The sequence below is a fragment of the Echeneis naucrates genome, chromosome 5 (assembly GCF_900963305.1).
Source record: "Echeneis naucrates chromosome 5, fEcheNa1.1, whole genome shotgun sequence".
Classification (NCBI taxonomy): domain Eukaryota; kingdom Metazoa; phylum Chordata; class Actinopteri; order Carangiformes; family Echeneidae; genus Echeneis; species Echeneis naucrates.
In genome coordinates this window covers 9,341,841-9,402,788 of record NC_042515.1, presented here as the reverse complement: position 1 = coordinate 9,402,788, position 60,948 = coordinate 9,341,841, and the positions used below count along the sequence as shown (strand labels likewise).

General features: G+C 38.8%; 3 protein-coding genes across 3 annotated transcripts; all 3 read right to left on the bottom strand.

Annotated features, from left to right (window-relative positions):
* Positions 1-3,172: 3,172 nt before the first annotated feature.
* Positions 3,173-50,077, bottom strand: iars1 (isoleucyl-tRNA synthetase 1). Its single transcript, XM_029502935.1, has 34 exons — positions 50,032-50,077; positions 49,007-49,130; positions 48,087-48,243; positions 47,878-47,997; positions 47,570-47,652; positions 47,198-47,315; positions 46,951-47,098; positions 43,293-43,380; positions 41,933-41,993; positions 41,635-41,730; positions 40,069-40,191; positions 36,074-36,165; positions 33,331-33,429; positions 29,426-29,552; positions 27,327-27,400; positions 25,578-25,772; positions 25,175-25,261; positions 23,241-23,324; positions 21,611-21,755; positions 20,944-21,064; positions 20,679-20,770; positions 20,193-20,270; positions 19,511-19,632; positions 17,359-17,461; positions 17,025-17,108; positions 14,012-14,186; positions 12,016-12,128; positions 10,371-10,466; positions 7,974-8,150; positions 7,556-7,676; positions 7,269-7,394; positions 6,717-6,863; positions 5,538-5,690; positions 3,173-4,234 (listed from the first exon to the last, which is right to left on the bottom strand). Exons 2-34 carry the CDS (start codon positions 49,123-49,125, stop codon positions 4,152-4,154), a joined length of 3,807 nt encoding a protein of 1,268 aa, XP_029358795.1. The 5' UTR covers positions 49,126-49,130; positions 50,032-50,077; the 3' UTR covers positions 3,173-4,151.
* On the bottom strand, positions 38,002-39,138 carry LOC115044094 (desmin). The gene has a single exon (XM_029502936.1). The coding sequence runs from the start codon at positions 39,136-39,138 to the stop codon at positions 38,002-38,004; it is 1,137 nt and encodes a 378-aa protein (XP_029358796.1).
* Positions 50,078-51,079: 1,002 nt separating the features above from the next.
* rpl29 (ribosomal protein L29) lies at positions 51,080-53,377 on the bottom strand. Its single transcript, XM_029502674.1, has 4 exons — positions 53,337-53,377; positions 52,860-52,912; positions 52,356-52,420; positions 51,080-51,262 (listed from the first exon to the last, which is right to left on the bottom strand). The coding sequence occupies exons 2-4, from the start codon at positions 52,894-52,896 to the stop codon at positions 51,170-51,172; spliced, it is 195 nt and encodes a 64-aa protein (XP_029358534.1). The 5' UTR covers positions 52,897-52,912; positions 53,337-53,377; the 3' UTR covers positions 51,080-51,169.
* Between the last annotated feature and the right edge of the window lie 7,571 nt (positions 53,378-60,948).

Here is a 60,948-nt window from a genome sequence, read left to right as displayed (position 1 = left end):
CCTCACACACCAGGCCCAGGGAGTCACGTTTTCCCCTCCGGATCGGGTCGGATGTGTGTCCTACCTGTGTGTGCTGGTCCAGCAGAGCCGAGAGGAGGAGGAGGAGGAGGAGCAGGTGCATTAGGAGGAAGGTCGGTGCTGCGTCTGATGGAGGATAGCAGCCGGCTGGTTGGCTCAGGACTCCCGGAGGAGTTGATCAGCTCTGAGAGGCACGGCTTGTGTGCACAGATTCTCGGCTGTGTGCGGATGAATCAGGGACTCAAATTGCTGTGCAACATTTTCTGATGGCTCTTGTTGCTGTTACTGTTTTAATGTGTTCCTTTTTCATTAAAAATGAATCAAAGTAAGAAATGGAGGTTATTATGAAAGAAATATCCTGCATCCTTATATCATCAGTTTCCTTGCTGACTCTGTAGGTTTCCCAATCTGCCTTTTAACAATAAAAGGTAACCGAAACTCAGAGCGAGTATTTCAAATGATGAAATGAAAAATTTATAACAATAACCTGTTTCTGTCAATAAATCATTTGTAGCTTTTAGACTCTGATTGTCCTCGGCCTAAGGAGGCGTTTGTACCTGCTCTTCCTCGACCATCAACATGGAACCCAGAGAAGATGCTCACTTTGTTTCTGTCTCCACCTTTTCTAACTTTCCTCAGGCTGGCTGCTCAATGTCAGGCCTCTCCACAATTCACCTCCCGGCAACTGTAACCTTCATTAAAGAGCAAGAACAACAGCAAAATGAACACGTCACATTTAGAAGGAGAGTAATGACAGAAATGAACCTTAAGATTGAGTAAGAAAAAAAAAATAATCCAAATACATTAACGAACAATGAACTGAACATATATGCCATAAAATAGAAACGATAACGGCTGACCTCTCAGACTGGATAGAGTTAATTCAACACAGTTTTGTAATGTGAAGTGCTGATCACTGGCTAAAAGCTGGATAAAATTATGAATTTGTTTTCCTCATATCATCTTTACTTTGAATTACAGATTGTTTTTGCACATTTACCAGATTTCCATTTGCAAAACACTGAGTCACACACCCTCTACTGCCAAAATAACAAACGCGCCTGCTTTTCACCCTCTTACCTATTGTGCTTAGTTGTTTGAGTTTGTATTTGCTGCTGTCATTCTACAGCAGGCAACACGCAGGGCGCTGAAAATTGATTTACTGGCAGAGATTTAGATTTTTCCATTACGCAGCACATGTACCACCAGGCTAGGCTGCTGGGAAACAGTTCTCATTGGTCTATATGTTCTTTGAAAACACACCTGTTTGTATGGCGGTTATCACAGTGGCACACTGTAATGAGTTTGGTTGGCGGATGACAGGGGGGGCATGTCGACTTCATCCGAGCTGCACACTGTATGTCTGCATTGTCGATCAGCAGATGGGCGGCTGACCTGCTCTCTTACCAGGGCCAGGGTGTGCAGCAGCACAAATGGAGCAGCGGGAGCAGATGGAAGCGAGACGGATGAAAGGAGGATGAAACGGAGCAGCGTGCTTAATATTTAACCAGTGAAGCTGCATGCAGCTCCACCCAGGAGGGCGGACGATCAAATCATCACACTGAAGTGACGCTGATTACAGAGATGCTGAAATTGTCTGATGGAAACTAACCAAGTATCATGTACTTGGTTAGGTGTATTTTTAGGGGGTCCCTCTTTTACTCAACATTGTTTAAGAGAAGACATTTCAAACTTTTTTCCATAGTGTTTTAGATTGTTTACGTAAAAATACACCCTATTGCCAATTTGCAATAGGGTGCTCTAAAGATCATAAGGAAAAGACGGGCTCTACAGCAGCATGTCCCACCAAAGGTTATCCATTAGCCACCACATCACTACATCGGATCCAGGCCAGTGGGAGCCATGTTTCCCAGACAGCCCGTGGTTGTCCGTTTTTAGGGTAGTTCACCATCTACACTTTACAGTCTTGATTCTCATTTAAAATCATGACAACAGTGCCTTCTCCTCCAAAACAAAAAGTGGAAATAAAACAGAATCGTGTGAGTCCAAGCGAATATTTGTACCAAATTCTGTGACATTACAAACATATATCGTTCACAAGGACAGAAAAGCTGCCGCCAGCACAGACGCCTTGGATCCAGAACTGAGGCATTTTTACAAGTAATGCAGCTCACAGAATGACCCGGTCCACAGTGGACAGCTGTTTACTGAGCCGCTGTCATCAGCGTAATGAGATACCATCTTCTCTGGGCCAGTTTAGGAATCCTGAAGTCGCCATCTTGTTGTATTTCCCAGCAGCTTCAGCTTTTGTCAGGTTGCAACAGCGATGGACTAGTTAACTGAAGATAATTCTAAGTTTTAAATGACTTTCCATGGGGTTAGTGTTAGTTTTGGACAAAGGCTTCAGTTTTTGCATAAATTACAGAACTGAGACGTAATAACTTGATTTAAAATGCTTTGGAGGTAAGAGCCAGGCGAGCCTCAGTCCTGTAAAACAAATTCCGATAAACCAACCAGTTGCTGGCTGCAGAACCATCTGATTTCTCTCATTTCCAGATGCTACTTTTTTTAATCAGCATATCAAATGCATAAGGGGCTTCTTGGGACAGGGGAGTGTGATTTACATTGGCTATCATCTTCACCGATGAGGGATAAAAAGGATAGGACAGGCTCCTTCTGTATAAGATTGGACTGAATGAATCCAACGGCACATAGCTCAATTTTCTAAAGCTCATCTGTTTGACTTATATCTAAAAGGGAGATACCTTTCCATGTGATTGATGCTTCTTCATACCGCTGCAGCCCTATTTTAATCATCAGTACTGCCACTTTATTATAGTCTTTTGTGTCCTTGAAGACCAGAACCCGTTAAATTCCAAACAGGTAGACAGTTTTGTGTCCATCACCAAAAGATTGTCCTTTTCAGTGAAGAGGTGATTGGAGCTCTGAAAATGCCTGAAAAATGGAATGAACTTATTACACTCACTGGAAGTATCATCATTCCTATTGCACAACAGTCTATTCCCTCTGCTCTCGCTTTCTCTCCTGGACAAGGGAGATGATCACCCACATTAAGTCCTTATGGAAACGCCATTTAATTGTCCTGATCTGTCTTGCCATGTCACATAATGAGGTTTTTGTGATCACAAGAAAAAAAAAAGAAAAAAGAAAAAAAGAATGCATGTTTGTTCTCGTCACCTTTGATTTATTCCATTTGCCGCTTAATATAGAACATTATCCATTTTTGCTCTTTTTATGACAGAATCCTTTTGTCCCTACAGTACAGCAGCCCAAAAACCCATTTCACCTTTTAAATGCCTTTTCAATTGTCAAAAGGATTTCCAATGCAATGAACAGAGTAGGTTTATCTGTTAAATTCAAATGGTGTAGAAGCACAACAGGCCAAATTGATCTCCCAATCACGAGCCGCAGTTATAATTACTCTGGCCTAAACTCACATCAAATCTGCCTTAAAGGGAATTAGCTTGCATAATTTCTATAATTAGCATGACAAAAAAAACATCCATTTGTAATCTTGACAGGGAGACAATTCGCAGAAGTCTTCATTTTAAAGTTAGTGGAAAAAATGTGTTTAAATTTGAGCTAGAAGAACCTTTGGCTCATCTCTTAAGGAGATTTAATGTTAGGGTTTCCTCTCAGCAATCTCCCTGACGAACAACTTCTCACTTCCAAATGTCCTCAATTGTCAGTCTGGTCTGTCCAGTTGCTGTATATGAAAGATCTTTCGGTCCGTGAAGTGCATCCACTTTCAGTAGAGAATGTATACCCATTTTCTGCCCAGAAAAAAATGTAGCCCAACAAAACATTGTGCGTTCTTAGAAAACTGTCACTTAGCGTGGAGAAATTAAAAGCATTATAAAAGCAGAAACTGTTTCAGGAAGGAGCAGAGTAATATCCAGCCATCTTCAGCCATGATGACCTTGTGCCTGAAGTCATCTAAAGAAATTTCAAGACATCTTTGACCGTGACTCTATAGATTGAACTTGACAGATAGCCTGCTATGCATTAGGATTTCCAAAAAGCCTTCTAAACATGTGACACACATTGCTGTCCCAAATTCACTGTACATGGGATTATGGAAGAAGTAAAAAAAAAACTGTGATAGATTGAGAGACAAATGTTGATAGTAAGATCCTAGATGAGATGAGGATTTATACTTGAGCTGTTGTAGGAAGAACTCTGACAAACAGAGTTTTGGTGTCTAGAGATTTTACTGATGCATCTGCTGGCAGCTCTGAAAAACACAGAGAAACAGTTACATAAAGATTACAGCTGACAAAAGAGAGAAAAATTACACCACAACTGGAAGTAGGAATTCAGTAAACTACATAACATCAATGAGGCAAATGCTGTGAAATATTCAGCAAGGACAACTCTTGCAATTTTTTTTACATTATTTTTGGGGCTTTTTTTTTCCACTTTAGTTTGACCTCCTACAGTCAGGGACTGAGGAGCAATGGTTTCTAAGAATTATTATTTTTGGACAGCATAAGAGATAAAATCTCACTGCCTGCTTTTTTTTTGTTGTGAAGTGCATCCTGGAGTTTTCTTCATAAAATGAGCATTGGGGGCAAAACAGCAAAGCTGCATAAGCACCCACTGTGTTTCTATGTTTTCCTGTTTTCCTTTCTGCTGCAGTAGAAGTCTATGGCAGCTCATAGAACTGCTTGGAAAGAAGTTAGGAAAATTGGTACACACATTAGAGCTATATTTTTATGAACTTTTACTTTTGTTGATCATCTGTAAGTGAATAAAAATTTGATTTATAAAAAAAAAATAATAATCTTGAGAATCAGAATCGGAATCATCTTTAACTGTCAAGTTTGTCCACACAAACAAGGAATTCTACTCTGGTTCACTAAGAGGGTAAAACAGAGAGAGAGAGAGACAAGAATGACATATAAAATACAAAAAATATAACCTTAAATATGAATTCACAACACAGATTGAAATTAGTGACATGTTTGATGATACAGGTACAAATTAGCCATCTATATCAGACCAGGATGACTGGGTTTAAATCATTTTATGGGCATGATTTCTTTCGGGGAGGTGGGCTGATTTTTCATATAACCTACTCAGGTAGCTTCAGTGATTTTGATCCGGACCAGCCAATGGCTGTCTACAGCACCAACTCCCCACTGATTACCGTGAGAATCAGGTCCTATCACTTCCTGTGCCTAGGTTGTCCATAAATGTAAAGACAAATTGATTATACAGATGACGTTAATTTTAATTTGTTTATTTCAATCCAAACGTCAAGGTGGAGCAGGTGCAGACGACCTTTTTATAAAATGAAAGTGAAGAAAACAAAAACATGCGATAATCCTCCTTTTATGATTTCTGAAAACATTACTATTTATTTTATTGGCTTTCATGTCTATTTGAAACTATTCTGTGTTGTCCTCTAGAACAATTCACCAAATGATGAGCAACAAAAGGGAATATCAAATGAATAATTCCATTTGAAAAGGACTTTAAAGGATTTCGTGTTGATATTAAAGTTAGTATAATGTACACCAACCCCTTAACCTTACCTTGGGTTAGGTCTTGGTCCAGGTAAAGTTTAAGCCATCTGCTGCGAAGGCCAAAAACCTTGGCAGTCTCAGACAAAAGGCCTGGGTAGTCAAGCGCATTCTGGCCCACTGGGTTCACCAGCAGGAGGGTGCCAACCTCTCCTGTCTGGCATTCTAGAGGAGAGAGGACGAGTGTTGAAGAGAAGTGAGCCAGACCGACTGTACTCACTCTTAAAGTGAAAAAATTATTGGCTCGTTTGGTTTGTTCATAAGTCCTGGGAAATTATACGAGCAAGCCGAAGACCAGTTATGGGAAAAGGGAGGAAACACAGAAGAAGAAGACGGATCAAAAAGAGAGGAGAAGAGGGAGAAAGCCTGGCTGATCAATTGCTGAGTCGGGGGGTTTGCAGACGATGAATAGGGTTAGGTATGAATGAATGATGGAGTGGAAGAACCGGAGGTGGAAGGAGGAACAGTTCAAAGGCATGAAGACAGTTGCTGAGTGCTTCTCTTCTCCATGACAGGTGGGTAACATTAGTTTTGTCAATAGGTCAATCGATGCCCACAGACATGCAGTGTTAGCTATGATAGCAGAAGAGTTGTCAGTGCATGCCAGCTTTGTAGCAGCAGCTGTAGTTGTTTTTAGAAAGTTTAATAGCACCGTGGAATTATTTTGTTGGATGTGTAACACCAAAAGGCATTCCAGGTAAAACTGGCCTACCTAAAAACATATCAGCTTCTCTATTGTGTGCATATCATTTGTTTGATGATGTTTCACATGATTGCTTTGTTTTGCTTTAGTTTGGAGGAAGAGTATTCACTTTAGAGGTGTATAAGATCTCACCACAGAGAGTAGGGGTGCATTTGTTTCATTGCTGTGTTCCAATGTAACAATGTCAGTGTGTTATCAGTCTCTGGAAGAACAGTTGGTCTGTGAAGAGCAGATATTACTGCAAAGGCACAGAGATGCTATTCCATGTATACTCAGCCTCAGTTGTTACGTGTGGTAACTAAATGTACTGTGTCACTGTGATAAATGTATAAAAAGTAAAGGGTCGGATCTCTGCTATTCAGACAAAGGCACCTAGTAGGAAACTGTTGATTTGGTTGCTTTCAGGGGGATTTGTTGGATCATAAGAGATAAATGATGTCTGAGTAGGACTGGCTTTTCAGTGGTGTGTGAGTATATGTGATTCTTACCAGCTGGCTGTGCATTGCAGAGCAGCAGGTTAACATAAGGACACAGGATGGCATCAGAAGTGGGGATGGGGCCGGGGGAGGAAGAGTCTGAAATCACTGATAAAGTTTTGCCACTCAAAGTCTGGAGGTCCGTTTTGCTGTTCAACTCTGTAAACAATATTTAGAGACAAAGAAGGTTTTGTCATCCAACAAGTAGTGTTATCTTGCCAGCGTTAACTCATCGTTAAGATTTTATAGCAATGGTACACCTGTATAGAGCACAGTAAATGGAGGATTAAAATTATCTGCACATCTAGTCTTATGATAAAAGTCAGGCAAAGAGGTCGGACCAATTACACACAAAACAGGAGATGACTAAAAATGATTCAATGTGTCTGACAAGAATAAATAATTCCCCACTGTGGGACTAATAAGGATTATCGTATCTTAAAAACAAGCAAACCACAAACATGGGAAATACAGATGAAGCATAAATTAAATAAACTCTTTCTTTTTTTAATTGTGTGTTAATTACAGTGTTAATTATCTACTTAAAGAAAGACCAGTACTTACGATCCCCGTCACTGAAGATTTTGAGTTGGCTGTTATTTGTTCCAAAGATGCTGGTACATACTCTCTTCAGCATGTCCACATCTAGTCTGTTGTCTCCTTTAGGGTTTTCCAACAGGGCCACCCCCTCTGAAGAACAAAGCATTTCAATGAAAGAAAGGAGTTTTACATATCGCATTAGTTCAACAATGAGCAGATGTTTGGTATAGTCAAAAATGCTAAATAATCTTGTGTTAACAGTTGTGAATATTTTGGACTTTTTCTTGGCCTATCATCTTGCCAGGTGTTACCTTGTTCTTTGTTGTTCACCTTAACTCTAAGGTTTACATAAGCGCAAGCTGGTCCTTTCAGAGGGGCCTGAGAGGCTGAGGATCCCTTCACAATGGTTAAGGCCAGGTCTGAACCCTTCAGCTGCAGAAAAGAAAGAAAAAAACAAAAACTATCAAAAATAAGGCGAGAGAGAGGGAGACCTTCTCACTTAGAGGAAAAAATATTTAATCATTCAGCACGTCCGAAGAACACACTTGTTTTAGTCTTGGCACTTTTTGTAAAATTTGATGACTCTTAAGTGAGTGCCACTGCCCTTGTCTTAACATTTCTTATTGTTGTTGGCACCAAACGATTGTTTGCACTTGATGAGATAATTAACTTAAACTGAATTTGTATGGCAGCAGGGGAAATATTAATCCTGCTCTTCTCCAGGTATACCTGAGTCTTTTCCTGTATGATGACACTGGCTGTGCCAGGGACAGGGAAGGGCAGAAGAGGAGCCTTGGTGGTGGCCAGGATGAAGTCAGTGTGAGCCCGGATCACAGAGTCCAAGTACTCCCCCTCTGGCTGGCAGTGGTAGTACACAGATATCTCATCTGATGGTACCAAATGGCCCTGAAGCAAGAGATTGAGGGTGGATTGACTGTTCTATCTCGGCAAATATCAAGCAATACGTTTTTCAGGAACAAAATGAAGAGGCAATAAAATCATGTTTTTATGGCATCAAATGGGTTGCCAAATTTAATATGCTAAAAACACTCCTTAAATAACTTTTCAAGAAATAACATACAATAATATGTATTTGATTTTTAAAGCCTATTATCTGATGAAAAATAATGATTGCCAAGGAGACAAGTTACTCCTCAAATTGTTCTTCTCTTTCATAAGAAAATGTAATCTGAGAGAAGCAATTACTAGGAAGATGGAAGAAAGGAAGTACACAATAAACACAATGGAGAGGCAAATAAAAGAAGAGAAGGGTAGGGATTAAAAAGCAAAAAAGAGTACAAGAACAAATGAAGGGAGAAGGGAACAAGGGGCGATTTCTTTATTGGATAAAAGCCCACCTATTTCGGCGCTGCATACTGCCAGCTTCCTCTAACCTTGACACATTCAAACACATTGATCTCATCCTAATCTGCAGTGTGGAGGCGTGCACACATGTGCACAGCCACACAAACATTTTCACTGTGTATTATACACACACGCACACACACACACACACTCAAACACACAATTCTACTATGTGGCTCAAGGGCAGAAGAATAACGCTAACTAGATACAGAGGAGGAGTCAATCAATGGAGGAAAGTTTATAGGCTTTTCTTGCCAAGTCAAGGTACTGACCCTACCCCGAAGGGACCAGAGCAGTGCATGTATGTGGTGTGTGTGTGTACGTGTTTATACAGCTTAGTGAGAACTACAGAGAACTTCCAGTGAAATAGACCAATAAAAAAAGGAAATGCTGACCCCTGTTTCCCAGCTGAGCTTTTGCTCAAAAACAGAACACTAACACCCACATAAATGCTGATAAAGACACATGCACACCCACAAATTACTACCAAACCAAAGAATTGTTAAAAATTAATTCCCATCCCTGGGTTGGAAAATTCCTAACAGATCTCAGTTTGAAATAACTGCAGGAATTTAGCTTGGCTGGGAGCCAGTGCACACCACTGCTATAGGGGCACGGAAAAACTGTTTGTAGCTTGTGAAAACAAGGGGCTGTTGGTTAATCCGTCTTTACTCCCCTGACCACTTCAAAGCTCCAACATTAGAATCTGAAAGGGGCCAGACTGTAATTAAGCTTCCATTAAGCCTTCCTTATGATGGAGAAACTTCTAACTGTGACGCTGCAGTGGAAAGATTTCAAAACTGGCCTCACAAAATTAGCATGGGACATAAAGAGAAAAGTGGTGAGAGGCTGGGGGGGGGGGGGGCGGGGGCACAAAGGCAGAAAACGTCAGATATTGAAAAACTTCATTATTTTTCTTGTTACAATACTGATAAGATTTTGTTTTTCTATTAAACAATTATTAACAGTAAATTGTCAAAAAAAGAATAAAAAAGGCCTTTTGGTTTCCATTTCACATGAAGATGTCTTTTTTTTTTTTTTTTTTTCACAGCAGTGATGCAATACAATTGTCTAAAAGATTAAAAGTCAAGTCGAAAATATAAATAAATGAGTATAATGAGAATATAAATGAGTTGTAATGAAATTATTTTAAGTGGACTGTAAAAATGAAGATTTATACCTTTTCTTTAACATTACTCAGTTTTTAAATTCAACTAACCCTAACCCTTCTCTTTTTAAGTCATTTATTTCCCAGTATTTTTACTTACTTTTTTTTACTTACTTACTTTACTTTCAGCTCTACTATGTTAAAACCATCGTGAGTGCGGCGAACTCAAAACTTTTAGTATTTTCTGTTGGAGAGACGATATTTTGTTGTGTACTTTCTACTCTAGATGTACAGTGTCACAAACATCTATGAGGTGGGGAGCGCAGACTGCCATCAACCCCTGAAAATACCACACAGAGAACAGCTAACGTTGGTTTCTTTTTTTGTCGTTGCATTGTGCCATGGTGTTTCTTTTGCAGTCAATTTCCATCATTGCCTTGTTTTACTGTTACACATTGCTCAATATGCAAGCAACAGCCTTTGAAAATATTTTACCTTCAAGAATACCTCAAGCAACAACCCTGATTACATATATTGGCAAGCTGTTTCACTGATGTCAGATTCTATTCATTACACACTGGATTGTAACATTCAGAAGCAGTGTGTCACTCCTGTTTCCAGAGCTTGTACAGCTCATGAAATCATTGCCTCACCTTCTTGCGTAGTTTCTGAATGCGGTTGATGACCTCTCGGGCAACACCTTCATCCACCATGGACTGGTCTGGGGTGACATCCAACAGCACCAGGACCTAAAAGGCAAAATAGGAAAATAGAAGTGTGGAAGTTTAAAAGTATCTGATAAATCATATGAGTAATTCATATGTAACCCACAGTTTCTTTACATGTTAGTCTTATAACAATTGAATTTCAAAATATCTCCTTCAATCTATTCACAAGTGGGTTTCAAAAATCTACAAAGGACTTTACGTTTTAATATATGGAAAAAGAGAAATAAGCAATATCATGGCGCATTGCTGAAAAAAAATCTTGTTTTTCGAATTTGATTTTACAGGATATTAGTCAATCCAGAGTGAGAAAGCAAAAGAGAGAAGACTGAGGAGAAAAATACAGGTTCCTCAGCTGGGAATTTAATCGAGGATATTCTTGTTGTGACCATTAAACTACTAAATGCCCTGAGGCTTTTACTCTCCAATAGTTTCAGTCCTCTTTCTTTAAAATATTTTCCTGTTAGTGAGGCAAACACAATGTTGAAATATTAATTTACTCGAATGATACCCTACCACCACTCCCCATGCAACTGACAGCTTAGTATCAAGACTAAGACAGATAGCATTTCACATGACATGAGATCATGGTTATATTGTCTCCTCTATGATGAGCAAATTCACAGCCAAAGATGCCAAGAGCAACTTTACAGAAACATTTCCTGTACCTGATACTGTTCTTCAAAAATTTATAATGTGGAAACTGAAAAAATACATCAACCAACCAACACCACTGTCATCTGTGTGAGTCATTAAGGTAAAATGAGTGGCATATTGTGCAGGACTGAGCTGCTGCCAGCCCTACCAGAGGAAAGAGATGACAGGGTGACAAAGAAACAGGAGGTGGAGGGGTGGGTAGGGTGGGGGGGATGTGAGGTTGGTGTGAGAGAGAGAGAGAGAGAGAGATGGGAATGGATCGTTGGTATGAGTGAGCTAAAGTAACACAGAATTAAACAGCCAGCTCAGTAAACTGGTATTAAGGTAAGTTGCAGCCATGCGGTGTGTATACGACTGCAGAAGCGCTGATTAGCGAAGCCCTGTAGGAAATGCATGGATGCTGGATTCCACTTAGCCATGAATTGATGTCATAAATCACTGAAACAGTCAAGACACATAAATACGTTTCCAGCACATGGCAGCTTGGTGCTGGAGCAGGAGCAGCATTTATTTATTTTTAAAAAAATCCAATGACATTATAATTTGTTACTCAAACGGCGCAACGGTAACTAATATACTTAAGAGAGAGATAGAGGAATCGGGAAGCGAGAGTTTTTGTTTTTTTACTTGGATTCTTTTTTTTAAAAAGTGAATATTTTTTAAAACGTATGTGTTGAAAAGATATTATAATTATATTATTATATAATTATATGAATGACTGCTCCCAAGTAATAATAATCAAAAAACAAACAAACAAACAAAAAAATTTATCTTTAGCCTCACTTACATAAAATATGTATTAATAAATGTATTGAACTTTGTTTGCTGAAGGAGACATTTTTGTTGTCTGAATTTGCACTGAGTTTATGTTTTCAATCCAATATATAATTGTGCTTTCATTTTGTGTGGTGTGTACCTGTGCATCAGAGTGTGCTTCATACTGCGCAGCTGAGTCTGAGTTCTGGTTGAAGGTGTACATCAGCCTCAGGTCCTCCTCATGAAGCTCATGGCCATCCACTATGATGGATCCTTAAAATAAGCATTAAGATAACACTAATAAATACAAATACAGCCATGAATATTACAATAAAAATCATTTAATCAATGAAGCAGTATCAAATTAAGAAATGTATCAATATATTTACACACACACCTACCCAAACAAATATTTGTGTGTGTGTGTGTATGGATGTAGATATAGAAAATGTTTGAACTTGGCAGAAGAAATACTATTTTCTTGTTTCTAATTACTATTTCCAAAGCCTGAGAAAAAAATAAAATAAAATAAAACAATGCAGTCCTGTGTAACGTGAAATTTGTGAATTTGCGATTCAGTCTAAGGGACCAGAGGTTTATACACAGGGACAGCAAACAAAGTGACAACTTTGTGCAGCAAGCATTTTCATTTAATTACTGAGTATCTCCTGCAGATGGAGATATCTATGATTGCATAAAAATTTCAGATCACAAATTTAATAACAGATGGATGATTTAAGGGAAAATTAAAATGGCATCATGCGCACTGATGCTCATTATGATTACATCGATGATGATAAAATTATTTAGCTCCCCATTATCCTTCTAATTAAGTTTTAATAAACTGCTAACTGATTGTGTGAAATTGGTCTATATGGTAAAGTTTGTCCCCTGACAGGGATTTTAGAAAGGCTTCAATTACACTCTGTTGTATCAAATAAGGCGTTCTGACTTTCATGCTGACAGATGTTTTGTTGGGTACTCACAGTGCATTTACCAGCATTTTAAGATACCCTGCATTACAGTTTCCTGAACAACATCCACATGAGATCTGAGATATTGAACAATACAGCAGAGCCTATCTAGTCAGGTTTACAGCTCCATTTTGCCAGCGGCAGGAATTACCCACGTCTGTGTTCTGACTAAAAACCATGACCGTGCTCTGTTCTCCTCTTCCCTTCTACACACCCAGAGGCTGGGTGAACCAGTCACTCCAATCCTCTTTAATCTAGAGTTCCACACTTTGATTTCTTGTGTCCTTCTCTGTTTTGTTGCTCTTCTCCACCTTCTCTCTGAACCTGTTTTTCTTCTACCCTGTCGATATGGGATCAAAAGGTACCGGTAAAGAATAATGAATCAAATGGCCACCAACCAACAAATACTTTTTTGCCAGTTTACTACCCTCCTAATCTCAGCATGAAGTTGCTTAAAAGGTTAAAAGTAGGCTCTAAGCTGAACCCGAGCTGTTAACTCTTTCATGGAGAAACAATTACACTCAGTGACATGGTTTCACAGACAGGAGCATCCACTAACTCTGTACTGCTGTGGATATTTTCATTTAAGAGATTGCCTTCTCTATCATTTTTCCACTGTCCTCTATCACATGTACTGCTTCCCTTCCATCACTCATCCTTATTCTTCCCCTCCAATTGACAAGACTTCAAACAGCCACGTGATTGGAAATGTTATTCCCACAACCCAGCTGACCTCCACCGCTTCCCTCCCCAGAGACACGGGCAGCTCTACGCATCTCTCTATAATTGGAGAGAGAAGATACCTCGCTTTACTTTGATCCACACTGGAGCTCTGATTATAGTTTCAGGTTGAGGGTTGAATTGTTAAGGCAAACTGCTCATCTGCAAGTCGGTCATTATCAATATATATTGGGAATGTTAATAGTAATATTCATAGTTTAGATACTGTTCAAAAAATGTTATTTTGACACAATATGAAACAAAAGCCCCTCTGAAAAATCCTATTGTTAATTGTTAAATAACATGACTGCCTACTCATTAATTCTTTGGTAATTGTGGGTGAGAACAAAAATATGTGGTAACTAATCGATACAAAAATTGGTATATTGGACTCCAAATATACTTGATGATTTAAAGATCTAGCTTATACATTTTGTGTTTGTTTTGTACACAAAGCCGTACCTGTCTTCTGGAAGGTCTCGAGCTGTTCACTCTTGAGCTCCTTAATAGAAGTAGTGACTGCTTTGAAGGCCCCCTTTAGTCTCTTGCCCAGTACCATGTGGTCTGGCTCAGCTCGCAGACGAATGCCGTACTTGTCCTTGTCCGTTGACAGTGTCAACTGTCGAACGTTAAGCTCCTGGAGGATAAAAACCAGACACACCTTATCTTAAAAAGGGTAAAGTCAGTGTGCTGTTGTGTCCTGCTTTGAGTAAATATCTGAAAATGTCTGCAGTATGGACAAAAACTACAACTCATAAAAATAAAAGAAGACAAATGCCAATAAAATAATCAAAGCAAACTAAATTATAATGAGCCAATTCAACGTTTAACTGCTTTCAATTTAGAATTTATATTCAAGTTGACCTATTGTGGTCATGTATGACAGGAGGCACCAAGTCAAAGGACTGCTTTTCTTCCCTTTTCTTCCAATTATTCAAAATTTTTAAACATTATACAATTTCACATCAACTTTTACTGAAAATGGAATAAAAAGTTTTAATTGCCCTGGGTTTGTGCTGTAAAGGCCAATGAAAAGTTAATTCAGTCACACACCGAAAGAGTAACTCAGCCATAAAATCAACCAGTCAGTAAGTCAGTTGGTCTTTAAACCTCAGATAAGCCAATCCTTCTATTCAGTCCCTATAATTCTGCCTTTCAATCAAAATAGAGAGCAAAATATGTGATCTGGTCATATCTGATGAAGCACCAGAGATACTAAAATGATGTATACTGACACGCACCCTGACCTGCATGCATGGCTTCTTCCAGTCAATCACACTGAGAAGCTGAGGCTTGAGATTGAGACTGAGTAGGAGTTTTAAACTGAGCTGGGTTTCTTAAAACAGAAGTGAATCAATTCAAAAGTCTACAAAGAGAACCTTGTTTTATCGTGAGGGCATATCTGGCTTTGCAAGTATGTGTGATAACGTACATATATTACAATTAATCCAGGAGTCCATCATCTCATACAGCAACTCATTGGCCTTTCTACAGAGCGGCTTGGACTCAGCAGATAGTGTACACATTAACGGGCTCATTTGCCAAGCAAAGCTGACTAAAGATAAAATTTGCATGGCCATTGACCACCGACAGCCGGTCCCATTTAGTGCCTCACTTTTTTCCATACATTAATATTTACTCTCAAGAAAAGGTCAATAAGACTCTAACCATCACCATTCAGTATTTACATGCATTTCACATTAAATGCTAATATACAGCATCTCCATGTTTTTGCAAGATTTTGATGCTGCTCAGTGCAATGTCACAAACTTTATTAGTGGCTTCGAAATGCTGCCTTGAGATATACCAGTAACAGTATAAGAAAGTGAACGAACAAGCCAGAAAGGTCCGACACTGAGTTAAATAATTTGTAACATCGTGTAAGAGTCAAATTTGTAACTGTAATTACTTCAGATATATGGCTTACAAGCCTCATCAAAAATCCAATTCACTCAGAGAGCACATCAGCCATGAATCCACGATCCAGTAAGCCTGTGGTTGTTGACAATGAAGTGAAAATGAAAGGTTAATGTTGGACTGTAAAATTATTCTCATTGAAAGGTTTGATAAGGAAGCAGTTCTACGAAAACAGATTTGAATTGTTGCTTAGCTCAATCTGTTCTAAACTGGTGCATATTTATGTCGTAAATACATTTTGCTAAACAGTAATAATTATGCAACTACTATATAGGAATCAAAGTGAATGTGGCAATGAAAAGGCACATTCCTGCTGAATCAACTAAAACTGCATCACACACATTGTGAGAGAGATTGTAGCTCTATCTCTGAGTTTCAGGACCTTGACTGCTGTCACTTCTGATAAAATAAACCTTGTTTACTACAGAAAAGCAAGTTGCCATCAAGGTTCCTTGCAACAGAAATCTTTTTCCCAAGTGAATCTTGATCTGTAAAGGTTCTGTTGGTTTTACTGGTCAACACCAAAAAGAAAAAAAGAGAGAACTCATTCTCCATTTATAAACATAAATAATTTTCATTTTCACAATTGGCAAGAGTTCATGACACAGAAATAGATGCAGAACTCCTGGAAAGATTAAAATGTTCTTACTTCAGATGTTAGCGGGAATACTGGAGTCAGCCGTGAAACAGTATTGACATTTGGAACTTGGAACTTTGGAGCAAAGAGCTAATGTAAATTTGAAGGCTTCCTGCACTTAGAGGCATTAAAAATTGTTCCAACTAATGTCTGAAAAGTTACTTTTCCAAGTACCCTGAACAGCACCTGAATGAACCAACAGTTTTATAATCTATCTTCTGTTGCACAGGCAAATACTAAAAATGTCACATTTGGAAATTTTAATATATTCATTGTAAATAGACATTTCCATGGAAGGAATGCACTGGATATCTGAAGACCAACACGCTACTCCTCACTCTGAAAAGTGAACTCTGTAATTTTGTAACCTGTATGTGCAAATGGTGTGTGAAGATATTGATTGATGTATAATGATACATATTACTACTGTCATAGACTAAAACAATAAAATGTTTCCTGGAACAACAACAACAAAAAATGTGTCTGCGTTTTTACTCTTTGAATGTGTCTGTGCATTGTAACTGGAGTAGATCAAATATGGAATTATTTTCCTTGACTTCTGCTCCACCCCCTTTTTAAATGAACAAGGAACAGAAATCTCAACGGCAGTCTGGATACAAAGAGCAAGATGTACTCCTTCTGCTTATTTATCCAATCAACTTAAGTCAAGGTGCAATGGTGGCTTCAGAGTTTCTGTAAGGATCTACGCAATGGTCTTCATGGTTCGTATTGGTCAAAACGCAGAGGACAACAACACATATCAGGAAATCATGTCAAAGGAAAGATGAAAAACCAATGCACCTTCACAAGAGCAATAGTAAAATGACACTACAGCAAGATGATTTCAAGACTGAAGGAAATGTTTAATTATCACACAACATATTCTGGGTTTAAAAATAAATAAATAAGTAAATAACTTACTTCCAGGATGTATTTCTGGAGGGCCTGGATGTCCTTCAGAGACTCAGGATCTTGGTGAATTACTACCACCTCTTTCAATGGGTACTGAAATACACATCAGCAGCATAACAACTATGACTACATCATAGCTGTGCATATCACAAAATGAGACATGAAGGATGCAGACGAATCAGAATTTTCTGATTTTTATACCTCTAAACTTCAAAATCTTTAACACAGTCCACAAAACAAACAAACAAAAAAAACATGTTACTTTCGATCTTATTTCGTATAGTTTTAATTCACTGAAACCTAAACACTACAGTACATGAGTTAAGTAAAGTTGATGATTCACCTTGACAGGTAGGGTCTTCCTATCTCGGATCACTCTGCCCAGCTCAATCACAGACTGCATCTGAGAGACAGCACTCTCAATGCGCTTGTCAATCAAACTCTCCCTGAAAAACAAGACACAAAAAAAGAAAAGTCTGAGGATCGCTGTATTATGAGTTGTGTTACCATATCCACCACATCACAGCACTCACACTGAGCAAGTGAAAGAAAATGAATTGAAGGTCATGTGTGTCAAGCAGAACTATAATTAGTTGGGCTGGTAATTTTAAGATAATTGGAAGGGTGTTACACGACCTTGTCCCATTCTTATAATTAGATTATTCAAAACAAGTCATTGTTTCCAGATAATTATTGGATACCTCCTGAAATTCTGAACTTTTAGGCCATTGTTTGGGGGCACAGGTGCATTTTTTCAGTGACTCAGATGTCACCATCTTCAAGTTAATGGCGGTTTAGAAATTCAAATGGGTGCTCTATGACGAAAAATTATAATAGCATGCAACAAGGTTAGGCCTGCAAATCTCAACAAAGTGAGTTCAGATCCATCAGTGCCAACTCCGGAACATCCACTAATAAGGTAAACTGAGACTTCCACCTCCGAATCCAAAATAAAGCTACACAGTCACTGATAATCAGGCATAATGATGATATTAGCTCTGACTGTCTACGGGAACCTGAACTGTGCATGTAGTGTGTGTGTGTGCGTGTGTACTTTTATTTACTCCTGCAGTGTGCTTCCCCCTGTGTGCATAAAACATTGGAATAAAATGACAGTGGAGAGGATGCCAGGGACAGTCTTTTAATGAGCTGATTGAGAAGCAGCTGTTCCCACCACCTGATTGGTGGCTGACCTTTGGGAAGATGGTGGAGTAGTCCCATTCAATAAAAGGACAGACAAGTGGCTAATAAAGCAGCAGCAGCAGCAGCAGCAGCAGCGAGTGCTATCCAAGTGAAAGATGAGATTATATGAACCATTACACAAACTATTTTCCTTATGCTAAATCAAATGGATATTTAATCTTGTCAGAACTTTTTTGGAATTAAAGATGACGCAATTAAGTTTGGGCAATTAAAAATCCCTCCAAGGCATGAACAAAACCGATCAGCCACCAAAGCACACATTCTGCTGAAGTAATTGAAGTGAAGGGGACGAATTGATCGTATTTTAGGAGGAGCACTCATTTGCAGGCCTGACAATCAAGGCAAATCCTGTGAAATTCATTTCGGGATTTTCTAAGTCTCTAGAGACCGAAAAAGACATCAAAAGTTTCACTCTAATAACACTGGGTTTGCCCAATTCTTACAAGAGATTGTAATCACAGATGAAGATGAAGGTAATGAACAGCAGATATAAACAGAGAGCAGCTGCTTCTGAAGGATGACATAGATCTAGAAACTGCTGTGGACACTCAAATTTCAAAAGCTTCTATTCTGAGGTTCAGAGTGTGATACGATTGGGGTGACGTAAGGCCACACAGCCTGGAGGAACCCGAGTAGCCGCGAGTTAGCAGTGGTGAAAAAGGATCTAACACAAGGGGAGATTTATGGTGTGATGATACAAGCACAGCAGCTTTTAAACCAAATCACACTTAGTTTGTTCACTTTGTTAAGGCCCTGTTTCAGTTAGCATCTGCTCTGCTGATGCAAATTCAACAAGACAACAAGACTAAATTATTGTTATCTCAATTTGATATGCTGCTTTTATTATTTACAGCAAAGCAAACATCCAGAGGCGTTATTAGCCTATGCCACTTACTGAGTTAAATCAGACCAATTCTAATTAATTCTAATTTTTGTATGATGTTTTAAACTGTCAATAAAAAGTTGTCTTAAATGTGTCAGTAGCTGGCTCCTCCCAATCAGATTATTTAAAGAAATTAAGCAGCAAAGAGAATCACTTCAAAATCTTGTCATGTCACCTTTGAGCTAAAGACTGTGATAGGAATACAGACATAGGCTGATATATAGAACTCTTTGTATTGATTTGATTTGACTGATTATGAACTCAAACAATGACGGGCAATCATCACCATCATCAATCAACATAAACTGATTGGTCAGTGGAGTTGAGACAAGTCTCTGTGGTGTTTTATGTCAGCTGTAATTTTAGCACCATGAAAAAGTCCTTGTTTTATTGAAGAGATTTTTCCAACCTGACTTGCGGCAGCATGAGATAGTGGATGCTGCTGGTGTCCTTCTCGTCAACTGAGGCGGGGTCAATGAGGTGACGCAGATTTTGGTACATCATCTCTGTAATGAAAGGTGTGAAGGGAGCCTGGAGGGTGGTGAAAGAGGAAAAGAATGGAAGTAGGCATGAGAGAAAAGATAATTGAAAGCTGCGTACTGTAGTTAATTTGCATTTTCTGTCATAAAAGTCTCATAGTCAGAAGCACCATTAAAATCAACATACAAAACACATTTTCTAGTAGAGCTTTTTTTTTATATATATATATATATATATGAAACGGTGCAAAAGTTCAAACAGAATGATGTTACAGTGAGGTTACTTCTAATGTGATTCTCCTCCATCTCAACCATGCGTAATTAATTTGTATAGCTCACAGCTGATCTTTATTGATCTGGGTTAGGCTAACTGCCTAGTGTGCCTCTCATCTCACATGCAAACATCTTCTGTGTTATAAATAAAAACTCCTAATGCTCATGCATTATTCACTGCCCTGCCAGCACACACACTTCTTCAGCATTATTTCTTATGAGTGTCTTTTGTGCACACACAAACAAAATCACATCACAAGAAATTTCCCTACACGGTCTCCTCTGTCTCAGTCACTCTCACACAGGGAGGGTCCCACACACAGAAACAGTATGACTCACCATCAGCCTGCACATGGAGAACAGAACACTGAAGAGGGTTTCCAGTGCCCACAGGCAGTCCTCAGTGCCACTCTCTCCCTGAAAATTTCACACACACGTCAGCATATTCAGTCCTCTTGGAAGAGGGGAAAAGACAGAAGAGCCCTGGCAGACAGCTGCGCATATATCAGCCAAATATTTATTTGGAGGGCCACAATCTCACTGCTATGCAACTTCCACAGATGAAGACTATGATAGATATTCGCTGATAATACTGTTTCCACAGAAATAATTATTCATGAGCCAAACTAAACCTACAAATATACAAATCTCTAGTAACACTTTTGACTTATCACATATTATTTCTGGAGATAGTAGCTCATATTCAGTGACAGGTGTGTCTGTCTAGAAACTTGTTTGCGCTGTCAAAACAACGTTAGAGCAAAAAACAAAACAAAACAAACAAACAAACAAACAAAAAAAAAAAAGCACAATTTACTATCTCACCTTCAGCCGGCGCCTGTTGGTCCTGACGTACCAGTTTGTGAGCATGTCCACAAACTTGACTAGCCGAGGCACGACAGTGTAGAGGCGATAAGCTACAACAGGGAATTAGTCAGTGTATTCATATGACCTTTATTTATCATGTATTATCATTGACATCTTAATCTCAAGAGGAAATTAAATAGCTATCTTCTAGGCCACTGTGCATATCATGTGGTGTTCCTTAAAGAAAAGGTTTGGGGTGTGTGAGTGTGTGCATCTTCCTCACCATCCATTTCAGCCTTGAAGAACTGAATTAGAGACTGTGTGAAGGACTGAATCCATTTGTCCATGATGTTGTCACTCTGCTTTGTCGTGTTCTCGTTGTACAGAAACAGAATCTCTTCCTCCTGATGCAGAAAGCGCATTAAGGAACAGACAGCAAGTTGAATTATAAAATTGGAACTTACGTAGCCTGAAGGTGGTGTAAATAGTTCAAAACTAAGTTAGGGGTTAGTTATTTTCTCTGCCTGCAGGTGGCAGCGCTAACAGGTCAGCATTTCTAAGCTACTGCCATTTCGTGTCTGCAGGGTGGCATTTGAAAAGCTGAAGAACTCTCTTCACTGGAGAATAAACGGCTTTCTAAAAATGCTTTCACTGGATGGTTGTTCATATGCAGACAGAAAATAAGGGAAATGAAAATCCTTGTGCTAAGTTGCACCCAAACATTTGGCCATCAGTTAATGACAAAAGAGCCTTAGCAATATTTATTATTGTTGATACTGCTACAATAATTGGGACCAACATAGCATTTAATTTTTGTCTTGTTAGAATGATTACCTCATAATTATTTAATTGTAAAAAACTGCTTTTGTATTGCGTGATTCTGTGTAGACTAAGGATAGCAAATTGAAGATTGTTATACTGTTGTTTTCTTCTGTTCATTACAAACATACCTTCTTGAGCCTCTGCACGTTCTGCACCAGAAAGCGATAGGCATTGTACCAAGGCAAAAAAACATCTTTCAACACGTCACGAACACCCTCCTCTTTGAAACGCAGATTCTCTGCCCTCACTACAGGAGAGTTGATGAGGTAGAGTCTGCAGAGAGAGACAGTGAAGGGGTTTGTGTACCAGTGACAGTGCAGCAAGACTGATAATGAGTGAGAGTATATGATGTGTACACATTAAAGGTCTTGGAAGGACAAACGTTCAACTGGCATGTGAATGAGTTTGCTACCTGTATCTGTGAGTAAACTTTAATATTGAGATGATACAGAAGTAAAAAGGTTCTCCACCAAACTGAGCAATCACTGTCGCTGGTTGCTTAGCACCAGTGAACAAAGGGAGGATGACTACTTCAGTTTAAAGGAAAAAAAAAAAAAATCACTTTATGCTGATTTAACATTTTGCATATTTTCAAAATGTTTGCAGAACATTTGCAACACTCCCTGTAAGCGCTACAGTTGGCTGAATGCTGCATTTCAATTTCAGTAATTTGTTCATCCAGGGCACACAGAGAAATCTTGGGGCACTTCACAAAGGTAACCACTACTGGACACTTACAGGTAGATATAAAAATAGTGCTGGCAGTTTGAATTTTCTTAATGTAAAACTACAACATACATGAATTGGATTAGCTTTGTGTCCTAAAGTGTCCATTTTAAATATGTTGTGCAAACATTTTGGGCCAAAACCTAATTTTACCAACACAAGCACAATGGTGCAAAATAATCTCATCCTTCCATTACAGCCAAATAGAGACATTTCTGACTAATGAACAAAATAATCCAAATCATACAATAGTCACGGACAGGCATCAGCTCACTGGTCTGGGTAGGTTAAAAAGGTTTTACAGCCGTTATGATGCAACATCATGCAACACAAATGAATGATTTTGATAGCAGCAAGATGGATTTTCAATAAAATGTAGAATACAATGAAACATCCGTTGGTTTGAGCATCTTAAAATAAGCAAAGATGAAAACTTTGATTTCTTAACCAAGTTTGACTGAAAATGGGGAAAAAAATAGTAAAAACCTTTCATGTAGTTGACTCATTTGTTCACTTTCTATTTGAGAGTTTTTTCAATGACTTGTAGTATTAATGTTCCTGTAATGGATAGACTCTAGGCAAAGTCTAAAAGTAAAAAAGATAAAATTGGAGTAAAATTGGAGAAAAAATGACCACTGTCTTCCTCTTTTTAACCCTGCATTTCACTCTTCAGTGTATATGTGAGCATATGGTGTAACTGCAGTTTTTTTATTCATTAGGCCACATGGCTATGGAACCCTTACTGCTCAGGGCAAAGGAGAGAATGTATGAGGACAAACAATGTGTGCATTCATATGTATGTTGAGTATGCTTCAGTGTGTGATGACTGTATGCAGAACCGGGACAATTCCAAGTTCAGTGTAGATAGTGATTCAAACCCTTTAAAACGATGCCTGCTATAAACATAAGGTAAGTGAATACACAAAACCCTGCCACCGGCACATAGCTTCCAAAAAAAAAAAAAACAAAAAAAAAAAAAAAACCACACACACACACACACACACACAGCTCAAATTCAAGCACAGAACTGACCTGAGGGCATCAGCTCCATAGTTCTGTACTATCAGCCCCGGATCTGGGTAGTTCTTTTTGCGCTTGCTCATCTTCTGTCCATCGCTACAGGAATGAGACAAAGCAAAGGCATTAATGCACAGACGCACACACGCAGGCATGCATGCATGCACAAGAGAGCATGTTAGAAACCATGCACTTGGTATTCAAATTAGTCAAGTCCTTCCAGGTCAGCAAGCCTGTGAGCACGGTGCCATGTTTAGACCCTGGGGCTAAGGACAAGCAGACCTATTGTGGAACAGCTCTAAGAGCTAAATGTAACAGCACACATACCACGCTGATCATGAGGGGCAGTAGAAAAATTTACATGAATGAATGGGCAGGTGAATAAAGGAGGAGAAAAGGAGATGAAAATGTTAGTTAAAGACGGGCAAAACATGGATTAGGCAAAGAAATAGAATTGGGGAAAAGAGAAAAGACTAGATATTGTTGAAGTTTACTGTACAGATGAGGCTGGACATATTCTGTATGTTTGTAATTGTCCACAAATCCCTTTAAACACTAAGAACAAACTGATCCTATTTCTGTGGGCTCAGATCTCCATTCTTGGAAAAAGAGTGAATAACAAAGGGCCCACACTGCTGTACTATCTAGAATATTCCTTCATTGCCTAGACATTTGTCATTTAAAAATAGGGGAGATCATGGAGTGTTGTTCCACCTTGAAATTCTCCAATCACAAACAAGCGTGTAGTGATAACACCGACAGTGCACATGCTTGGTTAGACTGTCTTCTTGATAATTAAAGGGAACCGAATTTGAAACAACCAAAGAAATGTATAACCAAAAGTGTTTTTTGGGGTAAAACTTTTACTTTTCTCTAAGATGTATTTTTTGGATACTGCCCTGAGATCAAACGTTTAGGTATCCAAACAAGTATTATCAGAATCACTCCTTTTCAATCTAAAAATAGAAATGACTAAAATGTGTCAAGCTGTCAGTCAGGCTGAAGGTTAAAATATGACTGATCATACAGGGACAGTTACACCTTGTTACTACTCAGTGACTGTCATTGTAATTTTTCCCTCTCATTTTGAAAACAGATCATCAAAATCTACTTATTCCCCTGCCATTGCTTCATTACTAAATCACACCACAGCTTCAAGAGCTATTTGTTTACCATACCAACTGCTTGACAACATCTTCACAGGACTTTTCTTTGACTCTGCTGCACAAGAAGTCTCATATCAAACAAGAGAGGCAGTAACTGAGACAAATCTTCAGCACTGTTCTCTCTGTCAGTTCTCATTCAGAAATGTTTGAAAAATGAACCAATATATAATCTCTTATGTTTCATGCTTACATAAACTAGATTAGATGTTAACCTAATGATGATCTTTATATAATCTTTTTTATTTTGAGTATTTCATAGATTATATATATTCTAGCCAACCATCCTTTGCATGTGCTGCAACCCTCCCAGTGTATGGGGACAGTTGTAACAGTGAAGTGACTGCTTTCAAATGAAAATTTCAGCCAGTAGATACGTCATAAAACCACCTAAATAGATTTGCTGTTTATCTGTCTGTCTCTGTGTGTTGGCCCTGGGATGGACTGGCAACCTGACCTGTCCAGAGTGTACCCCGTCCTCGCCCAATGTAAGCGGTGATTGGTTAGAGCACCCCCACAACCCGAAAGCGGATAAGCGGTTGAAGGTTATGAAAATTGACTATTTCTGAGTCAAAGGTTTTTCATGAATTGGGGGGGGGGGGGGAATCTAAAAAAAACTAAATGTTTAAAAACCGTCCCTGTTCTAGCATATTTTTGTCACCCCCTTTTCCGGATGTCTGGTGGTGTAATAAGCTGTTAATCGTTTTTTTAAGGCCAAACAGAAAAATATGGAGAGATGTCACATTATGTTTTGGAATTGAAAAAAATTTAAGTCAATGGACTAACCTAGCAAGCACCAAACCATTGACGATGACATTCTTGAAGGGTGGTTTACCAAACAGAGCTGTGGAGAGCACCAACAGAGTGTAGAACCTGCAGGACAATACAAAAAAAGACTGTATCCGGTACATATGAACACAGAACTCCACTCCCTCCTCTGACATGGCACAACAAAACATTATGAAAGCTAAACTAGAGAAACAGACTTATGAGGGAAAGAGAAAACATATATAAAAGAACTTTAAAAGAACTCTTGTGAATTTGTTGTATGTCTAGAAACTTTAACTGTTTAATTTTTAAATTAAATAGTCTTCCTTGGGAGGACTGAGACAAACAAACAAATTTATCAATTTATAAATTTTTGGTTCAGCCATTTTCCATAACATATCTGCATGTATCTCCAACTTACCATCCCCTTGTCTGGTCAATGCCCTCGGCAATGAAGTCTGCAGGGAAAGTGTCCTCAAAATCCTTTCGGTTTTCAAAGGGGTAGTGGACCTGGGCATATGGCATGCTCCCACTCTCGAACCAGCAGTCAAACACCTCTGTGACCCTCCGCAGCACACCCTTACCACACCGTGACGGAATTGTCAAAATATCAATGCTGTGTAGAAAGAAGCAAGACACAAAAGAGAATGAAGTGCAATTGTTGAGACAGATGGACATCATAACTTGACCAGTTCTGTTTTATTTTAGCTTTTATTAGTACCCTAGGAAACTATTTACAGTTTGTATACTGTGTAGATCCATAGTTCTAACAAGCCTTCTGGCTGCAGTCCAGAGCATTTTGATTTTATAATCTTTCACCGCTGGGAACGAGGTTTAAGAAAAGAACAGTGGGGCTAATGTTGTCCTGACACGCAGCAGAATAATGTCAGTTATTGCTTTGGGTCATAAGTTTCAGACACAGGGATATGGATTAATTTAAACTCAATTCTGAGTCACTGAGATTCAGCTAATAAAAAAAGCTATAGTTCCTTCAGAAAAATTTCCTAAGATGGAGAAAACATATGAGCCGGATTTTTTGTGTAAGTAGCAAAATGTCAGCTTGTCTGAAATGCCCATTAAATATAGATCCTATGCCCATTTTTAGCCAACATAAAAGTCAATCACCAGAATAAGATGCATATAAAGATATATGTATCGCAAAGCAAATGAAGAGAATTTACTTTTCCTCTGCAGCAACAAACTGCTGCACATTACTATTAGAGTTATAGGCATTCAGAGCCCATAAAACACTGATGACACCTCTGGAAATCTACTATTAGCCATGAAAGCTTGTTGCAGTGCTTTGATTCTGTTAGGAGCTCTGGTCCTGGGCCTAAAGATTGAAGGGAGAAGGTTCAGCAGGAATTTTTAACAAAAGAAGTGCATGGCTGTGGATTTTATTTATTTATTTGTTTGGCTTTATTCAATAGGAGTGCTTGAAGAGTGAAAGGAAATTGGAGAGAGAGAATGACGTGGGAAAATGTCACCGGCTGGAACCATGCCAGCTTCCTGGCACGAGGACCTTCAGCCTCCTGTTTTGTTAAAATGTTCACGTTCCTGTAATGTGGGCAGACCTATCATCTCTACTAACTTAGAGCTAATTATCTTAGCCTAGCATAACAGCCTCTATAGCACACACACGATGATGATGATTTAGATTAATTAAAAAGATGATCTACAAACCCATAAAAGCCACAAGTTTAAAAATATAATTTCTTCATTTCAAAAGATAACACATTCGTAACTAATCTGGGTTGCTTCGTTTTGTTTTGCGTGGTTTTTTTTTTGGTTTGTTTTTTTGTTTTAACCGTGTAATTCCTGATTTTTCTTCTGGAATATTTTTCATTTCTTTTCAGGCCAACATCTTGTTAGGATCCAGCTTCAAACACAGGAGCAGGATGACTTAGACTTCTACCTCCTCCATCAATCAAAGATGTCCAGCCCCATGGAAATGATTAAAAATAATTAGCTGATGAGGAGCGGAAGAATGAAGTGATCTGTGCTCCATGACACGTGTCTGGTTCTGGCAGACAGGTCACAGGCGGATTTAAAATCATACAGACACTGTTATTCTTGTGCACATGCAGCATGTAAGTCTGGTGATGTTGCTCTGTGACAGCAGAAACAAAGACAACTGATTACATGTCCAGATGACCGAGCAGTGGCTCACCTCTCCCGATGCAGATCAGTTACTTTGACACCAGTCAGTTCCTCCAGCTCAGCTATAGACCCTACACATACCACCTGACAAAGAAGCACACACATGCAAAACAGTGTAAAAATTTGCCATTCACATTCACAACCTTAAACAATAAGTAGATTAATTTATACGCTCATTGACAGAAATGCAATGCATCAAATAAAAATTCATCGTTTCTAGCTACAGCTTCTATAAGAATTAGCTTCTTTTCTGTTTAAATTTTGATAAAGTGAGCAAACAATTCTTTAAATACAGTGTTAGCAGGTTTGAAATTTAACCGGGTCCATGCAGTTCTTTAGATCCGCTGTCAAAAGGGGACTCATTGTCCCATTTTCCCCTGTACCTTTTAGTAAAATAGAGTTCTTGGTAAAACGTGCTCTTTGCTTTATTGCCAAAAGCTAGATGTAAACTACACAACTCTATGTGGTACATGCACAGCTATGCCCAGCAATCTGTGAATTCATTTTAAACATATTAAACAAATTACATATTTTATATATATACATAAATAAATAACAAGCTTCAGAGGAGGAGACTTAACAGATATAACCTTTGTGCAAACTATCCAATTTCTTGCAGTAACCTAAATGTACTTCACAGTCATCAGATTAGTGTCAGCCTTTTCATTTATCTCTGCAAATTATATAAAGACAACGAACATCTTTTCAGGAACGTCAAAGTATCGATTCCATTAAACCCACAGGAACTGAAGCCAGTTATGTTTATCCTAATTTTGATGCATTTTAAGCCTACAGTGGACTACAGGTGCTAGATTTCAGCATCCTTAAAAACACAAGAGCAAACAAAAAAAAAAACAACAAAAAAAAAACTTTACCTCAGAAAGTATGGTAAAGTGTGTTATCTGGTCTCCTCAGAGATTTAACCTGTAGGCTCTGCTCTACTTTTACCACAGCATCAGGTAACATGGCCCAGATAGTCTGACACATCACAAAGTCTGACACAAAAGAAATAAGTGAAACATACCCAAAAAGACAGGGACAAGAAGAGAAAGCACACAAAGACGAGATACCCAGAGACAGATATCATACTGCCACGTGCGGGGAATCACAAACACATATTAATAACAATTAACAAACACAGAGCTTTGTTTTTTGGTGTATGATTTGCTGCTGCTGTAAGGGAGGAACCAGGGAGCACAAGTGTTCTGGAAACAGTCACAATGCTATTTCCAGCAAGCAGGTCATTGGCTGTCCCTCTTTCAGCCAGGGGACCAATGCTTAATTTTTCAAATGCTCAAACAACCCAATTCTGACACCTCTATTCAGTTCAGTCTGCTTCACACACACAGCTAGGTTTGGCAAAAAACATCCACAACAGGATCAACATTTACAGTTTAGATCAGTTCTACGCCACATCTTTTCTGTCCCTGACCAATTTTCCTCCTCTTGTGTTCATCCCTTATTTTGATTCGCCCCCTCTGTTTTTCCCCAGCTAATTTATTCGGACCCCTCCTCCCCCTCTCATTTTGTGCGTCTTCTTCCCCCCACCCGCTTGCCGTTTGTCTTCAGGACCTTTGAAGTTGCATTAACTGGCCCAAAGAGAAACCAAATACATTTTTGGTTTGTGTTTATTTTTTGTTTACATTGATGAATCATTCATGTGTTGAGTTTCAGGAGGCAATTGGTAATGGTGCTGGAGGGGAGCCGCCTCTGACTGCAGCATGGAGTCACGCTACGCTCTTCCGCACCTTCAACTATGCGGGCATCAAAAGGAGGTCAGTAAGAAATAATTTTCACCCTGCCAGTTTATAAGAAATGGATATGAAGACACTGGCCTGTGAGACACACAGACATTTTCTCATCAACTAATTTCTATAGTTTAAATAAAAAGTTACAGAGGGTTCTACTTTTCAGTTATACTCCGTCAAGCTTGGTCCACATTGATTTGTGAGAGCTGCCAAAGCTGCAATCAGCTTCCTTAAGTATTCTAACTAGTATTTGGTATTTGGCCATGACAAAGACAAATCATGTGATTTGGTGAAAACAGAGACACATTGGAAGCACTGAGCACTCTATTAAAGCATTGAAAAGCGCCCATGTTTTCCTGACCTCCTCCAAGTCGTCGCTGATCCAGAGGGGGATCGGTGTGCCCCAGTAACGGTTCCTTGAAATCGCCCAGTCACGTGCGTCTCTCAACCAGTTCCCAAAACGCTTCTCACGAACAAACTCTGGAACCCTGCAAAGACAGAAACATTACGACATAAAAAATTATACTTGTCCATTATGAGTCAATCAGCTTCCTAGCTACTCATAATGACAGTAGTAACAGTTTTTCCTATTAGGTCTGAAGTAAGACCATATCCACTATCGAAATGATCCCACTTCTAGTATGTGTATGAGTCACATCTCCCAGCAGCTTGCAATCTGTTTCAAAAACTAACAGTGGTCCCTACAGTGGGCAAGAGAAATGTATGTAACAAGCTAAATCTGATTGAAGACTATACACCCTTTCAGAGCCTTTATAATATTTCTTAAGACCTGAAGATATTGTGATAATGTGGAAAATATGTTGTCATAACAAGAGAAAGCATAATAATGCTATAATGTCCATGTTTATTCCCTTTTAGAACAGGCATCTTTTCCTCCTCTTCTTCTTCTTGCCCTAAAAATAAACTGCTTTATGAAGTAAAACTGAAAAGGTTAACATTCCCTTCAAGGCATCTTCCTCCTTTGTACCCCTTTCCTGTTTTCTCCCTCTCCCATTTAGCCTCAACCAATTTCTACCTTTAATCCACTATCTCAGAATCTCTTCCTCTTTCTCTCATTTTTTTCTCTCCACATCTCTTGCTGTGCCAGACTGTATTTCTTGGAAGAACAAATAAGATAAATTGACATCAGAATCCATGCGCTAAGCAACAAATTCATCAATTCCATTTTTTGTAGGAGGCATTTCTATTTAAGCCCATAATATATCAGTTTAATGATTTTTCTTTTTTTTTTTCTGCTGCTCTCTGTTACTCCCCACCCCCAATCACTCCCTTTGCTCATTCATGCTAAATGTGGAATTTAATGCGTGCTGCCTTGTGCACTTGCTGCACAGAAGAAATATTTAATGTGTACAGGCTTCTAGTATGTTGGATAAACTGGGGGCTGATACATAACAGTGGCAGAGAGGCGAAGGCTGTGGTTACCAAGAGGGAGGTGGACTGAAAGTTGGTAGGGAAAACAATGATAAGAAGGAAAGGGTCTAGTGTTCAAAGACAAAGTGCACCAAAAATGGGCAACTGACCATTCTCTAAAACCCACCACCTTTAAAGTGATTGTTCAATCATAGCTTGGCAAGTGTAAGTAGGTATGGCAGTGCTGTAAGGCTTTGATTTATCCATGTGTTGAAGTGGTGAGCCCTGAGCTTTAGGTTAGTGGAATCTTAGATCGCCCACTCCAAAGTCAAAAATACAAAAACAAATGGGCCAGAAGTCAACAGTGTCAGTGTGCATTAATAAAGGCTGCAAATATTAACACATCCAGCTAAATGTCTTACTACCTACATGAGAAAACTCAGGATTACACAAGGACAGAAGCATTTTATTCTCCACTGTTATGCATTAAAAGCTTGGTTAAAAAGAGCCTGATCTGTGGGTGAAGTGACATCCATGTGTAGGATAAGGTCAGTCTGTCCTGCCATGTTGGATTTAAAGTCATAGCTTGATGTTCAAAACACACTGGCCTAGACACGATCCCTGCCTGTTAGCTTTCTTGTCAGCTCCCTGTATGTAGTATATGTAACCATGAGGGATGAGCGAGTACACAACTATCTGTATGTGTATCCATATTCGTACTCGTAAGGGTCGGGACTTAAACCGGAAGTGGCCGTGGTTTATACGAAATTTGTATTTTTAAGCCTGAAATTGATATGCGTTGGTCAGAAGTTGCTATATTTATTGTAAGCCTCAATATATTTTTATTTACAGCTTAATTTGTATTACACCAAGGTAGGAAGAGTGAGCTACCATAACCCCATAACGTGGGGCCGATTTGAAATGCTTGGGTTATGAAAAGCTATTTTAGAATGATGATGTAGTAATGTGAATGTAGCCTAACTTTTTATCTCTATCAGATTAATTGATGATCTTACCAGGGGACTCCATCAAGTAGTTGTAAACATCGATGTACAGTTTGTCACCTCTGGCCGTACAGTTGGATCATTTCGCCATAAAAATGAAGGCAAACAGAAGGGACAATAAGAAAGACCCACGTATGTGAGTTTTTCATTGTACCATTTTTTCTCCATTACAGCTAGTGTGTTAAAATAATAATAATCTGACATGATGAAATAATGATTTAAGACTAAACACTGGACAGTGTTTTTAAATTGTGCCGCCCATTGTTTTCCCCTCCAGTGGGCATGGCTACTATATGCTCATATCATATAGTAGTCATATCACACGACTCCCTGGAAGGATTTTCCTTCAGCCCAGCACAGATATTGACTCATATTACTCGTATCCGGCTCAACCCTAATACTCATCCAGTTTATTTGAAAAGTCCTTTTACAAGATTCTTGATTCAAAATGCCTCAACCCGGATACATTGAAAAGCCAGTAAGAGATTGTATTTTCAACCAACTCATGGAACCAACATTCAGAAAAATAACTGAAGGCACACCTGGTAAAACCCCCTAGCAACCCCTAGAGTAACTAAGTGAAGGTGAATTGTCAGTTGGGTTTAAAAGAAAATTATCCAAGTAATTTTAGGACTAGTTAATCTATCTGCTCAAAGTACATGATTCATCTTGAACTTTTAATATTAAAAGAGGACAGCTCCCCTTCGTTAATTTAGTCATTAATTCATACAGACAGACAAAACATTGAGAGAAATCATGCTGAACTGTCTCAACAGACACTTTACGTCTACCTTCTGTACCATTTGAGGACAGAGAGATTAACAAACCACTTTCAGAGTATCTCTAGCACTTTCCTTCGCCGTACAGACGTACTGAACTCTCAGATGATTTTACTTTTATAAGGATGTTGATGAGCCGGTAACTCTCCAGCAATTTTCCCAGGACCAGAAATTTAGTATGAAAGTGTTGTCACGTCAAAAAGAAAAGTAACTTTAACAAATAATTAGGGTTAGCAAGTAGGTCTAAATAAAAAGTTACATCAGAGCATCATACCCAGTGTGAAGCCACACAGACACATGAAGGAAATATATGCATGTACGCTATATAATGATACCTCATGTATGACAGCAAATAATAACAAAACTTCTTAGATAGAATAGATTTACTGTGATTCTTTGTCTTTCATGACTTAAGTATAGTGAATATAGTGCAAAATTGTTGTACTGCACATTTAGTTTGAAGAAGCAACAAAACTGGCAATTGAGTATATATAACACTAGTGTTCCTTAGATAAGGAATTTGGCTTATACACTTGTGTGCATGTGTGTGTGCGTGTGTTTGTGTCATTCTCAATGTATATGTGTGCCTGCGCGTCTTCACCTTCCTAGCAGCTAGTCATTCATCTCAGTTTGACAGTCCCATTACCAGAGGCAGCTACTGTGGCTCAGAAAAGAGCAGTGGGAGCACTGAGGATAATACCACTTAGCAAAGCCATCATGCCGACACTTACTTTTGCTCCATGTTCTGCCATAACAATGAGCATCATGCTAGTGTTTTCTATAAAACACTAGTCTTGTGTCCATCTTAAAAATCCCAGCCTTAATGAAAAATGAGGAATAGTTGTAGACAGAACTGTTATTTTTAATCCAATATCTTCCTGTTTAAAAAGCCCATTCCCACTGCTAGCTGTCCTGCATGACTGACACAAACAACTTGATTTAGTAGCACAGAGTCAAAGCTATAATTGTTTTGGGACTGTTGCCTGTCCTCGCTTTGTATTTACCGTCTTCACAAGTATTTCACACCACTTGTTTAGCAAGAGGTTTATGGCTGCCACTTCACTATCACTTTGCACCAAGATAGTTACCCCTTGTTTCAGAAAACAGCTTACCAGTAACATTTTCCATTGTTCTCCAGTAATTTTCCCGCCATGTGCTCCACTCTGACAAACCAGCTGGGGACGGCTTTGTAGATCAGGGGAGTGTCAGATCTGTAAGTACATAAACACATAAATAATAATAAAAGGACAATACCATCTTCAAAAAAAAAAACCCCACACAAAAATGTTTTCTAACTGTTGAAAACTGTCGTTGTTACACAAATTGAATTAATATAGCTATTAATATTAAAGGATGAATGCACAGCAAGAGATAGGTTAATCCAAAATGTTGATCTACAGGCAACTGAATCGGACTGATAAACATACTAAGTGTCCTGAAACAGATACCTTAGTAAATGCATATTCTAATGCAGGTCTCTTAATTGACAGTTGCATTAATGTGCATGTTCTTTTTTGGGGTGGGAACCTTTTACTATCTCACAATTCAACTTGATTCTGTTTTTCGGGGCCACGATTCAATTCAAAATTGATATTCGTTTCAAAACGATTTGATTCATAATGATTTCTGCTTCAATCTACAGGTGTGCAAGGTGAGACATTAAAGTGTATTTTTCACATTTATTAAGTCTGAAAAATGTATCCATGTTTGAATGGAATTGTTGCATTAAAGCAATATCACATACTGCTTAACAAAAATAAAAGTATCTCATTATTAAAAAAAAAATATATATATATAGCGAAGGTAAACATGGGTTCCCTAAGTGCTTAATCCTTTTGCAAACCTTGCTCACACTGAAGCTCATGTCAACGCTGCCGCCCCGCAATAAGAAGGGCACGGTACGATTCCCAGTAGGGGCGCCTGAACCTGTCTAAGCTAATTGGTTAATTGGTGACGAGTAATGGACTGGGCTACAGCAAGGAACAGCGATTCCCCCAGCTCCTAGACCGGACCAGACCAGATTAGACGGGTGATGGCACCCCTCCAGAGACCAGACCAGACCAGACCAGACCAGAGACCGGACCCCTGCAAAGAGCAGAGACTAGACCAGACCAGAGACGGCAACCCTCCAGAGACTGGACCCTGGTCTTTTTTTTCCCCCCTGGAATAAAAAGGAATGTATCCGCCGGAAAAATTCTCAGATGTGGTCACTAATAATGCAATCCCACCACCAGTGAAGCGGCTGTCTGAGTACTAAGTGCTAAGTCACTCACTGAACTCAACACAAAGAGGTTGACTATCATATACTTCAGTGGAGATGTCAGTAATCGGTGGAGAACCGAATTGCATGGAGATAGAAGAAATTAAAAAGTTGACAGTGGATTTGATATTTCCACCAAAGTTGTGGAACTTATGTTTCATTGTTTTATTGTTATGTTTTTGATTAAATGTGTGGAAGCATTAACATTTTCAGTTATAACTGAAGAAAGTGTCTATATTTAATTACTTAAAACTGTCTCAGGGTTAAATGTGTGTAAAATGGTAAAAACGGAATTCTCAAAATAAAACCTGAGAAAAAAAAACTAATATGGGAAAAATTTTAATGGGATTTGGGAAAAAATAAAACAGATTTTACAGGTAAAAACCAAATCTTTGCATTCAACGAGGACGGGGCTGGTTGAATCTGTCTTTCCTCCATTATTGTAGTTTCCTCCTTGTTTTGGTGCCCACAGCACATGCGTATGATCCAGAACCGGCTCTGTGGCGACGTCAGGATGTCCCACATACAAATGTCCCAAAATCAAAATCCCAAAATGTCCCAAAACCAATTTTGGGACATTTTAAATAAATTCTGAATCTTAGTAAATGGCATTGCGATTCTTATATAAATTGATTTTTTTGGCACACCCCTAGTTCTTTTGGAATTATGTTCACTGGTTTATCAGCTACCAACAATGGTTTTTAAAGTCTCTGGAAACCAATTTTGTCAATTTGCTTTTACTATTAAGAAAAAGATCCTTTATGAGCACATGACAATCTGCCAAAGTCATAGCAGCATTTTTAGTTATTTCACGTGACAGACTGTATTTTTGTTTTTGCTTGTTCTCCTCTTACTGGTCTGGAGAGAGACGGATTTGTCTGGAAAAAGGCAATGTCACATATTTTGATGAACCAATCAGCACTTAACAAAAGCTGCCTCTACACATTATGGTAGCTGAAATATGGCTTCATTAAGACATATTGACAATCACATCAAACGACACCTGATCACGGACATATCACTGCATTTCCTAATGTGCACACTGATAATGCATTGGTGATAAAACCCAAGAGTGCTTCAAGAAATTAGCTGAGTTCTACCTTACAGGTGCTTAGTGGGTAATAAGAAAACAGTTTCATCTTTAGTCATCTCATTCTAGTGGCTTAGGGAGCATAACTCTGCATATTTACAGAGGTTAATTAATCCTCATTGGGTCAGACTGCAGCTGCTCCAAGGGAGACTAACTTTTGTCTAAGTTTGTGTGTGTGGGTCTGCATGTCCCTGGCAGAAATGGTAATGTGGGACCCTGAGAGGTAATGACTGTACCACAGTGACATTGGGTCTGTGAAATTATTGGGACCAGAGCCCACAAACTTTGATTGACATCCTGCATTGATGCACCTGAGGGCCTAAGCACATGTGATCTTCAAACCTTCACTGAACACTAATTCGAAACTACAGTACAGGTTAAAAAACATTTTGCTCTTCTAGTTCACGGCTTTGAAGTAGAGGTCATAGTGTTTTGTTTGCGCAAGTATAACATCAACAAGCTCCAACCTTTATCGCTTCCTGTTTAAATTATGTAAACATCTCACCTCCAACAAAAGGGGTAATTATGTTTGTAACTGCTGGCATTGACAAGGCGACCATTCTCCTTCAACCACTTGATGATGTTCTTGTCAGCATCCTATAAAAAAAAAAACAAAACAACATTCAAACATTAGATTTTATTTACAAAAAAGCTTTTAAGAATAACTTGACATCAGACTGAAAAGACATTTCATTGTCCTCTGTAGCTGACACACCTAACAGCTAAATGTAATGTTATGCACTTGAAATATTATCGTAGATAAGACCACATTTTTATGTCCCGAGCTTTCTTTTCAATATTGTGGTTAATGTGAAACTCACTTTTGCATCTTAGCATATGAATTTCTTTCTTTTTGTTTTGCTCTCTCTATTTCCAAAATGCAACATGAAACCAGAACATGATAAATGCCCCTGTGTTCACTCCAGATTTATCACACTATACTTAATAAACATAATACCAGTGAAAATGTTCTTCCTTGCTGACGACAGCCCTGCATCTGTGAACACACCATGGCTATAATCTTTCTTGCAAACAATTTTGGGTAAATACACCTGTCATGCTAGGCAGGCAGAACATTTCTGTTTTGTCATCCACCTCCATTATGGCAAACAATCTAATATGCAGTCAACCTGGTGACTTGTGCACTATTTTATCATCTTCTTCTCAAGATCAAAGTGAAATTCACAGGAAGCTCATAAATATGACTTTTCAGCAAGGAGCACAACAGTATGGGGTTACAACGCTTTTGTAGAGAGAGATTTTACACTTTCTCAGCCAGGACTTTTTTTTTTTTTTTAAATGGCTTGAGCCAAGCCCATTAAAACATTTAAGTACACTTGTGACATGGATGCTCACTGGAACTTCACATGCAACCCACTAAGGGATGAAACCTATTTGTCAGGAACTGCTTTTCCTGTACTGGAGCTTAAAATAAGGTTACTAGATAGTAAAGACACAAAGAGCAAAAATAAAAATAGACGTATCCAAGGAAAAGACAACTCAAGACTGGGACAAGAAAGAGAAGATATCGCAGGAAGGAGAAAAGAAAAACCATCACTGCATTATTTGTATGCACTCACTTCAATCTTTATTAAGTAACAGCTGGTCAACATTAGTGTAAACCGTCAATAGCTGTGTCTAAACAAAACATCTGGACAACGTGGGCAGGCTGTGAAGACCCTGCAATAACACAGAAGCTATTTGTTCTGCTTTGTTCGATGTGTCATCCAGGCAGACCAAAACTATTTCATTGTGAAGGTGGTAGGATCTAAGACATGGATCAAGAGAAGTGATGACAAAAAAATGAGCAGCTGTAGCAAGGGGAAGCAATAGAGGTTTAACAGTGGGGGATATTTCATAGGAAAAGGGGAGTGGGGTGGTTAAATTTAGCAGGGGCTCTGTAGGAGCAGGAGTATAAAAAAGGGTAGAAACAAGGTCGAAAAAATGAAATGGGAGGGGCTCTGGAGGAAAGGAAAGTCACTGATAAAAGGTGGGAAGATTGTTTTTAGAAAGTGACGTGGGAATGGGAGCAGGAAACATGATGGTTAATGATGTGGCAAAAAGATAAAGATGAGCAGAACTGAAAGCCTGTCAAACTCATGATCTTGTTTGTCTATATAATTTTTTACACTTAGATCATACCTGATTTGAAATAAAAAAGTCGTTCTCACATAATTCAAGGCATAATGTGTTGGACCACTTTTAGAAGACAATTCTTGTCACAGAACTAATATAATTGGACTTATTTGTATTTACTAGGTGTTTGTCCTGCAACTCAGGTGTTGTGTTGGCACTGATATTGAAAATTCTTAGCCAATGAGAAACAATGAAAAAGATAGGGCAGGACTGGAATGAGTAATCTCTCCACTCCACAATGCTCTGCTGCTGCTGCTGCTGCTGCTTGGGACCTCCTGCTCCTCACACCCTGGATATTTAGACATCTTTGGCAATTCCAAGCCTCTGCTCCTCTCCTTCCAGCAGTTTCCTGTAGGTGGCGATCTCAGCATCCAGCTTGAGCTTAATGTGCAGCAGTTCCTGGTAGTCTTGGAGATACTTGGTCATCTCCAATTTGGTTTCACAGAGCTGAGTCTCCAATTGAACAATGACATCCTCTAGGCCACCGACCTTATCGAGGTGAGACATCTCCATATCCTCTAGTTGCTGCTCCAGGGCAGCGTTGCGAGCCCTCAACCCATCAATCTGGTTCTGCAGGTCTGTCACCTGGTTGTGGAAAGTCGTGATTTCATCTTTCATGGTCTTCATCTGTTCCTCATGTTTGCCAGCATGCTCCTTGAGGGTGTCAAACTTGGCTTTATACCACTTCTCTGCTTCTTGGACATTGCGGGCAGCAACAGCCTCTATCTCTGCACGCATGTTGCGCAGGTAGGCAGCCAGGTCAGGGCGATCGCCATCCATTTCAGCAGTAATCTTTGAGTCTTCAATCTGCTTCATGAGGTCAGCCACCTCTTCATCATGTAGCTTCTTGAGAAACTCTATCTCAGCCACCAGTTGTTCTATGCGCCTCTCCAGTTCAGCCTTTTGCAGAGTTGCATTGTCAACATCCTGGCGAAACTCTCTTAGAATAATTTCTGCTTCTTCTTTGAGTGCCAGCTCCTCTTCCAGCTTTAGTCGCCACACCTCAATCTCCTCTTCAATGTAGCCTCTCTCAATATCAGCTGCTCCTTTCTCATTGGTCAGTGTCTCAATCAGCTCCCGCACCTCTTTAAACTTGAGCTCATATTCTTCTGCAATGCCTGTGGGGCCTCCTTTGTAGCGGTTCTGGAGGGAAGCCAGCTGAGCCTGAAGAGCAGCATTTTGTTGCTCTAGAGCCTGGACCTTTTCAATGTAAACTGCAAATTTGACATTGAGTTCCTGCATCTCTTCTTTTTCATTGGCATGTCTCTGGTGTATCTCTGTGCCCAATTCAATGGCAGTACCGCGATAACCTGATCGTCCACGGCTGTCATACGAGGATCCACGGCACCGAGATGGCGACGGGCTCTGAACTCTGACTCTGCTGCCGGAGCCGCTGACTTGCAGGCTCTTCTGGGTATAGGATGTAGCTCTCATTTTCTGTCAATAGTGTTTTGAGATGCAGTTCACAGGGAAACGGCTGCTTTCTCTGATTCTCGCAACTGACGCTTGCTCTGATCAAGTCTGACTTTTTATGCGGCAATGAAGAATGTCTCGGACTGCCTTGAAACTCACGCCTGGATTTGGCATGTTTCAAAAGGGGATTATGACAAACTTCCAGAGGACTGTGGCTGCATAATCTTTATTAGCTAACGCTGTGATGTTAGTGGCCAGGCAGGTCAAGTCCACTCCCTGGCCTTCGCGCCAGGATGTGAAATAGTGATCGGATCATATATGGCAGCTATTTTTCACTCACTATGCACTTTGGATGGTAATGAAGCTGGATGTGACAAGGATGAAGACTGAACCCATTGCACTATAATCATTACAAAGTTTACCTCATTATATTTCTTGTACAGCTATTGAATACCTGAGTCTCATGAAAAAGCATTGATTGTATTGTTGTTCTTAACGTACTGCACATATGTCAAATGTAGCTTGAACTTAACAGGAACTTTGCAAAATTGCTTTGACATAGTTTCCCCTTACTCTCTCTCCATAACACTAAGTGCAGCAAAAATAATTTGAAATAGCATTTGAGGAAGCATAATAAATATTTGATATTTTCATTTCAGTTCACAGCATAACATGATTCTAAAAGGTGTTAAACCTATAAGGCCAGAGGAAAGGGCATGCATGAGTGTAGAAAGGAAGAGAAAGTCAATTAAAAAAGATTGTCTTTGCAGATTTTAACAGAGGAAAAGGAAAGAAATAGGAAAGTGGTTACCCAGAAGGGAGAAAATGAAATGCTGAATTAAACCAGCTACCAATATTCTCAAGTATTTACCCTGTGTATCATACCATGGATAGTATGCCTGGAATATCCGCAAACCTAATCTACATGTAAATGTCTTTTGTGTCACTCACTTTGACATACTGTCCCGCAAAGTCAGTGACCTCTGAAGTGAAGCAGCCTGAGGCGTCCACTGGGCAGATAGGAGCCTGGTCCCTCTGGATGATGTTGTATTCAGTGCACACCCTGTAATCATCCTACAGAGAAAATAATACACAGTTGAAAGACAGTTTTAATAAAAGGCAGTAAGTTAATTCACTCAACGTTCCATCATGTGTGCTGTCGCATATTATTGCATCTTAAGGCTATGTTTTTAGATAATTCAGCTTTTTTATTTTGTTCTTTCATAATATTTTCTTGATGTTACTGGTGACCTTGTTCAGTTCAGAAACATTCAATTAGTTTTAGGAATATCATCAGATTGGATGACATAAAAAATAATGAATTATCTATGACCACTGGCACCCAGTAGATTAAAGATATGCTATGACTCCATGTTGGATTCCTGGTTGAGCTGGAAATTTTTTTTCAATGTCAAAACAGGCATCACTGGCATGTGACAGCTACGCATAAACGATCTGACTACCGTCCAGCTGTAAACTGTAAATATATTTTGCATTCAAACATGCTGTCAAGGTCCAAGATTGATAGCTCAAAAGGTCATTTCACATCTTGTCATAACAACATAAAATTTGAAAAATGTTCAGCAGTGTATTTCTCCTCACTATACATCTTAAGATGACATGAACAAATATTTGTGGTTAAGCTTTTCACCAATTAATCAGTGTGAATCAAAACAAAGAATTGAAATGCAAATGTAACAGATGAGAGTGCGCTGAAGTGACAGCTAAGAGAGAAAAATAAGTGTGTATCCACAGCTGGCTACAGCCACAGGGGCATCCATCTGCCCTTGACAAGGGCATCTAGCATATTAGCAGTGACCCAATACCTGTGATAGCATTTTAATTGGCCTCTAGGCTCTAGGCACACACCAATGTTACTATTCATGACAGATATTTTATACAATGATTAAAAAAAGAATTGTGGATCCCATTCAGTCTTGGTAAAAATGTATGTAATGTAATGTATGACGATGAGATGGAGTTCTGAATTAAAACTTTTTTATGATAAATAATAGTATCGTAAGTATTGATTTCATGAAAAAGAAAACATCTTTGGGATTTAGTGCTATAGCCTCCTGAAACAAAATAAGCTTGCAGTGGCTAAAAGGACAAAAAAATTATTCAAGAAGAGAAAACAAAAAACAAATAGAGGAGCATGTGGTTCATGTTATTTCAGATTGTCCACAATATATATCTGTGATCCATTAGTGGTCTCAATACATGACGAAAACAACAGTGAATGATTGTGGGGCTTGTCAGCATGGAATGATTTTCTGCTTTGGTTAATATTTGTTCCTTTCATGCCATTATACCCTCCTGTAACTTTGGCAAAGTCTTTATCATTGGGCAACCTCGAAATTTCTGTCATTTTATAGATTAAAGGATTCATAAGTTGGCTGAGAGATACTCAGCACAGCAGTAATGATAGAAACTCCATAATATAAATCAAAGTTTTTTTGTGTGGTTACAACAAAGGCTAAGAAAAAAAGCAGGAAATTGTTAAAAGACAACACTTACAGCTCCAAAGTAAGGTGCCTGGTGGACCACTCCTGTGCCCTCTTCCTCCTTGACGTAGTTATCCATCACCACCTGGAATGCTCCTTTCTCCCCACACTGAAGGGAAAGAAGGACGTGGAGAATAGGATAATGGGGAGGTGAGCGAAGAAGAAGCCAAACAGATGAAACCACAAGAAAACTTGAGAGGTGGATCAGGAAAATGTCAGTCTGTGGTCAGTGAGATATAGGTCTGCCTTTATTTCGTGACAAACCCACAGAAATATCAATCAGGATGGAAAATAGGAGAGATTGCACAAACCTTGATAAAGTAGTTGAAGAGAGGTTTGTATTTTTTCCCATTCAGCATCTTTCCAGGGAATCTGAAAACACAAAAAGTGAAAATCTTGATCAATTATTGTGATATTTTGACAAATCTGTAGAAAAGCATACAGGCTAGACTCAAAAAAGGAAACAGCAACCATGTTACACCACCATGGTTGCTGTTTAGATACTATATGACGCTATATGACGGATAGATAGATCACTTGTTTAAGACCTATTAAAAAATAAAATAAAAGAATTTTCCTGTTTGTGATCATGAGCATTCAGTTTTTCTTTGTAGTAGGGTTAGTATAGTAATAGAATATCATTGTCAGTAATGTGTTGTTCTCTGCCTCAGGATCACCTAAAATCTCCATTTAAGGTATGGATGATGGATGCTACCAGAGTACATCTTTTTTTTTTTTTCTGTTCCTGGCTAATCTGTCTAATATGCATTACCACTCAAAAGTTTGGACACACTTTCTCATTCAAATGAATAGGAAAGTGTGTCCAAACTTTTGAATGGGATGAGTGGATATGAAAATGCTCCATCAGGTATCAGTATACTCTGTCCTTTATTCACTCAAGTATACCTTTCCTACCTTCCCTTCCTCATTTTTTTCCTCTACTCCATTCCGTAATTTCCACTTTGCTTCAAAATCATCCTGTGAACTGGGAAATGGGCATTTGGTTTGCTTTCCACTGCAAAGACCCCACTACTGAAATACACCTCAGCTAATTCTCCCATTGCTAACTTTTTTCGTCATCACTCAACTTTGGAAGACAAATTATAGTCCATAGGCTGCCAAGTTGGGCGCTCACTGAAAGACAACTGATGGGTCTGAATATCATTAAATTTAAAGTCAAAATGTTTCAGTGCAGAGGCACTTTTAATGACCATCAAATACTATAAACATCTTCACACTATTGAGAGGTTCACCCTTGTCACTTGTATGAACTTTCATTGCTAATTAGACTGATGTAAACACCCAACAGCAAATACAGCTTATTAGGATTTTCATACACAGCTAATACTAGACACAGAAAGTGTCAAAAGCAGCAAGAAGCAACTATCAGAGCTTATCAAATAACCTTCAAGTTTTATCAGTTTCAGTATAAATGAATATGCTAATAGCAATATTTTTTTAAATTAAAGCAATCAATCAATTAAGTATTGGCAAAAGAAGCAATAATCATACGATGATTGATAATACATTGTAATGTACATTGTTCTCATGCTTCTGTTTCTAGTGGAACCGTGTATTTTGGCTGCCCTTACACTTAGGTAACTATATTTAGTTTTTTTTTGGTGTTGTTTGTTTGTTTGTTTTTTTTCCAAGTAGCTGTATTTTACTCACTTGTCCAGCATAGTGTATTCATTCTCTGACTTGAACAGCGCTCCGAGCCTGGCCTCCATCATAATGTAGGTCTTTTCTGTGGAGTTGTCTAAGAAACGAAGAGAAAAAACAAATGTGAACACATAGGGAACATTTTACATCCTTGGCTACAATTGCGTTTCGATATTTCTTGAAGTCTCATTATAAGATAGTGAAAGATGGTAAAGCATCACAAAATTCAGGTGCAAAGACAGCAAATGCACAGTCTTAGAATTTACTCTGGGGCAACCTCTAAATTGATGGCACTGTGACAAAGAGTGTAAAGAAACAACGCATAGGGACACAAAAGCATGTTTTGCTTTGGTAGCTTTGGGTGTCGGCACTATAATGAGGATCTCGATTTTATCCACACTCAGTTTTTTATAAAATTGAGATCTTGTGGCTTTCAGGCTGTTATTTAGAAGGCAACTATATAAACTCAAAAAATCCCCACACCTCCTTTTTCCTTTAAGTACAGCTTTCAAGCCTCACAGTGCATGAAATGAAATTGGAATAAAGATACTGATCGACGTGATGTGAAATGATTTTTTGCACTTTTTTAACGTCTGGTATCTAAATCACCGCTGCAGTGATATACGTCTATTGAACCGAATTTGATGTATGATAAATAGCAACTCCAATGTGGCTGCAATTCGCATACCTAACAGCCAAGCTACATGCAAGTGTGCTAAACCTGAATGTCACCTCTTGCTTTGTAATAATCCAGCCAGCCATAAAGTCAAGGTCAGGCAAGAAGCCCATAATATAGCTCCAATCGCTCGACCGAAACTAAGCTAAATGAATCCAATGTTGTTGAGATGTTAATGTAGAATAACTAACAATCTGGGAAGCTGGACACTCCTAGGAAGAAATTGGGGATTTTATAGGAAAAATAACAGAGGAGAGGTTAAGACTTGAAGGAATAATGGTTGTGAAGGGGGTAAAAACCAAACTGCCTGAGCCAGTGAAACACAAAAAACATAGAGAGGGAGGCAGCATCAATAAAAATAAAAAAAATAAAAAAGTCATCCTCTGTGTAGTGTGACAAATGACTGCACAGCTCAGACTTGCCACTGCTGTCAGCCATAAACAGTGACAGAGGCACTGAGGGGCAAGAGACACTGAAGAGAACATAAGTACAAGGAAAGGCAAAAACAGGTGGATGTGGAGACAAAGAGAGCATCACAAAAATGACGAGGGGAAAAGTGGGATGAAGATGGAGTGAGAGAGGGTGGGAGACAGAGAGGATATATACATGTATATGTAAAGTATTAGTCCCACATGCAGCGCAGAGAGGTGCACTGGCAATGACAGACTGTGCTTCAACAGTGCCCCCTGCAGGATTGAAAAGGCTAAGACAGGCTTATATGAATCTAGGTCAGCCTTTTAAAACCCGCAGTATCGCTCACAGGGAACCAAAAACTACAACAGGAGGGTAGAAGAAAAACAGTAGTCACCTCTCTGGAGTATTTTTTTTTCTATTTGAACAAGACCAACACTTATTTTAGGTGGCCTGATTTGAGGATCATCCATATTTCTCTGAACTGATCTCAACTGCATATAAGTGTACACACACAGACACACAAACACGCAAACACTAACAAGTGCTTTTCACTGAACTAAACTTTAAATGTCATAAGAAAACTCATTTGAAGTGGAAAATTATGGATCAATTCCATTAGCTGGTTTAGTTTAGGGTCCTGGTCCTGTTTTCACTGGCTTACTGAGACTTGAATAAATCAAAGCCGCTGTCAATACAATTAGCAACATCTGTGCTTTTGCTATCATGGCAACTTGTCTGCGCCGTTTCACCTAGACTCGTGACTCTTTTCCTCACAAACTTGCCTTATAAAATATTCACTTATTTTACAAGACATCTCTGCAAAGCCAAAAACATTAACATTACACTGATGGGATGTAACACATATTTGGGAAACTTTTTTCTCAGAAACTAGCCAAGCCTGGAAACAACAGAAAATAATTGTGTCAATTTGAATAGCCACGAAACAGTACCATGAAATACTGCCCAGCACATTTGCCGTAGGGAAGAAAATCTGTGAGGAAATTTCTTCTTTATTGGTAGTATTAGCAGCAGCTTCAGGTGCCCTGTTGGTGTATCTGTGTAATTGCAACGAAAGATGACACCCTACTAGTGAAACACTTTTGAGAGCGGAGGCTGGCACAAACTAACAATTCCAACACCAAATGAGCCTTACAACCAAAGTAAGTTTGAGCATGACTGATTCTTGATGCCCCAAAAGAACTAGCAAGTGCACATGTGTCTCTGGCAGCAATGTGGGGCCTTCTTCAGTTTTGACTGTGCTTTGAAACTTTGCTTGGTTTGTGTGTATTACAACCACCGTCAATGCGAAAATTAAGGCAGCTGGGAACAGTTTTTGGACCTCAGATGGTTCCTTTACTAAGACATTAATTTCAGATGGTGCCTTTATATTACCCTTTAAAATTATAAATCACTTCGTAGTACGATCTATATATAGATACCATTAGCATTAATTGTTTTTCGTCTAGATCCACTTCACTTGCCATGTTTTTTTTATGCACTTGGAATAAAGGCAGCATTTTTCATGAGTCCATAATTGCATCAGTCGTACTTTAGCATCAGTGTGGTGTCTGGCAATGTGCAATGCCTGATTGATTTCAGATAGCAAAGCTCCACTGAGAGAGATTCTCTTGTCATACAACAAAAAATTGTGTTATTTTATCAGCTATCACACAGCCAAAAGAAAGAAACTCCACCAAACACATTATGGTCCAGAAATCCTTTCCTCTGGGTGCAATTTTCCAAGGCTGTACTCCTCCTCTGCTAATTTGTTCTTGTTTGTTCTTTCTGAATAAAAACACCCATCAGCAGAAACTGAGGTCCACAACACTTAACCCACAAGGGAAACAAGATTTCCAGTCAGAGCAACTTTGGCCATCGGGTACAACATTTAAGCAGCATCATTCAACAAAACTACCAATCCCATTCCCAGAAATACAAATAATCCCCAACACAAACACGCTTGTCAGCAGGATGTGCAAGCACATTTTTTTCTCCGACAATCATTTGAAGAAACTAGACATCAACAACAAAGCACTGCCGTTTTCTTTTCAACACATCAGTGGTTCTTTCTATCAGTATAGGTGGCTAAACCCTGATATTTCCAGAACCTAAGCTGTGTCCCAGTTTCAATCCAGGCACCAGCTCTTGAGTAGAAATCTGAAAATAAATATACTTGAAATAGTAAATATGCATAACAAAACACGTTGATTTTTGAGGTCACTGTTGATTGACATTTTTTTAATCAATGGCAGTGTATAAAGAAAAGGTGCTACTGACATCTGGATACAAATTAAAGTAACTGGGTATGATGTGACACAACTCAAAAAAAAACAAACAAAAAAACAAAAAAACAAAACATCAGAAAAACATCAAATAACTAGTAAATAAAGTACCTCTGTTAAGTTTAATCAGCAACAATATAATATCAATGCAAAAGGGCAAATATTACATCAGGCCTTACTAGTCTAAAATGAAGTTATTTACTGCAAACACAATATATTAAAATGAATCAGCACTGTGTAGAATAATGCACTGTGAAACTGAGACACCACACCTGTGCCAAGTTTTACCTCTTACCTTTTACTTTGACATATAGGAGCTCAGGGTTGACACAGAGGGCCAGATTGCTGGGCAGTGTCCAGGGTGTTGTTGTCCAGGCGATCAAAGCAACATTTTGATCGTCAACCAACGGGAAGGTGACGATCACAGATGGATCCTGAACGTCCTGCAGGCAAAAGTGAAACATGGTTTGAGAATAGAATAATAACAGACTTCTTTTTGTTATTCCACCAGCAAAGCTGTGAGGGGAATATATTCTGGCAACCTTGTAGTTCTGGTTGGACTCAAAGTTGGAGAGAGGGGTGTTGCAGGCAGTGGAGTAAGGCATGACTTTGACACCTCGGTAAACCAAACCTTTGTCATACAACTGTTTAAACACCCACCTGTGTAAGCAAAACAAACAAAAAAAAAAGGGGTTAAAATGAGGTAACACCAAAGAGGTAAACAAGAGGTAAAATCAAGACATGAATGATTTGTATTGTATTTATTTTTTTCATGTTGTCAAGATATGACAAAGAGGGGATACTCAATTCTATGTTATTTAAATAAACTATAAATTCAGTAAAGTACAGTACAAATTACATAATATTAAGCAAAAGTGATAATCACTAAATAGCATATTTGCAAACACACATACCAAACAGTCTCCATGAACCATGGGTACAGAGTCTTATAGTCATTCTTGAAGTCAATCCACCTGCCCATTCGTCTCACTGAGGTCTGAAATTTGAATCACACAAAAATAAAAATAAATGAATCAATGAATAGTGTTGTGCCACAATTCATGCATGCACAATTCAGATATTCATGCCCTGCCCGGATCATTCCATGATGTGACTTTTGTTGATCCTGGTTCCGACCTACAAAAAAAAACTAACCTGGTCTAACACCTGTTAAAAAAATTACATCACATGAGCATACTATTGTTCCATCTTGTATACTCACCTCCCACTCATTAGAGTATCTCATGACAATGTTTCTGCACTCCTTGTTGTACTGAGCAATACCCATCTTGGCCACATCATCAGGCCCTTTGATCCCCAATGTCTTATCAATCTCGTACTCCTACAAAAACACACAAAACAAAGAGAAATTGTTTAAAGATTTTTCAGTACAATTATTTTTTTAACAATATTCAATCGAAAAATTCTTACCACAGGGAGGCCATGACAGTCCCAGCCAAAGCGCCGATCCACATGGAAGCCACTTTGATGGGCAAAGCGAGTAACAATGTCCTTGATGGTGCCAGCCAGGATGTGACCATAGTGGGGTAGTCCTGTGGCAAAAGGAGGGCCATCGTAGAAGGTGTACCTGTATGGAAAATAGGCAGCTAAATTTTTGGAAAAAAATTGGAAATCTGGCCATTTGCTCAACAGTATTTTTTGGACATGAGCTTATATACAAAATGGCGGAGACAATTTATTCTTTGGAACGAAAAAAATTGATGAGCATCGAAAGTCAACATCAACAATCCTTCAGCATACAAGAACAAGCAGCATTTTAGCCGTTTTCTCAGCCTGAACAACAGAAGAGAGTATGGAAGAACAGTAACAACATTTGGGGTAAAAAAATTTTTTGAATGTTCTGATACCAGACAGTGTATTTGCCATAAGATGTTCATGCTAATGCCCTTCTACTGACATAGTTATAAGCATTGGGCTTTTTTTTTAATGATAGTATCAGGGAGATTTACCCAGCAAATATCCAGTCAAAAATCTAACATTGGTTAGGGTCAGTCAGATTTTAGGGTTAGAACTCTTAGAATTAGATCAGTTAATAAAGATAACATTTAATATTTATAGTTAATGCTCACTGACACATGGCAAAACCTGTTATTAAGTCATTTAAACAGAGCTCAATGGTCCATTGTTCAAAGTTAATATGCTGGGTATAAAAGACTAAGAACAGGTTAGCCAGGAAATACATCTTCTTGATTTGATCAAATTATTTAACTATCACTAGGGCAATGAAAATCACAAGATGGCTATGTTGTTGAGTACTGTGCATTGTGACAGATATTACATTTTAATATATATTGCTTAGTAAATTAATTAGACAAAATAAATGGATTTACCTAGGCCTGTTCTTGGACTGCTTGAGGCACTCCTGGAAGCAGTCCTTGTCTTGCCAAAAACGCAAGATCTTCTCCTCCTCAGAGGGAAAGCTGATGGACTCAGGGACAGGTTCCACCATGGTGTCTGTCAAAACAAAGAGGAAAAAAGTTACTAAAACAGGACAATTCCACTATACTTAGCACTGAACATGTCACAAAGATGGAACGATGAGTCTTGACTTGTGTCTCAATGAAGACCGTGAGATAAAAATTTATAGAAGGAAAGAATGAACTATATTAAATTTAATTAAATTTCTGTTTCAGTATACAAAACTAGATACAGGAATATCCGTTCGTCTTGAAAAAGTGAATTCAAGCAGTGTCTTTTCAGCTAAATACGGCAGAAGGAAGCAAATCACCAAAGACCACATGAGGTGCTTTTAGCAAAACCTAATTGTTGTCATATGTGAGTACTGTCAAGCAATACTAAAAACTCTAGACCATGGCACAATTTTTATTTCTCTGTGAAGAAAACGGGTATTCAAAGGCACTGTGTCTGTTGCTAAACAGGTTTTGAGTCTAACAGCAAGCATGCATTGTGTCAAGTTAAGAAGATCAATAACATGCATTTGTCCTTTCCTGTCAATGTCTCTGTTCCTTATTAACAAACGTCCTGTCAAACCCTGTCTGTGCTCGGTAGTTTGTCTACACAAAATGCAGTCGTCATTACAATTTAAGATGATTTCCAACAGCCTACTCTCACGTCCAACTTCTAGATGCAGAAACTCTCTCCAAACTACTTATTTGGATCCCTTAAATCACTTTTACACAGCAGTTGGATCGGTGGGATGACGCCTCCTTGTTGTGAGCTAGCAGGCTAAAGCTAGCCGGTCAAAGCTTCAGATGGGTAGCTTGTAGCTAAACGGGCTCAAAAGTTTATCAGAAACTGCGTTTGGAGGCTCACACATCCGCACAGACGATCGGCGAAACGTGACAGCGATCGGAGCTGTGTGTTGCGATAATATGCTTTGAATGGACACACTCACATGTTGTCCGCCGCCGCCGGCTGCAGAGAGAGACGAGAAATGATGCAAGCTTCAGTCAGAGAAGGGGCGGAAGTGACGACAGATCGTAAATCCATTTGCAGCATCAAAATAAAATGCTTTATTAATTGATTTACTGAAAAACGTAAATTTATTTGTTTAGTCTCAAAGACTACAAACGAAACCATATAACTATTTAATACATCGATAAAATGAGGTAACCCTCCCCTACTCTTCTCTATAAACTACCCGTAAAACTTGGCAGCACCAGCAAATCTGTTGGTGTTTAAAAGATGGCTTTTCCTTATTTGGGAACGAGGAATTATTTATTTATTTTGCGTCGAAATAAATATCCCACTTTGATTAAGTTGGCGTCTGTGGTCTGCAGGCAGTCCCTGCGGTGTGTCTGATGCATCGTTAGCTGGAGAGATTGTATAGATATATAAGCAGGTGTGAGCTCTTGGAAATCAAATTAGTCAGATTTCAAGAATCACAGCAAAGACTGTGTCTAAATTACAGTTCTCCTTTTCAATAAATATGAAGAATTTTTTTTATTTCTCCTTTCAGCATTCACCTTCCTCACTTCATAATTTTCCTTGGCCAGCAAGACCAAACCATTGGAGCAGTCAATAGATAATTTTGATTGGATGCAGCTGCTCTTTGGCTTTTCAGTAAATATTGGCATGGCTGAGTGGTGGTTAATATCATTGCCTCACAACAAGGTTCTGGGTTCAATTCTTAGGCCTGGGCACGTGCGCCGTGTCAGCATCCATGACCCTGACAGATATGCAGTATAGTTGATGCGATAATCAGCCAGGCGGTCGCTTGACATTTTACTCAAACTGCACCCAGGCACTTCATCTGGCTCTTGTTTATGAGGAGCTTTGAAATGTCATCTACACTTCGGCCAGCCTAAATGTTTTAATTATTTAGCTTAATTGATGCGAGGAGTAAAGAGAAAATATTACATGAAATAAACAATGTGCACCTAAATTAAACAATTCCATGTTTCAGAGAGACAGTAGGACTGACAATAGAAACAAAAGAACAGTTTGATGTTTGTTAACAAAGCATAGCTTTATTGTGATGGTTGAAACAATCTATGGAACATCGACAGACATGGAGGTGACTGGATAGCAGCTTATTTCTGCTTAGCTGCCTTCTGTGCCGCCTTCATGCCTTTCTTGTTGTGCTTCTTGGCAAAGCGCATGTTCCTCAGGAATTTAGGGTCCACCTGCAATAAAACATGAAAAATAATATTACAAAACAAGTCAAAAGACAGGAAGTTCACATGTGTAAAAAGATAGAGCACCTCCAAAATTATTTTTATTTGGAAACAAGCACTTGTTTACATTATAGATGGAAATAGTGGGAAAGATTTGCATATAAGAAAGTAGTACTGTGACTGGTACTGATTTAATTAGGTGTGGAACTGAGCAATAAAAAACATGCAGTGAGGCCATTATAATTGTCCAGGCCATAATATTCTTTGCCTCAGTCAGTGGTCTATGTTGATTTTGCACTGTTTGCATCAGTAACTACTTAGACCATAGGATATATTTCACATTCCCAAGTAAGAGAGGTGATGGAGGATACAGCATCCTCTGTAATTCAGTAATCCAGCTGCAGCAACTGAGCCTGTCTCACAGATCAACATATGGAGAGGCATTTCAAGTGATGCTTTCAGCATTTCAAAAATTCAAGGTGCTTGGCTAGTATGACACTTTGTATACCTTGGAAAATAGATTATCATTCAACCCCCATGCTTCTGCAGGTAACAGACTTAGTATAACCCTTCTCTGTGGCAGCCAAATACAACAACCACGCCAAAAAAAAAAAAACAATCACCCATCTAATAAAACACATTGCCGGTTAGCCGAAAATAAAATAAGAATAGAGCATGCAGCACCCTGAATCAGGAATCTACAACAAATGGGTTGTGATTTCCAAATTTCCAAAGAAAATGGGTTGATGACATATTCATGTCATATTTTAGTATGAGCTCCTAACTCCTCAACAGCGTTCATGTAAGCTTCCAAACTAGATTTCTAAAAATGTTCAACTTTATGAATGCATGAACATATCTACCTCTCTAACATGCCTTTAAAAGGATATACAAATGGATATCATGCAAATCAATGCAGCTGAAACCATGTTGACTGAACAGCATTTTGTTGGCAATACACAACGTCAATCCTCACGCAATCAACTATAAAACTGTCTTCACATCAAGATTCCCAAGTCTTAACTCTCTCCATATAACGTCCAAACTTCCAGACCTTATAAATGTAAACACACTGATTGCACAGCTTTGTAATAATACATACCCCCTTCAGTGACTCATAACGCTGAGATCTTGGCTTCTTGATGCCGTTCCTGTGGGCTTTACGGGCTGTGCAGACATAAGAGTGAACAATTAGGAATTACAGGTTGATTCTTAATATTAGAACAATAAAATGGATTTGGAAGAGGACAAGCTTGTAACTTTAGTGATGATAAATGATTTTAAAGCGGTCACCCTTGTGATCTTGTACTGCCACATTCATTTTCATGCACGAATTAACATGACTGATAAGTATATCAACCCCTCAGACCAGTCTATTTGGTGTATTGCACTGTACTAATATTTGTTGTGCCACTGCTTATCTTGTGCTGCGATGAACATGCAATCTCAGATTTATACATAGATTTAACCTTTTCTTCTCCTCGGAATAGTTCTGATCTCATTTTATAAAACAAGTTCAGAGAGCCTGCAAAGTAAGAATATCATTGCATCGTATGACCTACCAATTATTTATATGAACATATAAAGCGAGTGGAGTCATACTTACACTGGTTGTGGGTTGTGTGGTTCTTAGACTTGGCCATTTCGACACTGGTTTATCTGTAAAGAGAGGAGCAGTGAACAGTGTGGATATGGCAGAACTGTTATTAGCATGTTAGCGCACATTGCTAACCAGCAGGGGAAAACCTGTCAGAAAATATAGCCACATGAATGTACGGCTTAAAACTAAATGAAAGAGCAGCATGTAAACGTGAACTTCAGTATGAAACACATTTTATTTACAGTCAACAGAGCGGAAACAGCGCCGGGGCCATCAGCTGCTGCTCAGCTACACGAAGCGTTAGCGCTTCAAAAAGTGCCGTTTTTATCTTTTATTGAGGCTCACAGGTAAAACATACGGCAACGAACATACAACAGATAAGGTGCTTTATTTAAAAAACAGGCTGTTTCTGTGCAGACACGTAATATGCGCGAAGATTGATTAAGATTTTAAGGCTCCACCAAAGTGGGGAAAAATAGATACCTGCCACACGAACAGACGACAACCGGAAGAGAAAGAAATTCGCCCCCGGAAGAAGAAGAAGAGTCGCCACAGGAGGATGATGTCATTGGGCGCTGTTTGATGACATCGCCCCCTGTTGGTGATTTGTATCAGGGCGGACGGGAGTCCACAGGAAGCCGCTGGATGTCAGTCTGTTCCCATTCATTCATTAATTCATTCAGTCATTCATCTTCTACCGCTTAGCCGTTTCCGTGTTGTTGGGGGGTGCTGGAGCTAATCCCGGGTCACACTGGACAGACTGTTCACATGACACTCAGGAATTAAAGCAAACAAAATAAAATCTAATCTGAAGCTGCACGAGTCGCAATAAAATCCACTTCATAAGGAGCAACTGTCAAAACTAACAGTCAATAATTTCACTCCTTAGAAAGATTATAATGTTGTGTCTTAGACACTATAAACAAGTTATGAGTGAGATGAAATTGAAATTGTAAAATGAATATTAATTTTGCAGAGTGCAATGATAACATTACGGGTGGCAGCATAGTGCAGCTATCAGTTGTAGTGTGTGTATACCTCTGTATGTACCACAATACAGAACCACAAACAACCTGTACTGTAGTGTAGGCTTGCGTATTTGTATATTTTTTTATTTTATTTGAATAATATGATTTCTTGTGTAAAAATGTCAGGATTAAAGCCACAGTATAGTTTCCATCCGTGGTCTCTTGGCAGCTTGGTGTAACAGGGAAAATGTATTCAGACACAGTAATAGTATCAAAGTGAAAATTCATACAGAGGCAGGACAAATCAAGTAAATAATAAAAACAGAAGATACATAAGAATACATTTGTATTAGCTAAGTAAGCTATGTTCAGGTTTTGTTTGGGTTTTTTTTTTTCCGTCTCTTCTTTCATTAGAAATGAAAACGTAACAATGACACAGCTTCCTCTGTCTGAAAGGTCAGGGTTTCTTTCTTGTTCACCACTTTGTATTCATTTTATCTTTCTTTTTTGTTTTGTTTGGTTAGTTCTTCATTTCTTTGCAGGTGGGACTAAATGTATGTGTGTCTGTCTGATGCAATCTGAATATTTCTGTTTACTACGACTTAATCTCTTCAACACTTACAATTTCTTTATTGTTTTAGAAAAATCTGCTTTAGATTTGTTTCTTTTTACTATTATTGTTGTTGCTACATTATTTGTATTTTGGCTTAACCAGCTGTCTGTGTTTTTTTGGGGCCGGCCCAAGTGTCAATCCACCATGACATCACCCTTTGCTCTTTGATTTGTTGATTTCGTAGCCTTCATTTTGCAATTTGTCTGTTGCTGTCTGACCTGCTCTGCACTCAGACAGGTCACTTGGTGTGCTCCAGCCTGTCGGTCACATAGTGTTGTAAAGATTTTAACTCGAACATTGTAATAATAAAGATGACACAAGTGACTTAGACCATAAACTTATAGGGAAATTTTTTTATGAGGTAATAAATCAAGTGAGAGAAGTAGTGTCATTTGCCCATTGACTTCAATACACTCTGAAGTCTTTTTATAACCACTGAAGTCCGCCCCTGATGGCCATTGGATATGAGGCTTCTTCACTGGCTTCACTTTTCAGCCCCAGATACTGTATCCACTTTTATATACAGGTCTATGGTCTAAGGTCCCTGTCATAGTGTCCTGTCCAGTTGGATTTATTCCTTGAAATGTCCCCATTTTTATTCTATTTTTATTTTTTTGTTTGTTTGTTTGTTTGTTTTTCACAATGAACAGACCAGAAGGAAAGACAGCCAGCAGAGGGGAAAGGCACATGAACTGCATAGTATAGCACTTGCTTTGGCCAACAGGCAGAGCTAGCTGTAAGCTATAGCAGCTTCACAAATGAAGATAAAATGGATTTTTAAGATAAGCAATGTCACTATTAAATTATAATAATATTGTTATTAAGCAAAGAAACATACATTTTCTCTACATCTTGGCTTGTAATTTATGCTATTAGTCCCACTGAACATCTTTAAACTTTACACAGGTTGCCAGTGACTAAAACACTCTGTTTCTCACTTGAATTATTTGCTCCCACTATTTAAGCTATATGTATTAAAAAATAAGCAAATTCTTAAAATTTTCCTCTTTTTTCTACTGCCTCCTTGTGTCCGACATGACCTCCCCTTATTATTATTTCTTATGTAACATAGAATACTTGACCACAAGAGTCAAATTTATAAGATTCAATAACTGGTGACATGAGATTTCCCTCTGAGAGACCTGTCAAAGGCACAGATGACAATTTTTATAGATGGACAGCATCTGTCCGCAGCCCACCAAGGACAGAGACGACACTGCAGCCAGCACAGTGAGATGATGGACAGATTGTAAATCAACCAGCTTTTATAGGCAAATCTTCAGACAATATGTGACCCTCTTATATGTTGAGATGGATGGGAATGGATGAACCATCACGTGACTGAGCTTACAGCTCTCTCTCTCACACACACTTGATCATACATCTAAAGAATGTGTCACTGATGTCCGCTCCCCTCAATCTTTTCCTTTCCATTCCCTGCTCATTCTCAGCTGAGGTTGGGCGGATTCCTGCTCAAGCAGAAGAAATCATGCAGCAGAATCCTACATTTAGACCCCTGTTTGATCATATGAGCCTCTCCGCTCTACTCTGCAGCACTCAGCTCTGTTCACTCAATTACAGGGTGCATGTGTTATTTCATATTTTCTCCTCCATCTGATAGTAGTCAAGAGAGTACTGGTTTCCATTTCCTGTCTGATCTTTTCATATGTAGTAGTTTCAGCAGTGTGACTTTATACTTCACATCCTCACAATGAATACAATGAATCACGATGAATACTTTTATCCTTTTTTTATTATCTGAGAAAAATCTTTAATAATGAGGGCTGAGACACTGTCAGTAGCTTCACTGAAGCACATAAATTAGAGCAGCTCTCAACAAATACATGAATCAGATCATTTCCCAAAGAAGCTGAATTTCATAAAAGAAAGTTTAAACTTAACCTTTTCTATCAGAATAATGTGTATTATTCCAGGTCAAGATGACAGATGTGTATTTATCTAACTCATCTTTTTGGACACATAGTGATACATATTTGCTTTCATTATTCCTGTTTCCCGAATTTGAATTCATTTACAGAGTTTGAAGGTTGTAGACAGTCTAACCTAATCTGAGACATAAGATCTTACATGAGATCTCAATATAACAAACAAATACTTCACAGGCACATCCATAATTTCACATTCCATAATCCATTAAGCACTGTGTTATATTGCATCCCTGATATTGCATTGCTCCATTTCATATTACAGAATAATTCAACAGCTTCTGCGTCTTTATTTCAAGTCATGATCAGTTTGTTGTAATTAACTTTATTTCCCAGGGTATAAAGGTTTAAAAGCCTCTAAGATGTTTTATACTGTCAAAGCAATGGGCAATTTAACATTGCATAGCTACAGTACAGAATAATGACAATGATGCTTTTACAGAACGCACAGCATTTCTAGAGATGCTGTACATTCATTCCCTCCAATAATAAGCCTACAGGGAACCACCAGCTCTGCTTTGTTACTTAATCATTTCCCAGTGAGAGAACAGAAGACATCACATGCTACTGCCACTGCTGCCGCTCCCTGTTTCTTTGTTTCTGTCATTCTTGTCGTCCCCACACTGTCTTCTGCTGCTGTGCTCTTTTTATTTTACTTTTAATCTTTATTTCTGTCTCTGTAATTTTCTTTCTCTGTTTGAGTTTCCTGTTATTATCCAGTAATTCCATTCATTGTGCTTAGCTCTATTGGATGCATGCACGTGTGGCACCAGACGTCTTACCATGTCAGTCCAGTCAACAACGAAAACATCAGCTTCCTTGTGGCCTTTTGGTATTTGACAACAACTCAGGTGATCACCAAAGTAAGTGGAATTAATCTCCTGGGGACTTTAAACAGGCTCTTTTTGCACTGGTGTATTTCTTTTCATGCTCATTCATGACCCATATGTTTTTTTCTACTCTCTTTCTCCTTTATTCCAACTCCATCCTTCGCTTTTTTCTTTCTCTGCACCTCATTCTCACTTTTACCCCTGAACTCCCAGCATTGCTCTCCTGCTTTCTCTTTTGTTCAACTCCCCACCCACTTTCATTTCCTTTTCATCTGTGAGAGGAGATCTTGCCTTTGAGCGGTATACAGTCAGTCCCCCAAGGACCCACTTCACCTCAACACATGAAAGAGTCTGCTTATTAGGTCGCTGAATTTTGAAGCTATTATATGCAGGCACATTCAAACAGTCCATATTAATAAACAGAAAAAAACAACAGTATATTGACAAGTGACATAAGTATTAATATGTAATGTAATGAATCATATGGTTTTTTAAATTAGTAGCTGATACATTACGTTAAAAGTGCACGATCCACTGGATAGTATTTCTTATTATGCTATTGTTTACTGGGAGGTTTTAAAACTCTTTTAAGACTTTACCCCAAAAGAGGACTAATGGAAAGCTGATTTATTGTTTTTTTCCCCCCAACAATTTAAAATGTTGCTTTTGGAATGAAAACTAGGAGCAACTTGTTCCACCTGCGTAATCGAGCACAACAACTTGGTGCAGCAACAAATGTTTGTGCCTAAACATTACCTTATGAGGGAAGACACTTGAAAGCCTTTGCTAAGATCATTTATATATAAATTCTGCTCAGTTACAATAAATGTGTGGGCACTGAATGGCAGAGAAACATAAGAATAAGCTGAACAGTTACTAACACAAAGATGTTACGCCTAGCTAACAAATTCATCCCATTCTGTGTGAAGGCTGATCTTTCGCGAAATAAAAACATAATATGATCTTCTACATAGGTCACAATAATACTGATGAGTTGTGTTAACTAACCCCCTGTCTTCTAGTATGTGCGGTGTCCCCAGTTAACCTAGACATGCATGTCTTTGGACGGTGGGAGGAAACCCACACAGACGCTGGGAGAACATGCAAACTCTGCACAGAAAGGCCCCAGACCTTCTTATTGTGGGGCGACAGCGCTAACCACTCCGCCGCCGTGCTGCCCTAGTACCTATCCAGTTAAAGCTAACAATAAAATCAATCAGACTGTCTGACGGACGTGACATTGCTCCTTACATCTGATCTCAAAGTCTGTCAGAGAATCTGAGGCATGTTCGCATTCCTCATGTAATTTACTCTCGGCAGGTTAGTGGTTAGTAGTGTTGCCTCAAAACAAGAAGAGCATCTTAAGCGTTAGGAAGCACAAAGGAGGAAGGTGAAAGTGTCACGTCTGAGAGCAGCAAGACAGAAGAAAAACTTGCAGCACAGAGTCAAGAACTGCTGCTGTCATTAAGGCAGGTTTCAGTCTGGCCCATATTTCTGACAAAGTGAACAGTAGACAGATGGCCGAAGTGACTAATTTTTGGATTTACATGTGAAACAATTTCAAATTGTCAGATTGCTCTGAATAAAAAATAAATACATAAAAAATAAAATACAAGTTTTACATGAGTACTTTATTTTAGTTTAACTGCTGAACTTCATTAAAATAGCAGAAGTGGCGCTAATGTGTTTTGGCCTTCCTTTCAACTTCTGCAGCAGTGCTCTTGAGCAACAAAATGAATCACTGGTTGCTCAAGTGGCGTTCTTTAGCTTTGCATGTGTGTGTGTGTGTGTAGTCTCTCTCACAAGATGCCATACATATAATGAATGCCTTCCTGCCTGTTTCAAAAGAAAGATGACTACCATGCTATTGCTTTCTTTCTGTTCGGCAGCACGGCCGACTTTGTAACGAAACACTGCCTGTGGTCCATCTGTGGAAATCACTTGCACGTCATACTTTCTCTGCACTTCTTTTACAAGCCGGGTTTGCTATTTATTTTGTGATTTCTCCTGCTGATGCACATGTGCATATATGCGCCTGTGTTAGGTTTCCGATCTACATCACTGTCGGATCAAATGTTGTTGTGGCATGCAGCATTTATATTCTCTTTCCTGCAGCTTGTATCCAGCTGTCTCTGTCTTTATGCCACTTCTAAAGTCCTCGTTATTTTCCTGTGCTGATTTCATTCATTATGGTCGAAGGACACTACAGGCGATTGAAAGAATGAAGCAGCATGTGAGTTCATTGGTGCTGGGTGAAGATGAGTGGGTGGTCTCTGTGCAGATTTAGCGTTCTTATTGGTCGATGGGAGGGGATGAATGAAAGGATGCTGATTTGAATGAGGGCCATATGTCATCGAGCGTTAGGGCACAAATCACCGCTGGGAAGATAGGAGCAAGGGAGGAATGATGAAGGGAGGAGGGAGAAGTATGACTCATTCTGGCTGTCCCACCCTCAATCTGTCTATCCATCTATCTTGTCTCTCCTCCCTCCATCCTCTGCATCGCTGTGGCTGAGCTGGCGCATGAACAAATACAAAATAAAGAATGAAGCGTGTGTGCATATATATATCATTGGAAATAAATATAGAAGGCTGTGTTTGATAAAAGAAAAGAATTTAAAATCAGATACATGGATTATTATACAACCTTATCTGTGTGTTTAATAGCCTATTCAACTCACTGGACATGGGTGTGTGTTTAGCAGCTGTGGATTTTTTTTACATTTTATTTCTCTATGTATTTGGGTTCTTTGTGTAGCTATGTGTTTATACTGCGACAGCCAACAGTATCTGTTATCTATTTTTCTGCTGGTGGAGGGAGAAATACAAATGGCATCATGCTGGTTCTTTGTCTTTGCCCATAACATTTGACTTTGTGCATCTGTTTGTTCCTAACAAATGGAAATAAAAACAGATGTCAGTGTTGATTACAGTAAACAGGACATCAGACAAATACAATTACCAGTTAATACAGAAATATGTGGTATGAAATCCCAGAACAACAATTTGAGATAAGGAAGGAAACAAAAAGAAGTTACGATACTGTGTTAATTCCAAAAACATCTACATTAAAACACAATTTTTGTCATTTGGGCAATGTTGAGTTTATAGCTGATTTTTTAGCTGATACACAAGTTCATATAGAAGTAAACCTAAAAAAATAAAAATAAAAAATATGTACATGTCAAAAATGTTTAACCACTTTGTTTCCACCTGACAATGCAAAGCCAAAAACCCATTTTAGATCCCTACAACCAAGTTCATTAAATTTATCAGACATCACAATATTTCTCAAAAACGTTACCTTTGACCAATATCAATGTGATATCTGATGCATTCAATATTCTTAGAAATCGAGCCAAGTTAAGATTTTTCCTCTGCTGAAATGACCTAGAAAAACTGAGACATGCTGTTATTTCTTCAAGTATTAATTACTTTAATGTACTCGTCTCAGTCGTCCCTGCTCTGCTCTCAATCACACTAATTCAAAACTCAGCAGCCAGTGGATGAATGGGAGCCAGTAAATATGATTACATTATCTCTGCCTCTGGTCATTGGCTCATTGTGAATGCACATATTCATTATAAACTTCTGTTTCTAACTACCTCCCCACACAATATATCACTGATTCCCTTGCTGCTCTGTTCACACACGACCCCTTCATTGTTATTTTTCAAACAGGCAGCGCAGAGCACAGAATCTTCTACTGCGTCTTCGTCATGCTGTCGGCGTAGACGCT

What these genes read in the sequence shown, in the direction of transcription:
- LOC115044094 (XM_029502936.1), bottom strand. Translation starts at nt 39,138, where the DNA reads ATGAGAGCTACATCCTATACCCAGAAGAGCCTGCAAGTCAGCGGCTCC.
- iars1 (XM_029502935.1), bottom strand. Translation starts at nt 49,125, where the DNA reads ATGGTGGAACCTGTCCCTGAGTCCATCAGCTTTCCCTCTGAGGAGGAG. An exon ending in GGAAGACCCTACCTGTCAAG is followed by an intron (nt 17,109 to 17,358) that starts GTGAATCATCAA and finishes TGTGTATTTCAG; the next exon opens with TACCCATTGAAAGAGGTGGT. An exon ending in CTGCAATGCACAGCCAGCTG is followed by an intron (nt 5,691 to 6,716) that starts GTAAGAATCACA and finishes TCTCTCCTCTAG; the next exon opens with AATGCCAGACAGGAGAGGTT.
- rpl29 (XM_029502674.1), bottom strand. Translation starts at nt 52,896, where the DNA reads ATGGCCAAGTCTAAGAACCACACAACCCACAACCAGT. An exon ending in CCACACAACCCACAACCAGT is followed by an intron (nt 52,421 to 52,859) that starts GTAAGTATGACT and finishes ATGTCTGCACAG; the next exon opens with CCCGTAAAGCCCACAGGAAC. An exon ending in GTTATGAGTCACTGAAGGGG is followed by an intron (nt 51,263 to 52,355) that starts GTATGTATTATT and finishes GTTTTATTGCAG; the next exon opens with GTGGACCCTAAATTCCTGAG.